The sequence below is a fragment of the Lithobates pipiens genome, unplaced genomic scaffold (assembly GCF_037356315.1).
Source record: "Lithobates pipiens isolate NorthernLeopardFrog02 unplaced genomic scaffold, aLitPip1_a1.2 Scaffold_23, whole genome shotgun sequence".
Classification (NCBI taxonomy): Eukaryota; Metazoa; Chordata; class Amphibia; order Anura; family Ranidae; genus Lithobates; species Lithobates pipiens.
In genome coordinates, this window is record NW_027507785.1 from 265,107,744 (window position 1) to 265,179,832 (window position 72,089).

Consider the following 72,089-nt stretch of genomic DNA (forward strand, 5'->3'; position numbering starts at 1 on the left):
CCGAAAGCTGAAAATTGGTCTGGGCAGGAAGGGTGTTTAAGTGCCCAGTAAGCAAGTGGTTAATATAAAATATTGGTGAATAAATGAAAATCATGTGTTCAACAAAAGGACAGTCCCAGTATTCCTCTTCAAGAACTGGTTATCCGAATACCATGTGCACAAATCCACATCCGTGATTGGAAAACTTACACCAGTTCTTGAGATACCACCACCTTCTAAAATGAACACTCACCAGAAACAAAATAAAAAGACGCCTTTGGTTTATTCCTGGGTTAACCACTCTACTCACATAAATAAATCTGAAGATTTGCAAACGGTATGACAGTAAACACTCCATGCATCTCCACATTGGTTGATCTCAGGATCTCATAGAAAGCAATGTGGAGATGTATGGAGCGATTACTGGCATGGAAATTTTTAAGTACTGAAGTTTGACACCATTCCACGAATGTGCGCAATTTTAAAGTGTGACATGTTAGGTATCTATTTACTCGGCGTAACATCATCTTTCACATTATACAAATAAATTTGGCTCTATAGTGTTTTGGTTTTTAATTAATGAATGTGTTTTTTTTTTTTTTCAAAAAAATCCTGTTTGAAAAATTTCTGAGCAAATACCATGTAACATATAAAATTGCAATAACCGCCATTTTATTCCCTAGGGTCTCTGCTAAAATATATATATAATGTTTGTGGGTTCTAAGAATTTTTCTAGCAAAAAAATTATGATTTTTACATGTAGGAGAAGAATTGGCCCGGTATGGCAATCCAGCACTCAGCGACGTTGGTGTTGCCCTGCTCCTCCCACACGTTACATAACCGCCCTTGTGACTTCCTCAGGATCCTTCCATTCAGTCAAGGATACAGCTCAATATCATTCTTGATTTATTGTGTTATTTTTTTTTCATCATCCTCCAGCCACGCATTTCTTGTTCTGTTTTTGGCTTATAGTTTATTATAATAATAAAGCTTTCTATAGGCACAAAGAATATCTCCTAAGTGTGCCCTGTTTAGGAGATATTCACTACTTCTGCAGCCGATGACATCACATGTGCATGCGCACTGCGCTCTGAAAGAAATGCATGACATCCCTTCAGAGCGCTGTGCAGTGGCTCCCATGCGCATTCAAGCGACTGGAGCCCACAAACCTGGAAGGAAGGCTGGGTGAAGATGGAAGCCCTGTCAGCGGTGATGGTGCACCACTGGAGGCTTCTTTTTAAGGTAAGTCTCTCATAATGTGCTAGTAGGCACATTATATTTCCTTGCAGGGGGGAACACTTTTTTTTGGGAGGGGGTGGTAAATTTACTACCACTTTAAAGCGGAAGTCCACCCTAAAAAAAAAAAAAATACATAAACACGCTCCTTATAATACATTAAAAAACATTTGAAAAAAAAATGTTTTACTTACCAGAAAAGGCTGATGCTAAGCAGATCGTCCTAATCTGCCACTTCCTACTCTGCGGTTCTTGTCCTCCCTCATGTTGTCTCCTGGGAGATGGGGCATGATGTCTTCTGGGACATGTGTGTGTCCCAGTAGACAGGTGTCCATACACAAAATGCTGCACAACTCGCGCACGCGCAGTAGGAAACGGGCAGTGAAGCCGCAAGGCTCCACTGCCTGTTTCCCTTCGTTAAGATGGTGGCGACGGCACCCGATCCGGTGGACGGATCGGCCTCGGGGGGGTCGACATTGTGGGCTTGCTGGACAGGTACCGTAAGTGCCCTTTTTAAAAGTCAGCAGCTACAGTGTTTGTAGTTGCTGACTTTAAAAAAAAAACAAGAAAAAAAGGCAGGACCTCCCCTTTAATGACTCAGTGAAGTGAGCCTGCCTGCTCGCTTACACTGTACACATACCATGCATAGCAAAAATGACCCTCCCTGTCACATTCAGTGGGTAGTACCACCACAGAGCATGCCATGCAAACAATTAGGTCTGGACTGCAATGGCTCTGCAATTGTGTGCAGTGCCTGCAGGTGCATCATGATGGTGCAGAATTTACAGAGTTAAAGTGATACTAAAGTCTTGTGTTTTTTTTGCAAAGAGCAACCCTGATCCTCCTCTTCTTGGGTCCCTTGCCGGTGCTTCTGGCCTTTCCCTCCTGTTGAGTGCCCCCACAGAAAGCAGCTTGCTATGGTGGCACCCGAGCTGAGCAGCAACTCTGTTTGTCTATTCAGACACAGAGCCGTTTCCTTGCCCCACCCCCTCTCTCTCCTTATTGGCTCACTGACTTGACAGCAGCAGGAGCCAATGGCACCGCGCTGCTGTCCCAGTCAATGAGGAGGGAGAGTCCCGGACAGCTGTGTCTCTCGTGCAACATCGCTGGATCTATGGACCTCAGGTAAGTATAAGGGGGCTGCTGCACGCTAAATGTTTTTGAATGCATTAAGATTAAAAAAACCTTCTGCCTTTACAATCACTTTAAATGTATAACTAAAGGCAAAACGTTTTTCTTTTGTTTTGGATGGAGTGGAAAGGGATTAGAAGACTTGTCAGTTTTTATTGCTGTCCCCTCCCAACAACCATTAACTCCCCAGCAACATAAGACCCCCACCAGTAACAATTGACCCCCCACAGCAATAGATCCTACACATTGACATTAGACCCTCCAGCACACACCACCTCCCTTATATACATTAATACCCCTTGAACACCAGGGCGTTTTGCAGGCGCTATAGCGTTAGAAATAGCGCCTGCAATCTGCCCTAAAGAAGCTGCACCATTGTATGTAGTGTGAAAGCCCTGAGGGCTTTCACACTACAGCGGTGCGCTGGCAGGACGTCAGGGAAAAGTCCTGCCAGCAGCTTCTTTGGAGTGGTGAAGGAGCAGTGTGTTTACCGCTCCTCCACCGCTGCTCCCCATTGAAATCAATGGGGCAGCGCTGTCATACCGCCGGCAAAATGACGCTATTGCCGGTGGTTTTAATCCTTTCTCGGCCGCTAGCGGGGGGGTAAAAGCGCCCCGCTAGCGGCCGAAATGCACCGCAGATCCGGCGGTTAAACGCCACTAAAAATAGTGGCGTTTTACCGCCTACGCTATGGGCAGTGTGGTGTGAAAGGGGTCTCAGTGCTGGAGGTGCCAGAACTGCGTTCCCCCACGTTCCCGCTGAAAAGAAAACCCTGATTATGGGACAGGAAATGAAGGAAAATGTCTGCAATGGAACACAGATGGTGGAAAAAATAAAAAATAAACCCTCTCTTGGTCAATCCAATATGAAAAAAAATACATTGTGCTTGTAGTTCTACTTTAAAGGGGAGTTCCAGCATGGAGAAAAAAAATTAAAAAATTAACGTCAGCAGCTACAAATACTGTTTAGGAGATATTTTTTTACCTACAGGTAAGCCTTATTATAGGCTTACGTGTAGGTAAAAGTAAAAAAAAAAAAGACTATACAACCGCTTTAACCAAAAAGAAAAGGTTAATTAAAGCAGAGCTACAACCTAAAGTGAAACTTGCGCTCATCGGATTCCTCCCCCCATCCGGTGCCGCAATTGGCAGGGATCTGCATCCACTTCTGGGCATAGATAGCCACAGAATATCTGCAGATGCTCGCCCACCCCATTGTGTTCTGGGAAACACAGTTTCCAGAACACAACAGGGACCAATGAAGATGCGTAGTGCGACTCGCGCATGCGCAGTAGGGAACCCTGACTGAGGATGGTGGCAGGGGCAGCTGAGAGACGAGCGATTGCTCGTCACCTGCTGCCGACATTGTGGGCACCCTGGACAGGTAAGTGTCCATTTATTAAAAGTCAGCAGCTGCAGTATTTGTAGCTGCTGGCTTTTAATATTTTTTTAAGGAGGAGCTCCGCTTTAAATCTACAAGGGACTTTTTTTTTTTTTAACCACTACTATTCCTTTATATTGGCTTTTAAAATGTACAAATGGATAATTTGAAAGGTTTAACACTTTTTGAAAGATAAAAAGTGCATTTTATATACAACTATATAGATCAGAGCAAAATGAGAGACAAATGAGGTGGAATGAGGGACATTACTCCAAATCAGGGACAGTTGGGAGCTGTTTTTTGTACAGACAGGGAACCATGTCAGAAAGTCCCTTACATCCAACTTCCTCACGCCATACATTTATTAGTACTGAGCTAGGTCCCAAATGATCAATATATCAGCCCCGTCCTGTTTCCTTTGTGATTTTGAACGTGCATAACCTGTGGCGCCCTATACCAACATGGCGCTTACACATTCCTCGGAAGTTGAACAGCCGCTTCCGGTTCACACACCCCTATTCTGATTGGTCTTTGTAGCATCGCGTTATCTCTGCGCTCCCAGTGGTCTTTGCGTGTTAGAACGGCGTGGCCATTTTGTTCGTGGCCGTATTGTGATCGCAGGCGGCCGGTTCTGAAGTAGTCCGGTAAGTGCGGCGGGCTCGGTGTTAGCGGGATAATTTATGGCCTATTATACGAATGTATGGCGGGGGCAGACATGTTTGTTATAGAGATGGAAGTAGAGCATGTGCGGTGTGTGAGCCGCCATTGTTATGGTGGGAAGGCCCTTCGACTCTCCCACCATCTGTGGTAATAATGGGATGAGGATAATGGTGGTGAAGGCACCAAAGACCTCTGAGGGGAATGGAGGCCTCCACTGTCTGTCCTTTGTATACCTGACAATGGGTATACTTAGCAGTCCTCAGCACCCCCGTGCAGTGGGAAATGTGTGTGAAGTCACATAGTGTCGCACCACTGCACAGTTGCGATTAAGAAAAAAAGGTCAGGCCCCCTTTTTCCCCACAGGGACTGCAGACCATTCAAAGGAATAGGCCGCTGTGTGTAAATACAGCATGCAAGACCTGCACAGATGTGTCCTAACTGCAAAATCACAGCACTCCTGTGCGTCTGCCTTTTACCTGCAGGTCGAGGGATCGCGTGCGATTTACACACCTGTCCCGACCCGATACACTGTGAACCCCCGCCTAAGATCTGCTGGTTTTCCCCTTTCAGCAAGTACAGGACACATGTTGCTCTGGATAGAAATAGATTGATCCGTCCCTTTCCTGTAATATATGGTAGAAAAATGTCCCATCTCTGGGCTAAAAATGGGTGACAAATGAATAAAATACAATCGGGATACAGCTGTGCTAGGGTGGGGGGATCGGGGGAACCCCTGGATTCTGTGGGGGTGGTTTGAACTGTGCCCATATTGCACTTAAAAGTGGTAGCAAATTCATACCAAAAAGGGATACAGTTTGCGTCAATACTAAGTGAATGGGCACACATTGCATGCGATTTGAACACGAATGTAGTGTGGTTCCTGTTCAAATCACATGCAGTTTCCCCCTCCACTTTTGTGTGGATATAGAGAGATATTTATATATATATATATATATATATATATATATATATATATATATATATATATATATATATATATATATATATATATATAATTTTATAGTAGAGATGGGCCCAGGTATGTTCAGGATCCTAGTCCCAATCCACATGCCCGATCCCGCCAGGAAGCGGACACTGCACACCGCTAATAACTGCCAGTTAGGCATTTTCCGGTCCACGCATCGGCTCAGACCTGGAAATGTCTCTCTGCCTGTGATTAGCACTGTGTAGACATTTTTAGGTTGTCCCCAAAAAAATAAGAGGGGAAATCTTCCAATGGGGACACTAGTTCTGGTGACCTGGGGGTGGAGAGGCCCCAAAGAATTCCCCTAATTTGTTTGCCTATGGAACAGAAAGTGAAGGGAAATCCACTAGGACACGGGGGGGGGAATAAATAAAAATCCTGATGAGTTATAACCCCCCCCCCCCCCCCTTTGCTCTATCCAAAATGAGAGAAAAATATATGCATACATGTACTACCAGTCGGGAACCGGGAGGCCCAGCCCCCAATCACCTGAATGGTATACGTAGCCTTTGATTGGCTATCGTAATGATCAGTCACTGTCTAGCCTGCTCCAGTGTGTAGTTTCATACCACCCCCCCCCCTTTAATAGAGAAGGATACATTGTACATTTTTCTCCTTGCTAGAAGAGAGAAATGTAAACTAAGTAGCCTGTGCAAAAATAACGAAAAATGTTAGGTTGACGTTGGTGCAGGTGGTTCCTGCTGTGGGTTGGCACCTGTTCCCTCAACTACAACCACCTTCAGTAAAGACATTAATAGTCGTGTCATGTATTTCCCACTGTGGGGTAATGTGTAGGCATCTTGGGTACAAGTATCCCTTTAGGAGACCACTCTGGTAACTGCGCCTTAGAGTCTTGTGCTTCCATATTATACTGCAGATGCTTAGAATCACAAAGCGCCAACCATATTGTAGTAAAATGTGACAAAATTGTAAAATATTGCACTCGCATGCCTAGTACTAGCGGGCATATAATCATTAGATGGGTCACCACATCCACCTTTTGCCATTCAACTAGTAATATCACTTCAAACTCCACCCTAACGTGTTGCCCCGTCCATGAGTGCAATGTTTTACCATTATTTAAAGTGTGTTGCATTTCAACCCACTATGGTTGGCGCTTTGTGATTTTTGAATACCTGCAGTATAATACAGAAGGAACTCTGGTCCGCAGTAGCTGAGTAATCTCCTAAAGGGAAAGTCGTATCCGAGATGCCTACATATTACTCCACAGTAAGGATGAGCTCAGACGTGTTCGCATGCACCACGTGCAGAGCCCGCCAGGAAGTCGGCGCTGTGATTAGCGCAGCGCTGACTTCCCGGCGGGCTCTGCACGTGGAGCATGCAAACACGTCTGAGCTCATCCTTACTCCACAGTGGGAAATGCGTAACGTGGCAATTAATGATCTTTATTGGAGATGAGTCCATTTTTAAAGCACAAGGTGTGCTGTGCTTCACTGCTGCTCCAGTCCTTTTTGGTGCATGGGGACTTTTGATAGCAAAAGCATGAAAGAGGAATAGAAGACTACATCTAATTTGCAGGTTTATTACTATTACAATATTATTGTTGTGGCCATTTGAACACTTATATTGCACATGATCTTTTGTATCACATTGATCTTTGATATTTGGTTTTAATGTTTTGCTTTCCACAACCACTCGTAGGTTTTGACCTCATGATATATCTGTATTTCAGATCACAAGATAAAGCAGCCTCTGTTCCATCATGGCTGACATCAAGAATTTTCTGTATGCTTGGTGTGGGAAGAAGAAGCTATCTCCCAATTATGAAATCCGCGCCGCTGGCAACAAAAATCGTCCAAAGTTTGTGTGTGAGGTAATGTAAAGTAATGTAAAGTGAGTGCTTTATAAATATTGCTTGTATTAAATAAGTTCACCTTTTTGTGATTAAAAGTAAATGCACATATTTTTGCAGGTAAAAAAAAAAGTGCATTTATTTTGTCACTTAAGAGCCTGGAAAGCATTGCACCCATGGTCAGGGGTGCAGTGCAAGACTCCTGCAGAGAAGCCCTGCTACTTTCAGGTGTGTGTGTGTGTGTGTGTGTATATACTGGCTGTTTACAAGTTGCAGAGCTTGTGAAAGAACTATGATGCCACTCATTAGCGACCTCAGCCCATTCAGAGCTACAAACCACCAGCCATAATGGCTGACTGTACTTGTAGTTCCAGTCATTCACAGGAATGATGCAGTGGTGTTGGTGAAGCCCTGCATAGCCATGTTTTCAAATGGTGACAGTTGGTGCTGGGAGAGGGGGTGAGACTGCAGCTGCTGGAACATGTTGTGTGTTACACCCTAAATATGGATAATCCGTGTAATATGTTCCAAAACGTCTCCTTTAATTTACACATATCCCACACTTTCTTTTTTTTTTTTGTAACTTCCCTTAGATCAAATAGCTCTTATCAATACTATGTCATTGATATTGATTTAAAACAGTTGTGCAAAGTAAAGGAAAACAGTGTGTGTTCTTGCTGTACAGGTGAATTGGCTGCTGGCACTGCTGTTTTGCATATAATGGCTCATTCAAGCCTACGACCAGCCCTGGATGCTGCCTTTTCCAACCCAGAGGAACCCTTAAAGTGTTCTGGTCTCAGGGAACGCCTGCTAAAAATGACTAAATCCTTTGGCGTTATGGGCAGTGAGCAGAATACCCCTTACACTTGTCACTGGGAACAATTGCACCCTTACAGATGGCTAAAAAGATCAATGGTGTCAGTGGGAAACTTCTCTGAAAGGCAAAAATTTCTCAAGGAATCCCTAGCAGCCTCTGGAGGAACTCTGGTTGATAGAACCTGGTCTGGGGAAACCTAAACATGTTTAATCTTGATCAGTGCTGCCTCATCCGCACCCATCAGTGAAGGAGAAAAATTACCTGTTTTCAAAATTTTACAATGCATGTGCTACAGCACTGAGAACTGACATGGGCAGGAAGGGGGTGAAAGTGGTTGCCCCCCCCCCCCCCCAATTTGTATATACAAAGAACACATGGGTATTATCAAAGGAGCATCAAAAGGAAGACCATTTGCTAACAAAATAAAGAAAATAAAACAAACCGTACAAAGCACTTCAGACTCTTAAATATACATATATACACACACTAGTGTTCCAACACCTACATTATTTGTCTCAATTTTTCACCTGAATGCATTAAGGTGAAAAGCCTCCTGTGCTGTAGAATCCCCCAGCCCTCTTTATACTTACCCGATCACGATCTGATCCAGTGATGTGTGTGTGAGAACAGCACCTCTCCTGGATGTCTCCCTAGTCCCTGGGCAGATTTGCTTGCAATCATATTCACTGCTGTTCCGCTGCTCTGTCAATATACGAAGATGGGGTGGCTCAGGAATTAGCCCGCAAAGGTGCCTTCATGGAAAGCAGCTCTATGGGGGCACTTGCCAAGGAGGAGCCTGGAGCGCTGGCGGGGGGCCCCAGAAGAGAGTTGGGGCTGCTCTGTTCAAAAATATTGCACACAGCAGGTAAGTATAACACAATTGTTTTAATTAAGAAAAAAGGAAGGTTTTAAAGTTGCATTAAAATGCAATATCAACAGGTTATTTGGGAAATTCGGGAAGTGCTGGGTAATTAAAGTGTGATTGCATTATTTGGCTTTATGACAGCTGAAATAATTCTGCTACAGTGCCTTGTGAAAGTATTCGGCCCCCTTGAACTTTCAACCTTTTGCCACATTTCAGGCTTCAAACGTAAATTTTGTGAAGAATCACCAACAAGTGGGACACAATTGTGAAGTGGAACGAAATCTATTGGATTTTTAAAACTATTTTTAGCAAATAAAAAACTGAAAAGTGGTGCGTGCAAAATTATTCGGCCCCTTTACTTTCAGTGCAGCAAACTCACTCCAGAAGTTCAGCGAGGATCTCTGAATGATCCAATGTTGTCCTAAATGACTGATGGTGATAAATAGAATCCACCTGTGTGTAATCAAGTCTCTGTATAAATGCACCTGCTCTGTGATAGTCTCAGGGTTCTGTTGAAGGCGCAGAGAGCATCATGAAGACCAAGGAACACACCAGGCAGGTCCGTAATACTGTTGTGGAGAAGTTTAAAGCCAGATTTGGATACAAAAAGATTTCCCAAGCTTTAAACATCCCAAGGAGCACTGTGCAAGCGATCATTTTGAAATGGAAGGAGTATCAGACCACTGCAAATCTACCAAGACCTGGCCGTCCCTCTAAACTTTCAGCTCAGACAAGAAGACTGATCAGAGATGCAGCCAAGAGGCCCATGATCACTCTGGATGAACTGCAAAGAACAGCTGGGGTGGGAGAGTCTGTCCATAGGACAACAATCAGTCGTACACTGCACAAATCTGGCCTTTATGGAAGAGTGGCAAGAAGAAAGACATTTCTCAAAGATATCCATAAAAAGTCTCATCTAAAGTTTGCCACAAGCCACCTGGGAGACACACCAAACGTGAAAGAAGGTGCTCTGGTCAGATGAAACCAAAATCAAACTTTTTGCTCACAACGCATAACGATATGTTTGGCGTAAAAGCAACTCGGCTCATCACCCTCAACACACCATCCCCGCTGTCAAACATGGTGGTGGCAGCATCATGGTTTGGGCCTGCTTTTCTTCAGCAGGGATAGGGAAGATGGTTAAAATTGAGGGGAAGATGGATGCAGCCAAATACAGGACCATTCTGGATGAAAACCTGTTGGAGTCTGCAAAAGACCTGAAACTGGGACAGAGATTTATCTTCCAACAAGACAATGATCCCAAACATACAGCAAAATCTACAAAGGAATGGTTCACAAATAAACGTATCCAGATGTTAGAATGGCCAAGTCAAAGTCCAGACCTGAATCCAATCGAGAATCTGTGGAAAGAGCTGAAAACTGCTGTTCACAAACGCTCTCCATCCAACCTCACTGAGCTCGAGCTGTTTTGCAAGGAAGAATGGGCAAGAATTTCAGTCTCTCGATGTGTAAAACTGATAGAGACATACCCCAAGCGACTTGCAGCTGTAATCGCAGCAAAAGGTGGCTCTACAAAGTAATAACGCAAGGGGGCCGAATAATTTTGCACGCCCCACTTTTCATTTTTTTTATTAGTTAAAAAAGTTTCAAAAATCCAATAGATTTCGTTCCACTTCACAATTGTGTCCCACTTGTTGGTGATTCTTCACAAAAAATAAAAATTTTATATCTTTATGTTTGAAGCCTGAAATGTGGCAAAAGGTTGAAAAGTTCTAGGGGGCCGAATACTTGCAAGGCACTGTATATGAAGAGCTGGTTTGCCCAGGAAATGTGCACCTGTTTCCTCTTAGTGCTGAGTTCTGCTTCTGCCTACTTGGGTTTAGTTCCACTTTAAAACCTTGATTTAATGGTTTATCAAAACCCTCAGTCAAGGCATGCTGTGCACAACTGTCACAGTTGCTTGTGCTCTCCAACAAACTGTAAACTATCAAAAGGCTGATGTCATAACTGGTCACAGTACTGTGGCAGCCTCCTGGGCTGTAAAGGATGGGGTAGGGGTTGGATTTAGTTCAACTTAAACCACTTCGGCCCCAGCCCTGTGTTACTTTAACTGACAATTGCGCAGTCGTGCAACGTACCCAAACAAAATGTATGGGTTTTTTTTTGCCCACAAATAGAGCTTTCTTATGGTGGTATTTGATCACCCCTGTGTCCTCTTTTTTTATTTTTTATTTTTTTGCGCTATAAACAAAAATAAAGCGACATGTTTGAAGAAAACACAATATTTTGTCGTTTTTGCTATAATAAATATCCAATTTATAAAAACAAAAATGGTCCCTAGGTGTGGTCTAACTGTAGGAGGGATGGGACTGACTAGGGGAGGAGAGAGATCGGTGTTAATACTTGGTATGAATCTCGAGAGAGAATTTGTGTTTGCACACAGATCCCGGCACTCGCTCTCACGAGCGCCTGGCAGTCATTGCGTGCATCGGTTCCAGGGACATGCGGGCACATGCGAGCGTCAGCTGTGATGTCTAAAAGAAACTACGTCAATTGGCACATCCTTGCCAACCTGCGGCAGTATGGTTGGCGGCTGGTCGGCTTGCATTTAACGCTAAACAGGATTCTCATTTGGTTCAGTTAGCCAGCCTTGTATTTGCAAACACTCCTTCCATATTAAAATTTGTTGCATTAACAGAAGTTTTCTTTCCCATAGGTTCGTATAGAGGGCTTCAATTACATGGGAATGGGAAATTCTACAAACAAAAAAGATGCCCAGAGTAACGCAGCCCGTGACTTTGTGAACTACTTAGTGCGAATGGGAGAAATCCGAAGCGATGAAGTTCCATCATTGGGGGTTGGTAAACGCTAATATACTTGTGTAATCTCAGTTTTTTTCTGATGATAGAAGCATTACTTCTCACATCTGCTTTGGATGTGTTGCATTAGGATGGCTCTCTGTTCCCACCCTTACTCCTCTGTAACAGGTTGTTGTGTTCTGCCTTTTCCTCTGCTCACTATCTTTAAAATTTCAATTTGTTTTTCAAATGTGCTTTGTTGAATAGCTCTGGTTTAGCAGCCTTGGCTACTGTAATATAGATGAGCAGTGGATTTGTGAAATCCATCTGGTCTTGACCCAGCACTTCAGGAAGCATGCAGATGAATGTGCCATGAAAGATGTGTAGTAGTAACATTACAAGTCATTCTTTGAATGTGTTCATTGCAGGTTAGCCTGGAAGTTGCTACAGATGGATTTCAGCCTGTAAAATCAGAGGAAGCGGATGGCCCTATTGGAGGTCCACTACCACCTCACTTGCAACTAAAAAGTGAAACTGCCAGTAAGTCTTATTAGAGTGGAAACTGTAAAACTTTTTAATCTATTATGTTTTTTACATTTTTAGCAATGTTTACACATTTATAACTAGAGCTTCTATTACTTTTATACATCCTTCCTTCATTTTAAAAGCAAATGTTTAATCACGCAGTATTTTGGTAAGAGACATGAAAGTTAGCAGCTACTGCTGGACTTTCTATAACCGATATATGTAGCTGTATAAAATAAAGATGGGACTGGGGTGTGTTCTGATGCATACAGTTGTGTACATTTGGTTTAGAGTTGAACAGCAAGGTGCAGATTAATCTTTATGGCAGTGACACAAACTGTCAGAGTAGTACATTTTGTTTAAAGCTTTTAGTTCAGAACAGAGAATCTGTATACAGCTGGACAGGGGCAAGTTTTGTTGTAATAACTCCCCGAGCGTATGTGATTGAGAACCAGTTGTGCACATTAAAACTTATCGATGCATGGCTGCTTTGTGATCTGTTAATCAGTTGCCATCTGTGCACCGTAGCTTTAATGCTACACTGTGGGCTGGCTTTGCAGAATCATATAAACGTGGTTCTGCTTTCCCGAGTAGGGGGCATGCATGCTGGCCCAGCAGTGCTGTGATTCGTCACAGCACATGCCGATCACCTGGTTCCAGCCAATGATCGACTCTGTTCTTCCCAGAACACAGCTCTGAGTGTAAACAACGCAGAACTGTGGTCAGTGACGGGATCCCATTGTGGTGTGTGGGTTTTTATTCCCTGCTAATCGGGAAATAAAAACTAGATTACCAATAAAGGCAGCATACCTTAGGCACACATTTAACCCTTTACTTGCCCTGGATAACCTCCTTCCTGCCCAATTTCATTAGTGTGACAGTGCATGTTCGCACTGATCACTGTAATAATGTTACCGGTGATGTCAGGGGCAGTTGGTTCCCGTCAGTGTCAGATTGCCTGCCGTACTTTCGCAGTCCTGTTTGAAGTTGCTGATCACTGCCATTACTACTATAAAACAAATCAATTCCAGTATATATCGTTTGGTTTGTGTGTAAGTTATATCGCCTACAATCAATGCACACTTATTGAGAAATGTACTAAATAGATTAGAATTTTTTTTTTCTTGTGTTTTATAGCAGAAAGTAAGAAAAAAACAAAATCAATAATTTTTTGTTTTGTATAGTAAAAAACCCCAGAGGAGATTAAATGCCACCAAAAGAAGGTTCTGTTTGTGTGAGGAAAAAAAGGTGTGTGTGTGTGTGTGTGTGTGTGTGTGTGTGCGTGCGCGCAACAAAATGGGCCGGTCATGAATGGGGTAAAACCTTCCAGAGCTGAACAAAGCAGTGTCTGCAAGAATTGGGGATGTAATGTTAGTGGCATGGTGGTGGTAATGTTACACTAGTGGCTGGTTAGTATTTGCTTTGTGGTGAGGCACACTTCTTTCACAAGCAATAAATACCTTAAGGGTACTTTCACACTGTTTTTTTAGGCATTTTAGTGCTAAATATAGCGCCTGTAAAATGCCTCCCCAGCGTGAAAGCCCGAGGGCTTTCACACTGGGGCAGTGCACTTGCAGGACGTTAGGAAAAGTCCTGCTAACGGCATCTTTGGGGCAGTTCAGGAGCGCTGTATACAGCACTTCTAAACAGCCCCTGCTCTGAAATGAATGGGCAGCGCTTCTGAAGCATCTGAAAAGCACCGCAACATGGGCACTGTTAACCCAGATTCTTATTCTCGGGTCCCTCTTTGCCTCGTCTGGCCCCTCCCTCCTGTTGAGGGCACCCTAGCCACAGCTCCCTGTGTCCATTCAGACATGGAGCTGCGGCCCAGCCCTGCCCCCTTTCTATTCTCATTGGCTGTCTGACAGCAGTGGGAGCCAATGGCACAGCGCTACTGTCTCAGCCAATGAGGGGAGTCCCGGATGAACTCTAGAATGCATTAAGATAATAATCTTCTGACTTTACAAGCACTTTCACCCGTTCACAGTATTTGTCATTAGTACAGTGACAGTGCATACAAAAAAGTCACTTCCAATGCTAATAGGTCTTCCAAGGTGAGGATTAACAGATGGTGGTGTGAAAGGTATATATGGTATCCAGAACTAGGTGGATGCTGCCTTCCTCAGGTGTGGTAATCTGAAAGGAACTACAAGAAGTGACAGGTGTCAGATTTGTCCACCGCAATACCGCCGTCCTGCTCTGAGTCGCTTATCGCCGCCATTGCTAGGAAAAAAGAATAAAGAAATGTCCATTAGTTTGGTTTGCGGAAAAGTTATAGCATCTACAATTAATATACACTTATTGGCTTTTTGTTTTTAATCAAAACCTGTTAGTTTTATAGTGCAAAAAAAAACTGAGGTAATTAAATGCCTCAATAGGAAAGCTCTATTTGTGGGGGAGAAAAGAAGTGCATATTTGGGTACGTTGTCACTCAGCCGCGCAATTGTCATTTAAAGTAATCCAGTGCCTGATCATGTATAATGGTAAACCTTCCAGAGGTGAAGTAGTTAAAGATTGTATTAGCGCATATATTAGTTTGTGAGGTAACGTTGAGTTCTCTCACTAGGCTGTGTAAATTTTAATTTTTTTTCACTAAAAACAAACGTTATATCTCACACTAAATGTTCCTTTTTTTTTTTTTTTTTTTTTTTTTAAATAGATGCACCCTTTGCTTCAAGTACGCCGGGATATGGCCCTCTTACTGGTGGCGCAAGCTGGGAGCGTGGAGCCAATCTACAGGATTATTATTCCAAGAGAGATGAGCAGGAAGCTAAAGCAGTATGTTGTGTGAAAGGCACCATGGGAGAAATCCTATAGCAGAATATGGCTTGAGCATATGTATTGTAGGGTTAACTTAATGTCTGCCCAAAGTTATCACTTGTTGCATTAGTCTTCGTTGTTTGCACAGTTCTAAGTCTACCAGAACTGCCAAGTCAATCATTTTGAGTTTTTACAGCTCTGCAGAGGGCTCCCTATTTTAATAATTTTTAAATGGGCAGGTTAGAAAATGAATGTGTGTTGGCCATGTTTATAAAGACGACAAACTTGGTTGCATGTAAGGTATGGTCAATGAACTTTAGGACCCCTTTCACACTGAAGGGGTGTGTATTTTTTTTTTTTGTTTGTGCTTTAGTGCCTGAAAAATGCCTCCTATGCCACCCCAATGTTAAAACCGGAATGCTTTCACACTGGGGCGGTGCACTTGCAGGATAGGAAAAAAGTCCTGCAAGCAGCATCTTGTAGGAGCCATGTATACACCACTGGCGGGTGCTAAAAGCATCCAGCTAGCGTCAGAAAAATTACGGAGCTTTACTGCTAACTCGTAGCGACCCCAGTGTGAAAGGGGTATTATTCAACAGCCTATTTGGTTCATTTATATCTGGGTGATGTTATCAGGTATGTTTTGTAGCTTGGCTTTAAAACTACAGTGCATCTTTTTATACAGTATTGTTTTAATGGCTATTGTTGTCCCCATTGTGTTTAGACTCTGGAGTCTGAGGAAGTGGACTTGAATGCTGGTCTTCATGGTAACTGGACCCTTGAGAATGCTAAAGCACGTCTCAATCAGTTCTTTCAGAAAGAAAAGACACAAGCAGACTACAAGTACTCACAAGTGGGGCCTGACCACAACAGGTTTGTGTGTTTTGTTTTTTCTCTTCCCACCATGTTTCATATGATAAATCTGTAATGGTTAGCACAGTTTTCTTCATTACATTTTCAGACGCTTAAATAGGTCTGCCTTTTACTGCATCTGGTGAAATATACTAGTTCCCTTTCTTGTGCTCTTCACTACTGTGCAGCCCTACACAGTATCACACAGCCTTTGCAAGGAATATCTCCCTACTGGACCTATACTTTCCTATGAGTGAGCTTCTGTCTGCTGAATGGCCATAGGCCCACCATGAGTGTTGCTCACCCATATGAATAAATGTGGCAGTAGTATGCATGTGCAATAAGACATTTTTTCATTGCAAAGGCTGTGTAGGGCCAACAATGTTACCCATCATATCCTTTTGTGGTGTTTATGCCTTCAAGGCATAGGCCTCTGTCTAGCCATGTAACTTGTGAGCCACTATCCATACAGAGCACTCCAACTGAGTAGCGATAATAGTATTAACGCTATCTTCTCCTTAACCGGCTCTTAAAGCCGGGCCAACCCAGAGGAGTGCCTTCACTCAGGATCATAATTTGTTTATACAATTAAGTGGCGAATGCATACCTGTGCTCAACCATTATATTTTAGTAGTTCAGAGTTTAAAACTACAAAAAAAAACTACTGCTGGGATTTTGGCACTTTTTTTTTTTTTTTTTTTTTTTTTCCTTTTTTCACTTATGAGCTGATTTTTCTTATAGGAAGAGGATATTGCAACCCCCTCCCCCCTTAGTTGGTAAGAGTTGCCTTTTTAGGGACTTTGGGGAATTGTTAGATTCCATTGTTAATGCATCCCTTGGGTGTTTTTTTTTTTTTCCAATATGTTTAGACATCACACCCTGTGCCCTCACTGTATCTTCTGCCATGTTCATACCACAATATTGATGTCATGTCAGTTTTTTTTTTTTCTTTCCCCAACCAGAAAGCTGCATACAGTTTGCAGAATTATGTGCAGAAAAAATCTGCACTAAATACTAGTATTGTGGTGTGAACAGGACACCTAAAAGAACAATTTATTTTTATTTGTTTTGGCCTTGCAGCATGCATACAGAAAAACCTGCGTTTTTGCACATGGTGTGAACAAGGCCTTAAAGGATTTGTAAGCCCTCAAGGTTTTTCACCTAATGCATTAAGATGAAAAACCTTCTGCTCTGCAGATGCCCCCTTTTTCTTACCTGAACCGGTTGTTCCAGCAGCAGCTTCGGGTCCTCATTGGATAGATTGATAGCACCAGGAGCCATTGGCTCCCATTTCTGTCAATCAAATCCAGTAACGCCGGGCAGGAGTCCTGCTGTCTGTGTCAATGGACGCAGCAGCAAGACTCGGGGGCACCCATGCAGGCACACTCCCATGGAAAGCGTCTCTCAGTGAGGGCAACCGATGATGAAGAGGAGGCGGCAGGAGCGCTGCCGGGACACCCCAGAAAAGGAGGGTCGCTCTGCAAATCCTTGCACAGAGCAGTTAAGTATAACCAACAAAAAAAAACCTTTTCAATAACTTTATAGTGGAACTAAACCCACCAATTTAACGGTTTTCCCTTACTGTTTCATTCAAGGCATGCCTCTGGTTATAAGTGTCAGTTACTAGTGTGCTTATGTCGGCTTTCATCTGAACTGGCTATCAAATGGCTGGTGTGATATCTCAGATCAAATGTGCAGCACCATGGAAATTGCCGGTCAAACAGGCTAAGAAGTACCCCTGTTCATATTTTCTATCAGATTATCTTATGAATCTCCCAGCCAGATATCCTCAAAGGGCTTGCGTGTTTCTCAGCCTGCCGGCGTAACAGAGTATTACAGAGAGTATTTTACTTACTCCTAGTAAAACTCGTACAACACAATTTTGTGTGCAGTGATCTTATGAATGAATTTTAGGTTTATTTCCAAGACTTGATTTGTTTAAAATGACAACGCAATCATTTTAAGGAACCATTTTTTATAATCTTATGCAAATTTGTGCTGAAAAGCATGTACTAAATACATAATCCAAAACAAGGGTGACATCCGGAATCTGCTTCTTTTTTTTTTCCTTCAAACATGGGCTGACGCTTAGGCTGGACTAAGTAAATCCCATGTGAAATTAACGATTGCTGATTCCTGGTGTCACTCTCTTTAGGTGAACAAAAGGTCGGCTGAGAAACACACAGGCACCGCAGACCGCTAGGGAAAGACTTGCAGGTCAGTGCCACTTTTGCTTGGGTCATGTGCTTGTTCTGTGGAAAGCTAAGAAATTGTCACTAACATGGCATGTGAGTGGTTGAATGGTCTTAACGTGATTGTTAAATGCATTTTTAGCTATGTATTTTGTAGGGGTAAGTGATGGCTTTCTTTTTACCCCTTGGGGCCAGATGTATGCAAATATGTGGCCTCTCAGCGCCTGATCCTTGGTACCAAGGGGGGCGAATATTTGCGTGAATGGCTGTCCATACACCTGTGCCTGAGAGCATGCACTTTCCTGGCACAGTTACTGCTGTCTGACCGAAACATCCTGATCACTCTTTGCAATTGGCTGTCATGTGATCCAAAAACTCCCAATCACGGCACTGCCTCCCGGTGTCATAAACCTCTTAAAAGCCTGGGTGGCACTGAGATGTTAAAATGTAGTTGGCCAAACTACTCTCTTGTCCCTTTACCTTTTTGAGATTTCTTTGAAATTATTTGCTATGTTAATGTCTTTTACAATTGTTCAAACTTCCACATTTAATAAGGTAGAATGCACTGCTTTTGTGTATTGTTTGAAGTTTTAAACCACCCACTAGATATTAGAGACTCGGTTGCCTGACCATTCATTTAAATAAAAAAGCTGTATGTAAGATTTTATACACTTATTTTATGCATGTTTTTCATCTGTAAAAACCTCCCTTGTGTAGACATCCAAAAGCCCTAAAACTGCTGCTGGGTTCTGCCATCTTAGATGTGATGTCAGCAGACTTGGATGTCACTCAAGTGACTCGATAGTATTCAGTTTTGCTCCTTCCACTGGATGCTACATAAGTTTGGGGTAGGTGGGCAGGGCCAGCACAGACAAATAAATCTTCCAGAGTTTTTTTTATAAGGTTGAAGGAGGCTCTGGTAATGTTAAGGAATGGTCTTTCCTGGAATAATCAGATTTCCTAGAAAGTGGTTAAATTGTTTTTGGAAACCGAAAACACTTCAAGTAACGTTTAAAATACATGATTTTCTGTGTTAAGTTGGTAAGTCTCTTTAACCACTTGCCTAGCAGGCCAATTCTGCTATTTCTCTCCTACATGTAAAAATCTATTTATTTTTTACTAAAAAACCCACAGAGAACCCCCAAACATTACTTTTTTTTTTATTATTTTTAGAAGAGACCCTAGAGAATAAAATGGCAGTCGTTGCAACTTATCTCGCATGGTATTTGCGCAGAATTTTTTTTGAGTAAATAGATGCCTAACATGTCACCCTTGAAAATTGCACACGCTTGTGGAATGGTGCCAAACTTCGGTACTTAAAAATTCCCTTAGTCACTTGAAATATATATATATATATATATATATATATATATATATATATATATATATATATATATATATATATATATATATATATATATATATATATATATATAATTTTTTTTATTATTTATTTTTTTTAACTGGTTGCGTGTTTTGAGTTAGAGGAGGTCTAGGGCTAAAATGTATTGCTCGCTCTAACCTTTGCGGTGATACCTCATGCGATTTGAACACTGTTTACATATGTGGGCGCGACTTGCCTATGCTTTCGCTTCTGCATGTGAGCACACGGGACAGGGGCACTTCAATTTTTTTTTTTTTTATTATACTTTTTCTAGTTTGACTTTTTTTTAATCACTTTTATTCCTTTTATAAGGAATGTAAACATTACTTGTAATAGGAATTAAGACGCGTCCTCCTTTACAGTCTAACCACCTAGGCTGGAAAGTCAGAAATATAAGGGGGGAAAAAAAACCTCAGCTTTCCAGCCGAGGTGGCGCCATTTTTTCGAATGCAGAGGCTGAGCAGAATGTGATAACATTGTGCTCGCCCTCCGAACAATCAGACTCCGGGGACCATCTGGTCTGCCGGAAATCTCTGGTCAGCTTCGGATCCCTTCTGCGGTTCGCCAAAGGCAGCGGCGAGCCCGGAGAAGCAACGCCACCCCCTCTCGCCACCCATAAAAATAACCAAGCGGCTAAATAGCCGCTATGATCATTCTTATGGTGTAGGGCAGGGGTGTTCTAACTCTTTTCAAAGAGGGCCGGATTTGATGAAATGAACATGCGTGAGGGCCGACCATTTTGCTGACATTCTTTGAACCGTTAAAATTTCTGTCTAAGTGTGTTCTTCCGAGCACTAATACACTGCCCAACAAGAGTTCTCTTGCCTTTGTGCCTGTGTGTGGGGAAGAGATGAGCTTGGGCGTATTATTTGGATATACCATATTTACTGGCATATAAAACGCACCTTCACTTTAAGAGTTAAGTTTCAGGAAAAAAATAATTTTAAATAAAGAACTGTGAAGCGAAATAATGGTTAGTGCCCATCTGCAGACCCGCCATAGCCAGGAACGCCCTGACAAGCGCCAAAGGCGAATCTCCTATTTACACGGCGGCCTCTTTAATAGAAAGTCCCGCCTCCTTTGATGGACAGAACAGTTATCCAATGGCAGCGCTGGAGACGGGACTTCCTATTACAGAGGCCTCTCGTAAACAGGAAATTCTCCTGTGTGTGTACGGCGCTCGGTCCCGCCTCCTCCCTGTCCCTTCCAAGGCATATACAACATTTGTGGCCCTGGCACTGGGAGATCGTCGGGGGCCACAAAAGATATACATGTCCAAATAACCAGGCGGGCCGTGATTGGCCCGCGGGCCGGACTTTGGACATGCCTGGTGTAGGGAATCGCTGGCTAAAAAAGGAAGATATCTGAATGTCTGTAACTGCAGGCATCATTCAGATATCACCTCTAAAAGTTGGGGGGGCTGTTCTCTAGGATTTGACTATTTACTTCCCCACCACCACTTAGTGCAACTTATTAAGCTGAAGCACCTCCTGTGATTTGACTATTTAGTTGCATTCAAATATGCCATAGTTGTCTGCTGTCCTTGAATAATTAAGTAGTAAGGTGTGAAAATGGCCCCAAACTTTTATTACCTGTGATTTTGGTGGACATCTCTGATGTGTCTGTAAGGCACCCTTGCCCCAACCCCTCCATATTCAAAGCTACCATCAATCTGGAACAGTACACAATGATATTGCAGTTAAGTGTTGGTCTTTCACGGAGTACTTCTTTAAGGGAATGCTCACAATGTCTATTGTATGCAAAATTGTGAAATGTATCTGTCTTCACAGGAGCTTTCTAGCAGAAATGACCCTGTTTGTTAAACAGCTTGGACGAAGTAAGTGTTTTTTTTTTTGTTTTTTTTTTTCCCCCTCTTTTTCTTAAAACGCAAACATTTACTGTTTAAACTAAGAAATGCTTGAAGATTTAGCTCTCATATGAATCACTGAACTAATATTTAGTTGTATAATTGCTGTTTCTGAGAACTGCTTCACATCTGTGTCGTATGGAGTCAACCAACTTCTGTCACCTGTGAACAGGTATTCCAGCCCAGCATGATTGCACTACATTCCACAATTCCTCTGTATTTCTTGGTTTGTTAATTTTGTTGGTCTGGGATCAAGAGGCTATTCGCTTACTGGTGTTTTGGGGTCGCTTTCTTGCCTCTCTTTCAAGGACATCCCCTCTTGCTGCCCGTAAGAATGATCAAGCGGCGGAACAGCCGCTATAGTCATTCTTGTGGTGTAGGGAATCGCCGGCTGAAAAGCCGCTATCCATCTGAATGATGCCTGTAGCTGCATGCATCATACCCGCACAAAGTCAAGGATGTCATATGACGACTGGCGGGTGGGAAGTGGTTAAACAGCTGCGACTCTTTACAGAGATCAGCAATCTTTCATGCAGCTGCGAGAACGAGAGCCGCACCGCTCCTCCGTCATTTGACAGTGGGTGGGCGGCAAGCAGTTTAGAGCATTTGGGATCATTTCAGCTGAGTAGTCTAATGGTCTATGAACCTCCTTTTTATGTTTCCCCTCTCCAATCAACTTTTTAATCAAAGTACGCTGTTCTTCTGAACAATGTCTCGAACGTCCTATTTCTCTTAGATTTTCAGAGAAACGCACTATAACCCAGCATTTGCTGCTTTTGTCCCTTTAAATAAGGGCCACCTGTTTTATATTTTTTATTTTTTTCAGACTTTGACCTCACTAATTGAACTCCACACTATTGTTTTGAACACACTCCTTTCAATTACACAGAATCAGCAGCATGCATGTCATGACTGCCGGGTCTGTTGGTTTTCTATTTACTCTATTACACCTACTATTAAATTATTTGCCATGTAGAAATATAATTTATACCAAAACGGTGATCTCGTTAGTAATGGTGGACTGCTATTTTGAACACAACTGTACATGCATCAATACACTTTTTCTATATAGCCAACACCGTTGTTCGTAACGTAACCTCAATTTGCCATTTTATTACAGTTTTATTGTAGTTGTCTTGTCTTACAGGAATCACTGCCCGTGAACATGGTTCTAACAAGAAACTGGCAGCACAGTCCTGTGCCCTATCCATTGTTCGCCAGCTGTATCATTTAAATGTCATTGAAGCTTATTCTGGACAAACTAAGAAGAAGGAAGGAGAGTCTGTAAGTTTCCCTAATCAATACTTTTAAAAATTCTGTCATGCTTCCACATGACAGTAATCAAATTCATGTACATGTCAGAAATTGATGCATAATATTGTAGCATGGAGGCATGGTAGTGTAGTAGGTGGCAGGCAGCCTCAACCAAGTGACTCTTCCCTGGCCTCCTTTCACTTCAGGGCCAGGAGGTTTTTGTCCTTGTTTCTAATGACCTATTTCCTTAAATAGGAGCTCCACACAAAAGTAGAAGCTTGGCTTGTTTGTATGCTACCACCCCTCCCTCTCCCTCCTGCCACATTTGGCACTTTTTTGGGGGGAAGGGGGGAGCAGATACCAGTCAAAACCAGGTACACACTTCCCGGGTACAGATTGCGGCGATCTATGAAATTTACAGTGGAACCATTCGGAAAGTGCAGCGTGACTCGTGCAAGGCTTCACTTCCTTTTTCCCTTAGTAAGGACCCCGACGGCACCTGCACCCGAAGCCGATGAACTAATCGGCTAGGGGTGCCGACATATATGCAGTATATCTGGACAGGTATGTGTCCTTTTAATCAAAAGTCAGCAGCTACAGTATTTGTTATGAGGCGGGGCTTGGGTCCCTGGTTTTTAGGACGCTGGCCGCTGCCTGCATTAGGCCTCATGGACACTGGACATTATAAAAACTCCAGTAGCGGTAGATGTAGAAAGAGAGGTTTTTCAGTGTTTTTGCAATAATGTTTAGCGTTTTGGGTTTTTTTTCCTGCCAAAATGCTCCGCTGACAAAAAAAAATCTGATAACAGCCTGTGTGCATGAATACATAAGATAACCTGCTGGGGAGTTTACTAGCTGCAGAAAAAAATGCCTGAAGCCAAAAACAGCTCTAAAAATGTAAAATTTGCATGATCGTGGACAAGTTTTTCAGCGTTTAAGCTTTTATCTGTGAAAGTGCTTTTACAGCTGAAAAATTCCTCTTCAAGCACATTAGTTCCAGATTTGTCTTTCAGCCAAAAAACGCAGATAACAGCCTATGTGTGCATGGACACGTATTCTGCTGAGGAGTTTACTGGCAAAAAAAATGTCCATTATGGTAATCAAAGAGCGTTCCTGACATCTTCCCAGTGCACCTTTGCCCTATTCTGAGCACTGGCACCTAAAGTACACCAGTTCAGAGTTGGTCCTAATTATCACCAGTTTGCTTATCTGCAGTAAATTTTTTTTTGGGGGACCACCCACCCTCCTGTAGGAGGGTGGGTGGTCCCCCATGAGATCCATCCAATCACTATTCCACTAGCCCGAGGTGGTTACTCACAATGACAACAGAGACCGATCTCAGTGTAGTGCGTGTTTTTTTTTTTTTTTTTTTGCCCAATAATTGATGTGTTATCACTTGAGTTTACATTGGTGAGAAATGTGCTTGCATTTGTGTAGTTCTTTTTGTGCAACTATTCTCATAGCTGTTCACTTTTCTTTTGTGCAGGTTGAACCATATCCAGTAAACCTTTCTCCTGATGTTCAAAAGCAAATTCAAGCTGTTGTTCAGGAACTGAACATTGAATTACCATACCCAGTGAGTAGATAGGGTTTTTCTCTTGCATTGCCTTTCAAGATTGTAAAGTTGAGGCAAAGAGACAGCACATTATTACAGGCCCTCACACCATAAGCGACCACAAGCTTATAGCACAGGAGGAATAGGGTACAGACCTGGCCAACTGCAAGCAGTGCTGTTGGTGCGTATGCCATACTGACCTGGCAGCGTAGGGGTTAAAGGATAAGTTTTACTTTTAATAAATGCATATCTTTTTTGCAGGTAAAATGTGTAAAAACGTGGGTGCAATACAGGACTCCTGCAGACTGTCAGTGTAAGCGATCTGCTTGTACCCTGTACGAGCAGGCAGTTACACAATTATGGGAACCAACCATGAACTATCTAGAGCAGGGATCTCCAAACTACGACTCCAACTGTTGCAGGACTACACATCCATGAGGCATTGTGAAACTCTGACATTCACAGACATGACTAGGCATGATGGGAATTGTAGTTCCTGAACAACTGGAGGGCTATAGTTTGGAGACCCCTGATCTAGAGCGCTCAACAGCATCCTTGTAGTTCAATGAGGACTACAAGCTGTAAGCCACAATGGCTTAGCAGTAGTTGTAGTTTTCCTATTTCATGACTATGAATGCTGTGGTGGGCCAATGACATGGCGAGGTCCCATGCAGCCGGGGGGGGGGGGTTTAACTACTTGCAAACCAGCCGCCCTCATATGGCGGAATGTTGGCTCTCCTGGGCGAATTGCTATAGCTAAACGGCAGCCCTCCTAAATAGCTTCAGCGGGTGTGCATGCCCGATGCACACGATGTCACTGGAGCCGATGCGAGTGGCCGCGATGTCTGTGGGCCGCCCGCGATTGCTCCACGGGCAGCCAGAGCGGGGATCTGTCAATGTAAACAGACAGATTCTCTTTCTGTCTGAGTAGAGAGCTGCTATTCCTAGTGATTTGGGAGCAGCTGTCTTTCTCTCTGTCCAGGCAGTCCATCCCCCATACAGTTAAACACCTGCCTGGGAGCACACTTAACCCCTTGATCGCCCCCTAGTGTTAACGCCTCCCCTGCCAGTGACATTTTATACAGTAATTGGCCATTTTTGGCTCTGATGGCTGTGTCAAGTTCCGATCTGTCCACCGCAATGTCGCAGTCTCGCTGAATGCCGTCATTACTAGTAAAATAAAAATTCCATAAATATATATCCTCTATTTCCCCACTAACTTTTGTGCAAACCAATCAATATACACTTATTGCGATCATTATTTTATTTTTATTTTTTTTTCTTTCCTTTTTTGAAAATATGTGGAATACATTTTGGCCTAAACTAATGAAAAAATGTGTTTTTAAAAAAATAAAAATAAAATGGGATATGTATTATAGCAAAAAGTAAAAAATTATATATTTTTTTCAAAATTGTTCATTTTTTATTGCGCAGACTATAAAAAAGCAGAGATTATCAAATACCCCCAAAAGAAAGCTCTATTTGTGGGGAAAAATACATAAATTTTGTTTGCGTACAACGTCGCACAACTGTGCAATTGTCAAAGTGTCGGTGCCGTATCGCAAAAAATGGCCTGGTCATTAAGTGGGCAAATCCTTCCGTCCTTAAGTGGTTAGTTGTGATAGTTTGGGCGAAGATTCAGATTTCTTATCTTACCACTTCAGTTCCATATCTAGTATTTACCTGTTCATGTAAGTTTTATTATTTATTTTTTTTTTCTTGGTATTAATAGGGAAAATAAAATTTTCATCTTTTTGTAAGATTGCTTTATAACTGTTTTTTACCAAGCTCCCTTCTAAACTATGTTCATTCATAGCCTGAAGATCCTAGCCAGCCCGTGTCACTTAATCTGGGAAAGCTGGTGCATTTTGAGCCTTCTCAACGGAGTCTTGGTGGTGTGGTACCCTGGTCTCCTCCACAAGAGAACTGGAATCCCTGGACCAGCAGTAACATTGATGAGGGTCCTCTGGCTTTTGTGAGTATTGCTATTCTTTTGCGTTGAAATATTTAAGGTAATTGTATGGTCTTTGTTTTGTATTTTACAAATATTTGACTTTTCGCATTTGCAAGATTTAAACATGAATGTGTACCATTTTGTGCATTGACTGTTTAACTGCTTTTTATTTATATAGGCTACACAAGAGCAGATCAGCGCAGATTTGAAGAGTGAGCTTCTGTACCAGCTTGAGCAAGATAAAGACTTGCAGCAGGTGGGTCCTCAGACTTCCTTTCGAGTCCGTTTACTTTGTTTAGTCTAATTGTGTATTGAGCACTGTGGGTAAGGGGCTAGCTTTTATAGCATAATCAGCTGAGTGGGTTATGTTGCGAGTGTTCATTTTTTTTTTTTTTAGCTTGCATTTATATAATTTGGTAAACGTGACATGCCACATGGAAACTGTAAGCAGGTGTAACAGCTTGTGCTGGCCTCTAGTGTGGCACTAAACTGAAATGGATGGCATTGTAATCTTGTTTTGTCCTGCTCATCAGCCCCAAGTGTTGAACGTTCTGTGGCAGCTGCAAGCAAAAGTTTAGTTTGATACATCAACCACCTTCCTGATTTATCAAAGCTTTTTTACTTGATCACAGAACATAGTTTCCTAAAGAGAGAAGCATTCTATAAGGGGAATCTTTAAAGCAAGGTGTTATAATACAGTCTGCTTGGTCGATGGTGGCACTGGATCTAAAGGAACGTCATAGGTCTGATGTGGGGGCAGTGTAGGTTTAGTAATGTCAAAGCAGTTGGGCTACTTCCTTAATGGGGATTACTCGCTACCCATTGAGGGCCACTGGGTGAAAGAATTACATCATAGTGTGGGGGGCCGAGGTAGTACTATTAGCTAAAGGTGGCTTCCAAGCATGTATGTGTCTGTATAATTAATAGGTTAATGGCAAATTTAACTCAAACGCTGAAGAGAGGACAAGGAGAATATATGCACACTCAGATATTAGTTTATCAAAAACATAGATTCACCTTACAAATATAATAATTTGCCCTCCCCCTTTTATAAAGCAGGCAATTGTCTAAAAAGTCTCCTGGGAGACTAATCCTTTATACTATGGGGCATGTATCCAGAAGGGAATACATTAGCATGAATCCAGGGAATGGAGGCTTGAAATGCATAAGTGAATACCTAAACTGTACAAGACAAATTGACAGAAATATGGGGTAATCTGCACACCTGGGCAATTTTTTAGCATTTCTCCTTTTTTTGATGTTTAAAACTCGATAAATGCATGGATCCAGATAATATCCAATAGTAAGTCCCGGCGCACTTCCTCTTTTATTATGGCAAAAAATTTTTTTACTAGATGCATCGTGTGTTATCTTTGGGCCGTTTAACAGCAGGAATTGCACAGGAACGGGGCAGTGCTATCCTGTGATATTCATGTGTGATCCGGGTGCAGTGCTGTTTCAGCCCGTTCATTTAAATAGGCTGAAATTGCGTTGGATCGCACCAAAAGTAGTGCATGCACTACATTATAAAATGCACAGCAACCGGATCTCATGGTACTACTGTACCATGCGATTAGGCACAGACAAGTGCACTGCGTTTGGAAATGCAAGCAGATGCTTATCTGTCATGCAATATCATCAGGGAGGCATGTGATTGGCCCCAAATGTATTATGTAGCAGGATAACTATCCCAAACATACAGAAAGTGTCATTAAGAACTATCTTCAGTGTATAAAAAAACAAGGAGTCCTGGAAGTGATGGTTTGGGCCCCCACAGAGCCCTGATCTCAACAACATGGAGTCTGTCTGTCTGGGATTACATGAAGAGACCAAAAGATTTGAGGTGGCCTACATCCACAACACCTGTGGTTAGTTCTCCAAGGTGTATGGAACGACCTACCTGCTGAGTTCATTCAAAAACTATGCACAAGCAGTACCTAGAAGAATTGGTGGTTTAAAGCCAAAGGATAGTCGCACCAAATATTGATTTAGATTTTTCTTCTGTTCACTCCCACAGATTAAGCACATATTGCAATATTGCAAAGTGGTCAATACACATGGTGGGGTTCAATCCAACACATGCAGTCAAGATATGAATGTGAAAGCTTACAATATGTCTTGTCCTCCCATGTTATGAATGGGGGTCTGTCTGAATCTTCCCAATGAAGGGAGGAAGTGGAATCCTAATGATGTTCTGGTCACAACTTCACCTATCCATATGTCTATGTGGATAGAGTCCTGCCCCGGGAGGGGTGCTGCATTGACATGTTTAGTTCCAATCGGGAATTTCCTCGGGATGTAACAATGTGTTCCTGTCCTGGAGATTATAGAGCTTTTATTGTGCTTTGGGATTCTAGACGTTATACATGATCATGCGATTAAGTTTGCTTGATTCTTGTAACAAATAAAATGGTATGTTCTGTTCCTTTGTATTTTGCAGATGATTAGTGAGCGGGATTCTTTGCCTGTCAAGAAGTTTCAGAATGATATTATGGATGCAGTTCGCCATAACCCGGTGGTTATCATTCGAGGAGCTACTGGTTGTGGTAAAACCACCCAGGTGCCACAGTATATTCTGGATGAGTTTATCCTTAATGACCAAGCTGCCCAGTGCAATATTGTGGTGACTCAGGTAAAAATCATATCTATTCTAAACTTCACTGTGGAAAATGTAAAATATATATGAAGCGTAACTTTTTCTAGGGTTGCAAAGAATATGGAAGGGTTAGCACTTTCAGGTTTTTGTTGCCTTTGTCCCTTGGGGTGAGTCAACCTTCCGGTTACAGTGCTCTTGTATTCAGTGCAAAAAGTGATGGGAAATCCAACATTTTTAAATTGATCACCTGAACAACTGAGGGTTAATCTCTTAATTGCAAACCTGTTTTTGGGGACATCCCCTGTTTTAAGGGAGGTTTTCTCCTATTTTCTGATGTGCCTTTTGGGATAAGAAGGGAAATCTCCCAGACTGAACACAGCAAACACAAACCTGACCAGTTTCCTAACAATTCCCTTCTCTATTCAAAAGTAAAGAAACTGATTTGGCTTTACATACATTTTTTTTTTTTTTTTTTTTATCTTCTGATGTGATTTTTACACTTTCTTTTTTTCAGCCTCGTAGGATCAGTGCAGTGTCTGTGGCTGAGCGGGTTTCTTTTGAGAGGGGAGAAGAGGTTGGTAAAAGCTGTGGTTACAGTGTTCGATTTGAATCTGCGCTGCCTCGTCCCCATGCCAGTGTGATGTTCTGCACTGTGGGTGAGAATCTGTTTTAGCGATAATAAAAAGTGCCCATTTTTTTGATTGGGATAATTCTTTGGGGTTATCTGTGTGTAATTGTATATTTTTAATTTTTTTATAATTTATTTTTCTTGGCAGGTGTACTTCTGAGGAAACTGGAGTCTGGTCTTAGAGGCATTAGTCATGTCATTGTGGATGAAATCCATGAGCGGGATATTAATGTAAGTATGTCAGTCCAAAATGTTTCATTCTAGCACTCTATCAATGTATTGATAGAGTATCTATTTTTGAAGACTGGTGAACATCCTAAAACCAGCACTAAAATATACAAACAATACACTTAACTTGATATAAACAGTGTCTAAGTCCTGTTTTTTCTTTCATTTAGAAAATCTTCAGCTATATAAAAGAACACAGGACTTATATTGTGGTGATATAGGGGACATCCTCTTGGATTTGTATCAATATTTTATGGAACTTGATTATTGTAGGTCCCTTACTAAGACTATGTTTATTTCACGATAAGAGTGGTTTAAAGTTTGTATAGATTAGCGCTGGTTTTTGGATGTTTTGAGTTGAAACAACGGTTGTAGAGCTGACTACAGGTAAAGTGGGTTGTTTTTTGAAGATTGCCCTTATTCCATAAAATTATTATTTTTTTATCTTTTCAGACTGACTTTCTGCTTGTGGTACTCCGAGATGTTGTTCAAGCTTTTCCTGAGATCAGAGTAATCCTTATGTCCGCCACAATAGACACAACCATGTTTTGTGAATATTTCTTTAACTGTCCTGTAATTGAAGTGTATGGCAGAACTTTTCCTGTCCAAGGTATGTTTTTTTCAAAATGTTAAAAATAACTTGGAATTAAATGACTACATGATCATAATCTCCCTTAGTAAAGCCTGTTCAAAATATAGGAACATTCATGCTTAATGTATTGGCTATAAATATATTCTGACATTGTGTTTGTAAATATGTGATCATATATTTGACTGGGTGGTAACTTGGCAAAAGCCAAAGTGATCTAAGATGTTTTGTCTTGGTTTGTGATTAGCTGTAAAGGTGCATTAGCTAGCTATATGTATGTGTAGAGCCTTTGAAGAGATGCTGCTACCCAAGCAGGAGATACGCTATCAGACACCTAGGAGAAATGCCACTTTGCTACAATGTAAAGTAGTGTACTGCTTGTATAATGGTGTAAATTTGCTGTCCCCTCAAAATAACTCAACACACAGCCATTAATGTCTAAACCGCTGGCAACAAAAGCGAGTACACCTCAAAGTCAAAATGTCCAAATTGGGCCCAAAGTGTCAATATTTTGTGTGGCCACCATTATTTTCCAGCACTGCCTTTAACCACTTGCCGACCGCCGCACGACGATGTACGTCGACAGAATGGCACGGGCAGGCATATGGGCGTACCTGTACGTCCCTGCCTTCCCGTGGGTGGGGGGCCCAATCGGGCCCCCCCCCCCCCCCCCCGGTGCCTGCGGCGGTCGGTATTCGTTCGGGAGCGATCCGGGATGAGGGGGCGGCCATTCATTCATGGCCACCCCCTCACGATCGCTCCCGACGAATGGAAATCCTTCGTGACATCACTTCCTCTCCTGTAATGTAAACACAGGAGAGGAAGTGATGTAATCTCTCCTCCGTGTCGGTATTTTTTGTTCCGACACCGAGGAGAGAGGATCGGTGAGTTGCACCAACACGACACTTCACAGTAGAACATGCCAGGCACACTCACACCCCCCCCTTTACCCCCCAATTACCCCTGCCCCCCCCAGTCACAGTGACACCAATGCATTTTTATTTTATTTTTATTTTTTTTTTGCATTGGTGTCATTTGTGACTGTAATAACTGTTAGGGCAGTTAGGGTTAGCCCCCTTTAGTTCTAAGGTACCCCCCCCCCCAATAAAGGTTTAACCCCGTGATCACCCCCCGTCGCCAGTGTCACTAAGGCTGGGTTCACATTGCAGCGGTTTATGAGAACGGATGTGATTCGCACTGCAGTGCAAATCACATCCGATCTCTGCGATTCGAGTTCAGCCATTCGCCGCACCCGCCGCAAATTCGCACGGGACCCTTTTTTTGGTCCGCAGCAGAATCGGATCGCATGGGTGTTCACACCATGCGATCCGAGTTTGCAGATGCACTGCGATATGTGAACTGATCTGGGGGTGTCATTAACATTTCACTGACACTCCCAGCAGTTCGCATAGGGCAGTGTGAACTGCCGCCGGGAGGCATACGATGCGGGGAACCCGCCGCGGATTTGTGGCGTTCCCGCATCGCTCCAGTGTGAACCCAGCCTAATAAGCGATCGTTTTTCTGATCGCTGTATTAGTGTCACAGGTGACGCTAGTTAGGCGGGTAGGTATTTAGGTTTGCCGCAGCTTTTTATAGCGCCAGGGACCCCCATATACTACCGCATAAAGCCCCCTGATTGCCCCCTAGTTAACCCTTTCACCAGTGATCACCATATAACTGTTACAGGTGACACTGGTTGGTTAGTTATTTTTTTATAGTTTCAGGGCACCCGCCATTTATTACCTAGTCTCACTAGTGTACCCCTAAATTTAGGGGTGTCTACTTTCCAAAATGGGGTCATTTGGGGGGGGTTTGTGCCATCTTGGCATTTTATGGCCTTCAAAACTGTAACGCCCTTAGAAAGCCTGAAGGCGGTGCTTGGTTTTCGGGGCCCCGTACGCTGCTAGGCTCCCAAAAAGTCCCACATATGTGGTATCCCCGTACTCAGGAGAAGCAGCAGAATTTATTTTGGGGTGTCATTTCACATATGCCCATGGCATGCGTGAGCAATATATCATTTAGTGACAACTTTGTGAAAAAAAAAAAAAAAGTTTTGTAATTTTCCCGCAACTTGTGGCAAAATATAAAATATTCCATGGACTCAACATGCCTCTCAGCAAATAGCTTGGGGTGTCTTTCTAAAATGGGGTGATTTGTGGGGGTTTTGTGCCATCTTGGCATTTTATGGCCTTCAAAACTGTAATAGGTAGTGAGGAGTGAAGTCAAATATTTACGCCCTTAGAAAACCTGAAGGCGGTTCTTGGCTTTCGGGGCCCCGTACGCGGCTAGGCTCCCAAAAAATCCCACACATGTGGTATCCCCGTACTCAGGAGAAGCAGCAGAATTTATTTTGGGGTGTCATTTCACATATGCCCATGGCATGCGTGAGCAATATATAATTTAGTGACAACTTTGTGTAAAAAAAAAAAAATTTTTTTTTTGTCATTATTCAATCGCTTGAGGCAAAAAAATAAAATATTCAATGGGCTCAACATGCCACTTATCAATTTCCTTAGGGGGTCTACTTTCCAAAATGGGGTCATTTGGGGGGGGTTTTGTACTGCCCTGCCATTTTAGCACCTCAAGAAATGAGATAGGCAGTCGTAAACTAAAAGCTGCGTAAATTCCAGAAAACGTACCTTAGTTTGTAGATGTGACAACTTTTGCGCAAACCAATAAATATACAGTTATTGACTTTTTTTTTACCAAAGACATGTGGCTGAATACATTTTGGCCTAAATGTATGACTAAAATTAAGTTTATTGGATTTTTCAAAAATTAGAAAATATCATTTTTTTTTTTTCAAAATTTGCGGTCTTTTTACGTTTATATCGCAAAAAATAAAAATCGCAGAGTCAGTCAAATACCTTTTTAAAAGAAAGCTCTATTTGTGGGAAGAAAAGGACGCAAATTTCGTTTGGGTACAACATTGCATGACCGCGCAATTACCAGTTAAAGCAGCGCAGTGCCAAAGTGTAAAGACCTCTGGTCATTTACCAGCAAAATGGTCCGGTCTGAAAGTGGTTAAAGGGGTTGTGAAGGTAATTAGTAAAAATAAAAATGTTCTATTTGCATCCACTGTGTAGCTCGTTTTCCACAGAGTGGCCCCGAACCTGGTCTTCTGGGGTCCTTCGGCGGCTGTCTCGGCTCCTCCCCACAAGAACTAAGCACCTTCATGCAAGCTCTCTCGCATGGTGGTTAGTTCTTGCGGGCGCGCTCCCGTGATACAGCTGTTGGCTATAGCTGCTCACTGTCACTCAGCCCTGGCAGGCTGCGTCATTGGATGTGATTGACAGCAGTGCGAGCCAATGGCTGTGCTGCTTTTAATCCATCCACTCTAGCCAATCAACAGCCAGGCTGAGCGGCGAAGAGGAGATCGGGGCGAGCGCAGCAGGTGAACGGGCTCAGGTAAGTAAAATGGGGTGGGTGGGGGGGCACGGTATTGTTGGATGTGTTTTCACCTTAATGCATTAAGGTGAAAAAGAGTAAACCCTTTAACCCTCTTGGGCATGGAGTTCACCAGAGCTTCACGGAAGTCTTCTTCCACTGCTCCATGACAGACATCACGGAGCTGGTGGATGTTGGAGACCTTGCGCTCCTCCACCTTCCGTTCTGAAGATGCGCCATGGATGCTCATAAGGTTTTGGTCTGGAGACATGCTGGGCCAGTCAATCACCTTTTACCTTCAGCTTCTTTAGCAAGGCAGTGGAAGCGTTATGTTGGCATACTTCCCTGTGGCCCAGTCTCCGAAGGAAGGGGGGGATCATGCTCTGCTTCAGCATGTCACAGTGCATGTTGGCATTCATGGTTCCCTCAATGAACTGTAGCTCCCCAGTGCCGGCAGCACTCATGCAGCCCCAGACCATGACACTCCCACCACCATGCTTGACTGTAGGCAAGACGCACTTTTCTTTGTACTCCTCACATGGTTGCCGCCACAGATGCTTGACACCATCTGAACCAAATAAGTTTATCTTGATCTCATCAGACCACAGGACTTGGCTCCAGTAATCCCATGTCCTTAATCTGCTTGTCTTCAGCAAACTGCTGGCTTTTTTGTGCATCTTCTTTTAGAAGAAGCTTCCTTCTGAGACAACAGCCATGCAGACCAATTTGATGCATTGTGCAGCGTATGGTCTGAGTACTGACAGGCTAACCCCCTACCCCTTCAACCTCTTCAGCAATGCAGGCAGCACTCGTACGTCTATTTCCCAAAGACAACCTCTGGATATGATGCCAAGCATATGCTCTCAACATCTTTGTTCGACCATGGAGCTGAACCTTTCCTGTTAAACTGCTGCATGGTCTTGGCCACCATGCTGCAGCTCAGGTTCAGGGTCTTGGCAATCTTATAGACTAGGCCAGTGATGGTGAACATTGGCACCCCAGATGATTTGGAACTACATTTCCCATGATGCTCAACCACACCGTAGAGTGCATGAGAATCATGGGAAGTAGTTCCAAAGCATCTGGGGTGCCAAGGTTCGCCTGGCCTAGGTCATCTTTATGTAGAGCAGCATTTTTTTTTTTTTTTTTTTCAAATCCTCAGACTTCTTTGCCATGAAGTGTCGTGTTGAACTTCCAGTGACCAGTATGAGAGAGAGAGCAATGAACACACCTGCTCCCCATTCACATCTTGTAACATTAACGAGTCACATGACACCAGGGGAGGGAAAATGGTTGGTTAATTGTGCCCAATTTGGACATTTTCACTTGGGGGTGTACTCACTTTTGTTGCCAGCGGTTTAGACATTAATGGCTGTGTTATTTTGAGGGGACAGCAAATTTATACTGTCATACAAGCTGTACACTCACTACTTTACATTGTAGCAAAGTGTCGTTTCTTCAGTGTTGTCTCACAAAAAGATATAATAAAATATTCACAAAAATGTGAGGGGTGTTCTCACTTTTGTCAGATTGTGTGTGTGTGTTAAAATATTATATATATATATATATATATATATATATATATATATATATATATATATATATATATATATATATATATATATATATATATATATATATATACACCGCGGTCCATTTACTTGCCTTTTATCTGGCCCTTGAGGCATTATTCTTGCCACCAGCGATGGGGCACTATTCTTCCCCCTGACACCAACCATTTTCCCCCCTAATAACAAAGATGGGGCATTGTTTACTCCCACTAGGCACTGTCTGGCCCATTTTGAAGGACAGTAAATTGGCCCTTTGTTTAGAAAGCTTGAAGACCCCTGCTTTAGAACAGTGTGACTGTCAAAATGTCTGGCCTTTTACCATATCTAATTTGATGTCTTATTGACAGATTATTACCTGGAAGACTGTATTCAGATGACTCAGTTCATCCCGCCTCCAAGGGACAAGAAGAAGAAAGACAAAGATGAAGAAGGAGGGGAGGACGAAGAGGTAGGTGATCATAGTCAATGCACACACCCAAATGGTGTCCTGGCTTCACATTGTGCAAATATGCTGTGCATACACATTACACTTTACAATTTATTAAATTTTATATGCCCCCTGATGTCATGCAGACTTCTTGGCTTCAAGAATTCTGAACTCTGACCAAGAACAAGTGGGTGTATGTACAGTATACAGTAGATCTGCAGGCTTGTCCCAGGGACTCAAAATATTGAATCCAGAGGGCTATCAGCAAAGAAAATGTTAAACCATAAAGCTATATAATGTACCTGCTCTATGAACCATATAGTGACCCCAGCAGCTGCTTTATTGTGCTGCCCTTAGTCCAAAAGACACACAAATTTAGAAATCGGTGCTGCATCCAAAAAATGGTCAAGTGCTGATATAAAACATGACCTGCCTCCTGTTATGTTATGTGTAGTAAAATGAGAATTTTTTTTAAGTGGATGTAAACCATCCATGTACCAATTGAAGTGAACAGCCTAGATGATACAGAGATTAAGCAAATCTCCCTATATAAGTTTTACATGCATATCTGCTGTAGTCACATTTATATACTATTTAGAAAGTGCACATTCTGTTAGAATTTGTTAGAAAGGTCCTTATTCCCCTCCTAGGAGGAGATTATTGCGGGAGACTGAGAAAGCTGATTGGAGAAAAGGCACACCACCCCCTCCCCACACATGCAGTTTACTTGTGAATTGTTTAGCTGGCTGCTAATCTCTTAATACTATTAATAGCAATCTTCTTTTTAAATGTGAAAAAAAAAAAAATGTGCCAGAAGGCATCCTGTGTTTTATATCGGCACGTTCTCATTGTTTGGAAGCAGCGTTGCTTATTTCAAATTTTTAAGCCAATGGCATTATCATAAATTGAAGCCTCGTGCCTTGCTAATGACAGGATTACTTTACCAGTTTTAGATTTTCCTGGACTCTGGTGAGTTAAGGGTTCAAGTTCCCAAGTCTGCACACTACCATTTCAGTATCAAAGGTGGCTCCATCCACCTTTTTGGTCTTTTGTTTAAAAATGTATTACATAATGTAGACTCAAACCAGAGTGGGCTCACCCTTATGTGGACCAAAATTCTAGGTGATTAGGAATAGAGCCTGGGATGATGGCCGACTATCACACTCAGTGGCACCAGGAAGATTACTCTTTTGGAATCCACTCATTAAGGCGGAGTTCTGCTTTAAAAAAAAATAATAAAAAAAACAGCAGCTACAAATACTGCAGCTGCTGACTTTTCATAATCAGGCACTTGCCTGTCCCAGGGTCCAGCGATGTGGGGGGAAAAAATGACATGCCAAATCGGAAGTTCCGTTGTTGGGTGGGACATTTTGTTTTTCTTCTGGTGCATCTTTGTCAGAATTCTACCATTCTAAACATTGCTTGTATTTCTGCAGACAAATTGTAATCTCGTATGTGGTCCTGATTACGGCCCAGAGACCCGCCGTTCATTGGCACAGCTGAGTGAGAAGGAGACCCCCATTGAAATAATTGAAGCACTCCTAAAGTACATTGAAACTCTAAACGTACCTGGTGCTGTTCTGGTGTTTTTACCTGGCTGGAACCTGATTTACACAGTACAGAAGCATCTTGAGATGAACCCACATTTTGGTAATTTTTATTGTTTGAATTTAGTTTTTTTGCTTGAAATACATATGTTAACATTTTATCTTGCAGAGTTCTCTTGTCTACTTCACTTGTTTACAGCTGTTAAGCATTGTTGATACAAAGCACCTACCTAAAGTAAACATAAGTTTCACAACTTCCTCGACAGCCCTAGGCTGAGCATATCTGGGAAAGGTGGGCTGCTATTAGCTGGGGTGGGTTTGCCTGGTCAACTGTAATTGTCACTTGTCAGACAAGATTTGTATCAGATGGGTAAAGAGCATATAAATGCATACTGAGCAAGCCTGTTCGTGTGATTTGTGTAGAAGTTGGAGCTCATTAAACCACCCTATGCTGCCTAGAATTGTATTTTAACATGTATAAACCCTAAGTTCATTTTCAGTCATTTGCCAGTGTCTTACTGTAGATGTGGGGTATTTTGTGTGTTGGGGAGTGAGGAGATCTGTTGCAGTTTCCTGTCTAGAGGTATTGCCAGTAACAATCATTCTGATGCAGGCTGACCGTGCTGAGTCACTGCTTTGCAGTTGGATACAGCATTGTCAGCCTGCCTTGCAAGATCAGGCACCTGAGATACCTAATAAACCTGTTACTGGAAGGATCTCCAGGTAGGAAACGTTGCAAGGAAGTTGATTTAAACATTTAATGTAAATGAAACATGGGGCGTATCGGTCAATGCAGGTCTTTTGATTTGCATAATTTTTGTTAACTCTCCACGGAGCGAGTACAAAGAAGGGCAACAAAGCTAATAAAGGGTCTGGAGGATATTGGTTATGAGGAAAGGTTGCGAGCACTGAACTTATTCTCTCTGGAGAAGAGACGCTTGAGAGGGGATATGATTTCAATATTCAAATACCGTACTGGTGACCCCACAATAGGCGTAAGACTTTTTCGCAGAAGGGAGTTTAACAAGACTCGTGGCCACTTATTAAAATTAGAAGATAAGGGGCTTAACCTTAAACTACGGGGTGTGTTTTTTTTTTTTTTTAACTGTAAGAGCTGCAAGGATGTGGAATTCCCTTCCACAGGCGGTGGTCTCAGCGGGGGACATTGATAGTTTCAAGAAACTATTAGATAAGCACCTGAACTACTGCAACATACAGGGATATACAATGTAATCCTGACATATAATCGCATACATGGGTTGGATTTGTCTTTTTTTTTTTTTTTTTTTCCAACCTCACCAACTATGTAACTATGTTTAAAGCACTGAGCAGATTGTTTTTGTTCATCATACGCAAACTGTTAGGCATTCACACATATTAATGCAGGTCAATACGGAGATTCCATCATGCACTAGATGACTTATTCTTATCGTCTGACTTTTTTCAGCCAGTCACCGTTACCGGATTTTGCCACTGCATTCTCAAATTCCACGAGAAGAGCAGAGGAAAGTGTTTGATTCTGTTCCAGATGGAGTAGTCAAGGTAAAACTTCTGTGAAATCAGCGATTTGTGTTTTAAGCTGTTCATTGTTGTAGCTCTGATGTATCCCTTCCTGTCTTCAGGTCATTTTATCCACAAACATTGCTGAATCCAGTATTACTATCAACGATGTTGTTTACGTCATAGATTCCTGCAAGTAAGTTTATATTGATTTACTATAGACTCATTTTATCTAATTATAGTGATTAAGTTATTTTTTAAATAAAACAAGCTTCATAAAAAAAATCTATAAAAAAAAAAATCAATGGATTCCTCAGAATGCCATGCAGGGTGGTATCTGCCATTGCTGGTTGATTTTGCATGCCGGACTGTCCCATTATCAGGTGGTGATGCCATTATCTCCTCAGAATAGCTAATTACCAAAATAAAGCGAGACAGTAAAGGTGTCTCTCTACCCCTGACAGTTTAGTGTTGTTGTGTTTGGTTTATTTTTATTTTATTTTTTGAAGGCAGGTGTGCAGTTTGTATCAATATATCCTAAAATAAGTTAATGGTGCTACTGTCCCTTTTAAGGTGTCAGAAGCAAGACACCAGCAGTGTAAAGTGAACTTTACCATAAAACTAATCTTTCCACAGTCCAGCTAGGTAAGGTGCAAGTAGATACTAAAGTAATTGTATGTTAGATGCACATCATAACGTGGCTGTGTAATCTAATGTGCCAAAAGAATAAGTTGCATATCCATAAAATCCTGTGATACAAAGTGCTGAAGTGCATACAAGAAATCCCATGTGAACATGAATAAATTAAGAAAAACAAATTGTAAGTTCTTAAATGTGTACATTCCTATATTGACTTGTGGCCAGTGTTCATAACGGCAAACTGTGAACTGGTGCATCCACTAGGGCTCCCCTCTAGGTCTGCCCTCACAGGAGCTAGAAAGCATCAGGATAATAATGACCAGTCTTCTCTGTTTAGATGTCATTGTCTCCCCCTTCTCTCTTCCTACTCCTCTCTGCTGCAATGCTTAGATGGTCCTCTCAGGGCTCCAGTTTGATGGCTCTGATTTCATCCTATTTTTCACACTTTTCATAGTCCACACACATCTGACAGCTCCCGTGAGTCTGTGACCCCCCTGTCCCTGCGACAAACTTGACTCTTATCCAGGCCCCCCCTTGACTTGATGCATGCAATGAGTCACTCTGAATAGTGATGGTCTTCTGTTACAAGAAGCCAGCAGCCAGCTTCTGCTGGAGGAGAGGATTTAGCTTTTTCCAGCCTGTAGGGGGAGATGCAGTAGCCAGCCTTGGTGAGTGCCCACCTCGAGGGGGAGCACTAGTGAAGGCACCAGTTCACCGTTTGCTGTTATGAGCGCTGGCCACATGTCCACATAGGACTGTATACGTTTACGGACTTATGATTTGTATTTAAATACATTTATTCATGTTCAAATAGGATTTTAGCGCAATATCCACTTTCCTTTTAATTCATTTCTTATTCGCTCTATCCACAGATAGTAGGTTGAATGGAGGCCCTTGTTCCTTTTCCATAGCGCGGATCCATTTCTATAATGATGCCAGTATTGCATACACCATACAGTCTTTCTCTATAGCAAAAAGTAGGACGAGTTGTCACTCATTACATACAAAGAGTTGAAAATGGTCCACTACTATTTCAACTGCATATTGGTAGTGCATAATGCAGAGAGTTCAGTACTGGTTCTAATATAGATCTGTGTCGCCATTGGATCCTATGAGCCCTGGTGTTGCTCTCAAAACACATTGGCTGTTCTTATGCTTGTTTACTGACAATATTATCTTGCACTCTTATCTGGTTTTGGTCTGGCAATCTTTTTCTGTGTTTTGAACAGTTAAAAACTGGCCTAGTTATCGGAGAAAATACTCAGATTTAAAGTGGAAGTAAACCTATTAAATGAACATTTTCAAAAAACCATTCCCGGCATGCCCGAAATGTAACTGTCACATTGGTTGTCCTCTCAACCAAACTGTTAAACCATCCAATGGCTGGTGTCATAACTCATCACATATGCAACAACATGGCAGTTGAAGATTAAACAGAGGTCAAGATGGCAGCTTCCTTGGCTGAAAACGATAGGAGGGTTTACTTCCACTTTAAGGCCGGGTTCACACTGCTGCGGGGGGAGATCCGGATGTGATTCGCACCGCACTGCAGTGCAAATCACATCCGATCTCCGTAGCGATGCGAGTTCAGCCATACAGATAGTATGGCTGAATTCGCAGCGCTCCCGCAGCAAACTCGCACGGGACCCTTTTTTTGGTCCGCAACAGAATCGGATCGCATGGGTGTTCACACCATGCGATCCGATTCCTGTGCGAGTCTGCAGATCGCACTGCGATATGCGGACGGATCTGGGGGTGTCATTAACATTTCATTGACACTCCCAGCCGTTCACATAGGGCAGTGTGAACTGCCAGCGGGAGTCATGCGATGCGGAAAAACGCTGCGGATTTGCGGCGTTCCCGCATCGCTGTGGTGTGAACCCAGCCTAATTGTCCAGCTTTCTGTTGCCAGTAGGTTCTTGGGGTGTGTGACCCTATTATATTGCTTTCTCGATTGCAGTGGACCTTTTATGCCAAAATCCTAAATTAAACCTTTTTTTTGGTTCTCTTTACAGACAAAAGGTAAAACTGTTCACATCTCACAACAATATGACAAATTATGCCACAGTCTGGGCCTCAAAGACCAATCTCGAGCAGCGAAAAGGAAGAGCGGGGCGTGTGCGACCTGGATTCTGCTTCCACTTGTGTAGCAGAGCACGCTTTGAACGGTGAGAAATTGGATTGTAATCTGTTTAGTCTCACATTAGTGATTGAAGTATATTCATGTTGTGTTTTATGGGACAATGGGAACAAACTTTACCCTTTTAAATACCTTTTTATTTTGTAGCTTGGAAACTCACCTTACACCAGAAATATTCCGTACACCTTTACATGAAGTTGCTCTGAGTATTAAACTTCTTCGTTTGGGCGGCATTGGACAGTTCTTGTCAAAGGCCATAGAGCCCCCTCCACTGGATGCTGTGATAGAAGCTGAGCACACACTGAGAGGTAAGTCATGTTGGGTGTCTTAGTTCAGGCCTTTGTGCGAACAGCTGAAAATTATTTGGTGATCGTCTTCAAATATGAAAGTTTTTAGACCGCCATTTAAACTTTAACATTCATTTTTTGTTTAGAGTTGGATGCATTAGACACGAATGATGAGCTGACTCCTCTGGGGAGAATTTTGGCTAAACTGCCTATTGAGCCCCGTCTTGGAAAGATGATGATAATGGGCTGTATCTTTTAGTAAGTACATCTGGTCCATTTATTTATTTTATACAGTATCCTCATCTATCTTATATTTCCTTATCTTTGTGATGGCCCTGCTTATTACAACTTATAATCTAATCGGGAGAAAAGAATAATTCAAAATGTATGTTCAGTCTTGCGATGTACTAGTCATATTCCAATTTAAAGCAGTATTAATCCCACAATGAAACATTTTTTTTTTTTATATTGCAGCTTACCATTTATTAGATGTGATGGCTGCATTCGTTTCGTTTTTTATTTTTTTTATTTTATTTTTTTTAGAATTTTCTTCTATTTTCATTTTGGTGATACAGCCAGTAAGTCTGTTTTCAACAGAACAAGCTCTTGCAGTTACAGGGATGAAACAGACATTTTAACACTGGCAGGGGTGTTTAAAATTATCAGCTTTTGTTTATGTAAAACATTTATTCCAAAAGGAAAAACTGTTGGCGTAACGTATTATAAAGTGTTAGCTGGAGTTTGGCTTAAATTTGTTACTGTAAATCTGCTAGTACTTCTAACACTCCCCTCCCCCAAAACTGACAATACTGCTGTCCAAATGTTTCCCCTGTTCTCATTCATCCAGAGCGGTGTGTGACTGACCAGATTACCAGTGGGAAACGGAAGGAAATGAGCCTAAATAAAAACAAAAAAAAACGGTCACTCTAAACTTCTAATGACTGGTAGATGGCACTATATTGCGGTTTTGGGTTTAGTACCACTTTAACGTCTCGGTAGATTTTAATCGATCTGCAGTGAAGCTGATAATGTCTGAGAAGACAGATTGCTTTTATTTTTTTTTATACTAGTCATGTTGGCAATTGGTGACTTATGGCAGGACTGATTTTGCAGCGCACAATCTGACACTTTCAACACCTTGTGGGAGCCAGTGAAACGAATACAGCGATCAGTGCTAAAAACATGCACTGTTGCTGTACTAATGGCATGGGCTGGGAAGGGATTAAACATCTAGGGCGATCCAAGGGTTAACTGTTCCTAACCAGTGTTTTTGTGTTTACTATATGGGTGCTTTTACTAAGGGATGTGCTGGATTTTATTCTCTGCTTTGCAGGGGACAAAATCCAGCACATCCCTGCTGACAGGCCAGTGCTGTGCCTTGTTTACATACACAAAGCTTGGCTTTCTTCTCGCTGATCAGCGGTTCCCGGGGACATCCATTGCCTGGCCCTTGCTGGTCAGCTTGTGTATATGTGTGTGTGTGTGTGTGTGTGTATATATATATATATATATATATATATATATATATATGTGTATGTATGTATGTATGTATATGTGTGTGTGTGTGTGTGTATATATATATATATATATATATATATATATATATATATATATATATATATATATATATATATATATATATATTATATACACACTCACATATTATATATATTATTATAGAGATAGATGATATAGTGTGTAATATATGTATGTCTGTGCAGCTGGCCCACACTGTCACAGTATATATGGATATAGACTGTTGTAAACTCTTTGATGCCCCCTCATTCATGTCACCACTCTCTAGCAAAAACTAGATGGCAGCTGTCAAACTGTTTTTTTTTTGTTTTGTTTTTTGGAGTTGCGTTTTCCATGATGCTCTGTTACACTGCAGAGTGCATGAGTATCATGGGTAATGTAGTTCCAAAACATCTGGGGTGCCAAGGTTTGTCCTTGCTGGCCTAGGCTAATGACCAAACAGGAAGTGGACTGTATAAGTTTTTACTGGCAGAAAAAGTTTTGCTATCCAAAGTTAAAATAAAGGCAGAAGATTTAATAGAAGGAAACTTGAAAAGATGACTGAAGTTATGCTTTAAAGTGCCTCTGTACTGGGTTATTTATTTTTATAGCTTAGAGTAGTGACCTGACTACTAAGACACCCTGACACTGGTGTAGTGCTGGGGAGCATCTGTTATTTTGTGGGTATATTGAAGTGCAGTGCCTAGGTCAGTAATGGCATTTTTTATTTTTATTTTTTGCAGTGTTGGTGATGCTGTGTGCACGATTTCGGCTGCCACTTGTTTTCCGGAACCATTCATCAGTGAAGGGAGGAGATTGGGATATGTGCACAGAAACTTTGCTGGCAACAGATTTTCCGATCATGTGGCACTGCTGTCAGTGTTTCAAGCTTGGGACGATGCACGGTAAGCTTAGTGTGCAAGAGACCAATGTGAAATTCATTAACTTTGCTTCTTTGTACTCAGCATGTTTTTTTTTTTTTAATGTAGAATGGGAGGAGAGGATGCTGAAATGAGATTCTGTGAGCATAAACGTCTAAATATGTCCACTCTGCGCATGACATGGGAAGCCAAGGTACAGCTGAAAGATATCTTGGTCAATGCTGGTTTCCCTGAAGGTGAGTTACCCTTATTAGCATATTCAACTTCCTGAATTGTCTTGTGTGTTGTTTTTTTTTTTTTTTCTAAAAAATTTTTTTCCCCCCTCAGACTGTTTAATGAATCAAGTCTTCAATAACACTGGCCCCGATAATAACCTAGATTTGGTGATTTCATTATTGGCTTTTGGGGTTTATCCCAACGTCTGCTACCACAAGGAGAAGCGAAAAATCCTTACCACAGAGGGCCGAAATGCACTTATCCACAAATCTTCTGTCAACTGCCCTTTCAGCAACCAAGAATCAAAGTATCCTTCTCCATTCTTCGTCTTCAGTGAAAAGGTAAGCTGCTTAGACTTTTTGCTGTTCTGCATCATGCAAAAAAGATTTGACAATATACCAATGTGTCCTAAAATGTCTCAAGGCAAGTTAAGGGAACATAGTTGATTTAAACACCACTGACACACTTGCCTGAGACTTCACTATTTCCATTTTAAGCGCTAAGTCTTTGTCTGAGCCTTGTATCCTGGAACTGCTGATTTGTTAGGTGAGCAGGCAGGTGACCTAGGTAGCGGTAGAGTCAGGAAATTGTGCTGCTGCTGTGTATGGTTATAGGTAGGTGTCCTTTTTAAAAACCCGTCTCCAGCCAAGATGTTTGTTTTGAATAAGGTGGGGAAGGTGGTAGAGCGATTTGCGCCAGAATGTAATTTTTCTGCTTATGACTATCTTAAATGGCCTTAGTAGACCAAAAGTAAGTCTTTTGATTATGAGCAGAAAAGTGGTTAGCACTTCTGCCTAGCAGCACTAGGTCGCTGGTTCGAATCCCAACCACTGCACTACCTGCCTGGAGTTTGCATGTCGTCCTTGTGCCTGTTTGAGTTTCCTCTGGGTTCTCTGGTTTTCTCACACTCCAAAGACACGCAGGAAGGTAAATTGGCCCTAGCATATGTATGAATGTGAGTTGGGGACGTTAGAATGTACAATATATATGTAAAGCACTGCGTACATTGACAGTGCTATACAAGTACCTATTTTAAATAGGTCTGCTTTAATTTTATTTGAGAAAAGGAATATTGTGCTTGACTGTTTCTTTCTCATAAGAACCGTTTTTGCATCACAGCATGTAGTTATTGTAGCTATTTATATAGTATTCAGGTCACAGTTCTTGCTCGGAAAGCACTGCTGAACTCAGGCTTGCTTTGGAGTACTGGGGAAAAAAGTTACACTATTGTCTTTTTGATTTTCTGTTCGGAGTAATTTTTTTTTTTTTTGCATGTGTGCATGCATTTTACTAGTTGTGTCTACTCTGCAGTAGTCTTGCTAGCTCTGAAACCCTTCTGGAAGCCACCAGAGGGCAGATGAGGCTGATATTTGAGGCCTGTTCACTCTCTGGTGCAGTCTCCATGTCCATGAAATGAACAAGACACATAAGGTCTACTACCTGGATTTGAACGTTCAAGATCAACCTTTCACAACTATGCTGAGCATGGGGAGAGATCTCCATGCCAGGGCAGCAGTGAAGTTAAACCGTTTTGGGAAAACGCTGCATGCCTAGATGCGCTCTTAACAGTTAAATCGTAATTAACATTTTTATAAGGGGAAAAAAAATTATAAACTTCCATAATCTGAGTATATAAACTGTGTAAATCTAGGGTGCTAACTTTCTTTTCTTTTCTTTTTTTCCAAGATTCGTACTCGTGCAATCTCTGCTAAGGGTATGACTCTGGTGAGCCCGTTACAGCTGTTACTATTTGGCTCCAAGAAAATTATGTCAGATGGAGAAATGATAATCCTTGATGACTGGTATGTGTATTGACGTGCACATTTTGTCAGTGTTTGTAAAGCTTGAAGAGGTGGTTCCAGGGTCTGATTTAGAACAGCTGTGCTTGGTTTTAAGTAATTTTCCCACATTTCACAAAGCAAAGTTGAAACCTTGCAACAACTGATATGGTCCCTATAAGATCCTTAATTTTTTGTCCTCTCTGGAATGCTGTAATGTGCTTGTTGTAAAGCCTGTGTGTGTTTTTTTTATTTTTTTTTTGTTTTTTACAGCTTCTATTGGAGTCACAGGAGAGCTAGTTTTATCTTTATTTTGTTCTGGATTACTGCATTTAAATACGCCAGCTATAATCTAATGTATTTAATGTTATCCCATTTGAGGGCACAAGCTCCTGAGCCTTCAAGCATAAAATGTACATTGCTTACCTGTATTTGGGGAATCGTGGTGCAGTGTACAGCCACCAATACAATTGAATAGCTGCTTGTTAACATTGATGGCTTATGTATTGGCGTTTACCCGCTCATGGCTTATTTTTCCCTACTGTCACTTTGTTTTTGAGGAAGTACGCACATGCGCAGTTAAACACTAATTCAAAAGCCTTCAGTATTTACAAACAGCCGCATACTTGTATTGGTGGCTGTATGCAGCACCACTTGCCAGACTTTTTATGCTTCAAGGTTTGGTGTGTAAATGTCTGCATACATGAGGCCTAAAGCATAGCAAATATGCAAGGTCTCGCTTTGTGTTTTGAAATATTTTTTTTGTCAATCTTGAAAGCATTTGAATTCCTTGTGATATATTTTTTCTTTAATTGTTATACCTTTTTTAAATTGCAGTTACAAATTTGCAAAAAATTCCTTTATTTCTTTTCTTTGTGCCAGTGTTCCGATCTGGCCCATTCTCTGAAAATGTTACAGTAGTTCTAAAATACTTGCTTTAGCTGCTGAAACTGCTCAGAGATCAGAGTGCAAGATTGACATCTTTGCTGATCTTCCCCTTCAACAGAGGAGATGGTCTAGTCACAATATAAATGTCTAGTCATTTGGTCTGAAGATCAGCCACCACTAGATCCAGAGCACTGCTTTCTGCAGCCTAGGTATAGATTTCGGGCTTTCTCTTACTTTTCTGACTTAAAAAGTGAGGGGAGTGGCAGATAGTCGTCTCGGCGATAAGTCCACTTTAAACTTTTTTTTTTTTTTTTTTTTGGTAAGCAAGTTTTCTAATACACACTGGTCAGCAGTTGGCTTCATAGGCACAAGTACACCATAGCAACATGGAGATATACTTGCTTTCTGCAACCTCATCAGAAAGCTCCTGCATGGCAGACTGAGACCTGCTCTGAAGTTTTGGCATTTGATGACCTAGTTTGGGCACGAAACTGCAATTTTCCAAATATTTATATTTGGGCATTGTCAACTATTTAATTGAATAAACATTCGTATTTCAAGAATGTAGAAGATGTCATTTTAAAGTTTGGCTGCTTTTTTTTTTTTTTTTTTTTTTCCCCCTAGGATTAAACTGTGTATGATACACGAGGATGCTGCTGGCATTGCTGCATTAAGATCTGCGATGGAAGCACTTGTTGTAGAAGTTACTAAAAATCCAGAGATATTAACACAGCTGGACCCAGTCAATGAGAGGATGCTCAACCTTATTCGTATGATATCCAGGCCATCTACAGCTGGAATCAATCTGTCTATGGGAAGTTCTAGGTAAGCAGATAATTTTGCAATTATGTATGCATCAGTAATTTTGTATACATAATGCAGAAACCTAAAATTCTGAATACTGATGGTGGTTCAATTTGTAATGTGCACTATACTTCATAATCTGTACAGAGGCACTTGTTCTGTGTAAATTGGTCCTTTGTGCGTTTCTTCTCCCCCCACCCCACGCACATGCACACACATCCACCCACACCTTTGGCTGCTCTCACATGGGGACGGATTTTACCACCTGTTGGTCTGTGTTTAAAGCGGAGGTCCACCCTAAAATGGACCTTCCGCTCATCGGAATCCCCCCCCCCCCCCCCCCTCCGGCGCCACAATTGGCACCTTTCGGGGGGAGAGGGGTGCAGTTACCTGGATAATCCAGGTAACTGCACCCACTTCCGGGATAGCTCTCTGCGGAAAGGGGCGTAGATTACACCCCTTTCCGCAAGTGCCCCGCTGCCTGCTGGGAAACACACAGATCCCAGAGGCAGCGGGGACCGTCCTTTTTGCGCAGCGCGACTCGCGCATGCGCAATAGGGAACCGGGAAATTAAGCCGAAAGGCTCCATTTCCTGATTCCCATACCCTAGATGGCAGCGGCAGCAGCACCCGAGTGACTATCTAGAGATCGGCTTCGAGTGCCGACATCGCGGGCGCGCTGGACAGGTAAGTGTCACTATTTTAAAAGTCAGCAGCTGCAGTATTTGTAGCTGCTGGCTTTAAAAAAAAAACACGGAGTCCCGGCGGACTCCCGCTTTAACTTATGCATGGCACATCAGCTCAGGCCTTTTACATGTACACATACAACTTTTGGTTTTTATCATCTTTAAAGCGGGAGTCTGCCTTTTTTTTTTTTTTTTTTTAAAGCCAGCAGCTACAAATACTGCAGCTGCTGACTTTTAAAATAATGACACTTACCCGCCCAGCGCGCCCGCGATGTCTGCACCCGTAGCCGATCTCTCGATCGTCTCTCGGGTGCTGCCGCCGCCATCTTGGGTATGGGAATCAGGAAGTGGAGCCTTTCGGCTTCATTTCCCGATTCCCTGCTGCGCATGCGCGAGTCGCGCCACGCAATAAGGATGATCCCCTCTGTCGCTGGGATCCGTGTGTTTCCCAGCCGGCAGCGGGGGACCTTCGGAAAGGGGCGTACCGTACAGGTACCTGCACCCCCCTCCCCCCTGAAAGGTGCCAATTGTGGCGCCGGAGGGGGGGGAAGGGTTCCAATGAGCGGAAGGTCCACTTTAGGGTGGACCTCCGCTTTAAAGCCTAATTTAGGATTTTACTTCGTTCATTTGGACCAGCTTGGTCCAAACAATTATCTCCTTCACTTAAACCTATGCCTGCTAGGACCCCCTGTATAAACTGTAGCATCGGCTGGCTACACAGTATACAGCAATGTTTTGGCAGTGAAATGGAGACCTGTCCTTTCCCGCAAAAGGAAAAGTCTGGCTGAGCACTTCTCAGCCATTCACAGGAAGCCTTGCATTCATTCTTAAAATACAAAGCTTCCTGTGAATGGCTGAGCAGCACTCCGCCCGACTTGATTTTGTTCTTTGCTGCTGCTGGAACACAGCACTGTATTTATATGTAGTTGATGCTAAATACAGTTTACACAACTGTCTCAGTGGGGAAGTGTGTTTAGTGAAGAAAATAGTTTAGTCCAAAAAGACTCATTTTAAATTAAACCTGGAGCTCAGCTTGCTCTGCAGTAATCTCAATTCATCCAGAATAAACAGTGTGCTGACCACCACAGATGGCCATCAAAATAAGATGTTTTGACATGACCATAGTTCTTTAAGCCCATGTAAGGGGTTCCATTAACTATGGACTTAGAGGTTGTAAACCTCCCGGTGTAAGTTGTACCTATAGGTAAGCCTAGAATAAGGCTTACCCATAGGTACTGTAAATATCTCCTAAATGTGTGTGGTTTAGGAGATATTTACTGTATACTGCGCCGATGACATGCACTCTGAATGGACGACCGCCTGTGTCATTTCTTCAGGACTGTGACAGCATGTGCGAGAGTGACATCACGTGGCTGTAGCTCCCGGAAGGAAGACGGGGGAGGATGAATGCAGCCAGTGGACAATGCAGGCTTCGTTTCCAGGTGTCCCATAATATGCTAGTATGCGATGCATACTAGCCTCACTCTTCACTGAGGGGACACACAGCTGTGGAGGTTGCCTGCTGTGTTCCATTACTCTTAAGCCTCATACACACGATAGGACTTTGTACAAACTTTCCCTTGGATTTTTGTACAAAGGGCGTCAGCCCTGAACTTGTATTGCATACACACAGCAGGACTTTTTCAGCCAACTTTCACCAAATTATGTGGTTTTTCTGCTCTTTACTGCCACCTTTGGTCAACTTCTGTATTGTTGTCTGATCTTTTGCATTGGCTCTGAGCATGCATGTTTGTACTTTGTAAAAAAAAGTCCTATGGTTTTCTGTACACACGATCAGACTTTGCTCCATTGGACTTTTGTTGCCAGAAAGTTTGTCTGTTCGCACAGCCAACAAAAGTCAGATGAAAACCAAAAATGTTTGTCAAAAAGTCTGATCGTGTGTGTATGGGCCTTTATACTTTAGAATGATATTCACCATATTCAGCCTATAATCTTTGTGGACTAACGAGGTCTCTAGGGATACATCACTACACCCATGCCATGCCTTCTCTCCGTTTTGCCCCTAGTGGGGTCCCATCTGACTCCATCCCCTCAGCTCCCTGGTGAGGCACATGCTGCCGCCGTCTTGGAGCCGCACACTTGCAGCCATGGTCAAGCTCAGTGGTACATTGTTGCACACAGCCACCTCTGAAGAGCGAGCTGGGTCTTGCAAAACTAGTCGGGTAGTATGATGCCCGTATACTATGACTACTGTTTTTTATTTATGTACCAATATCCTGGTTTGTCTTTTTTTTTTTTTTTTTTTTTAATTGGCAGCTGTTGGTAATATCTATGCTTGTAAACCATTTTACTTATATAAACCATATACTGTATTTACTACTGTTATGTTTTCTGGTGGAAACGGTAACCACTTCATTTAAAGTCCTGGGGCGAATCCTTCGTTTTACTGCATGCGAGGCATACTAGCACATTATGCTGTTACTTTGCAGGCAAGAAATTAAAAACCCACCAGGGCTTCCTCCTTTTTTAAAGGGGAGTAACGTAATTTCTGACCACTAGAGGGTGAGGTTAATCGAGTAAGCCGAGCACTTTAAAGCTGAATTGCAGGGATTCGGCTCTTTTGTAAGAAGTGAAGGCACACTGAGTAAAGTCTAAGGTGCTGTATGACACCCCCTGGGTTTATCTCTATCTACAGCTGACTGTTTTATCACAATCTCGGGAGATGACTACTGCTGCCTTTCCCTGTGTTTCTGGGAGCCTGATGCTTCAGGTCTAAGTATCTTTAACATTGGAGTCAGTGCAGATGCAATGCTGCCCCAGCCTCCCCCTCCTGCGTAATCCAGAAACCTTTGTATAATGTAAATTCCTGCACAAAATACAATACAAAGGCTTCTTAATGGGCAGCAGAGGGGAGGGGCAGGCATAGCTGCTAGGTGTGCCTCTCTCCTTTCAGCTGCAAGTGTCAGTGTGGACTCCGACAGACCCAAAAACCTGTTGGCTAGAAATTCAGGAGATGTCGTGCACCTCCTTGGACTTGACTCGGTGTGTCTGCACCTTTTAAAAAGTGACAATTTCCGGAATTCAGATTTTTTTCATTTGCCTTGAAAAATGAGACATATCCTAGGTACAGGAATAGATTTTTGGATCGTGAGGTGTATGCTTCAGGTGATTGAACACTGGCAAAAGCTTTGCTGGGAACACCGCCCAGTGTACCCATGTAACCCTGACTTCTCTGTAGGGGGCTAGTTTTTGTCATTGTCCTTAGGTGATAGACCCTCTTCGTGTGTGTCCACTCAAGGTCACTGGAACTCCTGAGCGCAACAATTTACTGCCGTTTTTTGCAGCTTCATGTGTTTGTTTAGCCATACGAAAGTACTAGGGGAGGATAGTGGAAAATAGGGGTAGACATGTTCACTTTGGATCTGTCAAAAAATGGTCGATTCAAATTGTGTGTGAAGAGTAGCTGGTTAAGCAGCAGGCTGGGAAGCCAGTCCCCGCATCCTTAACCGATGAGTGATCAGCTGTCAGTGGGCTTCCCTACTGACTGCTGAATGTGTAAAAAAAAATAAAAAAAAAAATAAAGATTTAAATAAAATAAAAATAGCCCAGCAATGGAAAAAAGTGTGGGGTCCCCCCAGCCCCCACCCCCCAAAATCCATACCAGCCCCTAATGCAGGCCAGATTTTTTTATTTTTTTGTGTGTGGTTATACTTTATGTGGAATTGAATTGATTTCTAATATAAATGAACTAGTAAAAAGTGTGGGCACTGTATGCTTGCAGTAACTTCATTACTCTTATTCGCTTTCGGAAAGCAAACTGGAGACCTTTTACAGTATAGCAAATTATGCCATTTGAAACTTTACAGAGTTCAATATTAAGTACTTATCGAATTTATTTTTCTTAGATTTGGCGATGGACCTCGTCCACCAAAAATGGCTCGCTTGGATGGCGGAGGTGGATATAGAGGAGGTGGAGGATTCAGAGGTGGCAATCAAAGAGGAGGTGGCTATGGAGGTGGCGGCTACAGAGGAGGCAACCGAGGAGGTGGTGGCTATGGTGGAGGTAACCGAGGAGGTGGCGGCTATGGTGGAGGCGGCTATGGTGGAGGCAACCGAGGAGGTGGCGGCGGCTATGGTGGAGGCAACCGAGGAGGTGGCGGCGGCTATGGTGGAGGCAACCGAGGAGGTGGCGGCTATGGCGGAGGCAACCGAGGTGGAGGCTATGGAGGAGGCAACCAGGGTGGCGGCAGTGGATTTGGTGGAGGATACCAGGGCCGAGGTGGTGGTTTTAGAGGAAGAGGTGGTTTCTGAGTCCAACAAAAATAAAAAGCTAAAGACTTTTTTGTTCCTCTTTTGCGCTTCTATCTCTGCGTGTTAGAGTCCGAGCATGTTGCTCCCCTGGAAGGCTGTAAACTTATTTTATGTATAAAAAGTGTAACATTTTTTTAACCTTTTTTTTTTTTTGTTTTTGTAATTCAGCCAATAAAAGTTAAAATAGAGGGTAGTCTGCATTGTTTGCTTTAATTTTCTTTAACAGTGAATTCAGTGTTTTTTTTTACTGAGAATATGCCTACCTGACGACCCTAGCAATAAAATTGCATTTGAAAGACCTCTGCGCAAATACCATGTCACATAAAATATTGCAACAACCACTATTTTATTCCCTAGGGTCCCTGCTAAAAAATATATTTATAATTTTTGGGGGTTCTAAGTGATTTTCTAGCAGAAAATACAGGATTTTTACTTGTAAGCAAAAAGTGTCAGAAAAGTCTTTAAATGGTTAAACTGAGAACTCCTACACAGGGAGTTCAGTCCATTGAAGAAGAAACATTGTATCTCTTTGATCTTTTCTTGGCAGACTGCCCAGAGAGGAGGAAAATCACTTCACTGATGACTTCAGGCAACTTACATTGACTTCTATTACAGAAGTCTTTTGCAAGTGGTGCTGATCATATAATTGGCCTTTTCATCAGCACAATCGGCATATGCCGATTAATTGAAAAATGCCAAATAAATATCGGCTGATATATCAGTCGACCTCTAATATAAATTGTGTAACACACCTCCACATATGCAGAAAACACTGCAAAATATATATTTTTTGCCCTAAATGGGTGTTTTTGGAAGAGCAGAATACACCCACAGTATGTACAGGGTGTATCTCACAGCAACATATGGTGCACTGAGCTTGCAGGTAAAAGTTATATTTTCTCTGGCACTGGGCTCATGGCAGTGTAAAAAGACTGTGCACTGCAACCCAACCAGGTAAATCTATGTAGATCGCTGAGTTATTAGAATAGATTTCTGAATCTGGACTCCTAAATAATTCTCTCTCCCTCAAAGCAGCAACAGGAACCTTGCCCTACACTGTCTATATTTTCTCTCGGTGCAGTGTAAAAAGCTTGTGCACTGCACGCACACAACTAAATCAATGTAGATCGCTGACTAATTGGAAGATTAAAGATTCAGGACTCCTATGTTATTCTCTCCCTCACAGCAGCAGCAGGGAACCTTTCCCTACACTGTTTAAAGCAGAGTGACGTGCTGTGCTGTGTGCCTCTAGCTTAAATAGAGGCTGGGTCACATGCTGCACTGGCCAATCACAGCCATGCCATTAGTAGGCATGGCTGTGATGGTTTCTAAGGGCACACCAGTTAAACAAATGTTGATTGGCTGCTGCAGGGATTTTTAAAATGTGCCATTACGTTGCCAAACACCGGACCCGAACCCAAACATAGTCAATTGTTTGGGTTTTGGACCCAAAAAGCCAAAAGTTTGGCACGAACCCGAACTTTACAGTTTGGGTTCGCTCAACCCTAAACAGGAGTACTTAGTCGTGCTGAAAAGTTTGCATACCCTAGCAGAAATTGTGAAATTTTAGCAATATTGAAAATATGACTGATCACACCAAAAAACTGTCTTTTATTCAAGTATAGCAATCATATGAAGCCATTTATTATCACATAGTTTTTTGGTTCCTTTTTAAATCATGATAACAGAAATCATCCAAATGGTCCTGATAAAAAAGTTTACACACCCTGGAATGTTTGGCCTTGGTACAGACACAAAAGGTGGCACACACAGGTTAAAATGGCAATTAGGTTAATTTCCCACATCTGTGGCTTTTTAAATCACAATTGGTGTCTGTGTATAGTCAATGAGTTTGTTAGCGCTCACATGGATGCACTAAGCAGGCTACACACAAGGAGGTAGAAAAGAACAGTAATAAAAGGTAATGAAACTTTACAAAGATGGAAAATGATATAAAAAGATATGCAAAGCCTTGAATATGCCAGTCAGTACTGTTTAATCACTTATTAAGAAGTGGAAAAGGAGGGGCTGTTTTGATACCAAGCCAAGGTCAGGTAGGCAAAGAAAGATTGCAGCCACAGCTGGTTGAAGAATTGCTCAGGATACAAAGAAAAACCCACAGGTAACCTCAGTGAATGACTGTCCTGACTGCAAGACCCCAGACCCTCTGTCTGGACAGTGCTTATTGGCCCTTTGCTGATCACATGCATCCTCCCAAGAAAAATAAAAATAAAAACTCCAACAATACACACTAAACTGAGCATGTGCAGCCTGACTCCATAGACTTTCCTAATCAGAAAGTTATTAGGAGTCAGTGGAAAGAGGGGAGAATCAGAGGACAGGATCAAACAGCCTTTTACGAAATGCAGATGATTAACTCCCTAGGTTCCATAGTGAGTATAACAAGCATGCTTTGCTGCATATACAGACTGATTTTACTGTTGTGGGTTTAGTAACCCTTTATTAAATACAATCCTTTTTCTCCTTTTCCTTTCCTATTCTCTCTTCCTCTTCTGGATTATTTTTTTTAGCAGGGAACAGATGTACAGTACTATAAGAGCCTTATCTCTTACAGGAGATGCATTGTGTGCCAGGTGACAGTTTCACTATAAACTGATGTAATCAGAAATCACATAACTTCCACATACTGAGTATTTTATCCGTAAGGACTGTGGAAAGAAGCTGTTTTGCAGCCTGGTAGTACAAGAGGAGATGCTCCTAAAATACCTGCCAGAGGACAACACTGTAAACAAGGCATTTGCAGGATGGGCGCTATCCTTCAGGATATTAATAACTCTGAAAGCACCTCCTCTCCCCCAGTTCTTCAATACCCAGTAAAAACACCCCCTTAATAATCTTCTGTGCTGTTTTTGTCATCACCCCCTGTGAGGTCCAGTTCAGATTAGAACACGCTTGGGGAAACCTGTGTTTAAAACGCACTCCATTTCTGATATGCAGCGGGTATCAATAAGTCAATGACACCCCAAATGCAGCGCATTTGCCCGCACTGGATTGCATGGTACAAAAGTATCATGCCATCCGGTTGCAGTGAGTTTTTAAAAGTAATGCATACACTGCATAGAATTGCATGTGAATTGCACAGCGGTCCTGTGCGATTCTCATGCAATTCCTAGTGTGAGCCGACCCTAAGGCATTTTTTGTCATGGACCTTGCTACAGAGAGATGTGATAAGTCAGCACAATCTCAATGGCAGCCTTATAGAAGCTGAGGAGAACACGCTCAGAAAAGCCTGTACCCCACAAAAGTACAAGTCAGTACAGACACATGCAAGTTGGACAATCCTAATGGCAGCAGCAGAAATTTCAGTTTAGGCCGGGTTTACGTTGGTGCGACAAATGCTCCGACATTGGGAGCTCATGTCGCATGACGTGGGAAAATCAATGTTTCCCTATGGGAGCCGTCTTAACTGGTCCAACACAAGTCGGTCTGACTTTGAAAATGCTCCCTGTACTACTTTGGTCCGACTTTGATCCTACATCAGCCCATTGAATATCATTGAAGTTGCATCAAAGTCGGATTGCTGTCTTGCCTGGCATGCGACTTGTGCTCTGATGATCTTGAGGCGGAATTCCACGCCAAATTTTAAATAAAAAACCGGCATGGGTTCCCCCTCCAAGAGCATACTAGGCCCTTCGGTCTGATATGGTTTTTAAGGGGAACCCCCCACGCCGTTTTTTGGTGTGGGGGGGTTCTCCTTAAAATCCATATCGGACCCTTATCCGAGCACGCAGCCCAGCCAGTCAGGAAAGGTGGTGGGGACAAGCGAGCGCCCCCCTCCCTCCTGAACTGTACCAGGCCGCATGCCCTCAACATGGGTTGTGGGTGCACTGTGGCCCCCCCACCCCAAAGCACCTTGTCCACATGTTGATGACAAGGGCCTCTTCCCGACAACCCTGGCCGTTGGTTGTCGGGGTCTGCGGGTGGGGGATCCAAGTCAGATGTCAAGTTGCAGGGCAAGTCGGATCCAAAGTAGGACGAGTGTTGTGTTGCACCAATGTATACCCAGCCCCAGGATCAAAGTTGGACCAAAGTAGTGCAGGGAGCATTTTCAAAGTTGGACTGACTTGTGTCAGACCAGTTAAGACGGCTCTCATAGGGAAACATTGATTTTCACACATCATGTGACATGAGCTCCCAATGTCGGAGTGTTTGTTGTACCAGTGTGAACCCGGGCTCAGACCTGATTCATACCATACATGCATAAAAATTGATGGAAAAAAACATGCAGATGTGACTTGCGTAGACTTGTTCACACCATGTGCAGAGTAATGTGTTTTTATTACATACATCACCGCAAGGACACAAAGAAAAATGTGTCCTGTTTACACCAGAACACTGGTATCACATGCAGATTTTTTTCTGTGCAGAGATACACTATATTACCAAAAGTATTGGGACACCTGCCTTTACACGCACATGAACTTTAATGGCATCCCAGTCTTAGTTCGTAGGGTTCAATATTGAGTTGGCCCACCCTTTGCAGCTATAACAGCTTCAACTCTTCTGGGAAGGCTGTCTACAAGGTTTAGGAGTGTGTCTATGGGAATGTTTGACCATTCTTCCAGAAGCACATTTGTGAGATCAGGCACTGATGTTGGAAGAGAAGACCTGGCTCATTGTCTCCTTTCTTATTCATTCCAAAGGTGTTCTATCGGGTTGAGGTCAGGAATCTGTGCAGGCCATTCAAGTTCCTCCACCCAAAACTCGCTGATCCATGTCTCTATGGACCTTGCTTTGTGCACTGGTGGGCAGTCATGTTGGAACAAGAAGGGGTCATCTCCAAACTGTTCCCACAATGTTAGGAGTATGAAATTGTCCAAAATGTCTTGGGATGCTGACGCCTTAAGAGTTCCCTTCACTGGAACTAAGGGGCCAAGTCCAACCTCTGAAAAACAACCCCACTCTATAACCCCACCTCCACCAAATGATTTGGACCAGTGCACAAAGCAAGCTCCATAAAGACATGGATGAGCACGTTTGGGGTGGAGGAACTTTACTAGCAGATTCTGCTGTTAGTGAAAACTTCTTGCCAGATTTCTGTGCAGAAAAAAAAATCTTCACATGATACTATTGTTGTGGTGTGAGCAGGGCACATAGAGAACAATTGTTTGCTTTGTGCCCTTGCAGAATGCATGCAGAAAAACTCACGTCTCTGCACAAGGTGTAAACGGGGCCTAAATCAGATAAATTCTAGGGACAGCAAAGCAAAACAGGCTTCATTCACAAAGCTTTAGAACATGGAAAAGGATCTTCATTTTGACCAGGTGACTGTAATTTTCAAATCCCGTTGAACTCTGCTAAAAATAGCTGCCAGTGACAGTTATATTTTAGCTGCTGAAGTCTGTTGACATTTGAAAATGAGTTACCTGGTTAAAATTAAGATCCTTCTTGTTTAAAAGCTTTATGAATGAGGCCTCGTGTTGATGGCCCTGGAATGTAAAAATAACTGGCACTGGCAGTTATTTTTAGCTGAGTTCAGTGAGACTTGATATTGAAGTCACATGACATGGGAAAAAAACTTCTTTAAATCCTTCTGTTGAAGCTTTGTGAATTGAGCCTTATATTGCATGCAATGTCTTTCAGTTCTAATTTTCTTTAGAAAGCAGCCACAGCCTAAGTAGAAAAGCCTGTCCCCTGCTAGACATAAAAAATACAAACTGTAGCACAAAGAGTGGACTGGTTTTTAACACCTTCCCGCCCAGCCTATAGCAGATTGATGGACTTTCGTCTTTCTGAGTGGATGTCCTATGACATCCTTTCAGATGCGGCTGCCGGTACAATGTGACCAATTATAGCAGATCACATGACAGTTGTAAACAATGGATGGCTACCTGTGTACAATTGTGTTGCCAGCTGTGATTGGTCACTGTGATCACATGGTACAGACAGGGCCAATCACAGTCCATCTGTACCATGTGAGTAGTTTTGGCTAATCACAACAAAACAATTTGAATTAATCCATTTCATTCATTAAATTTCTTGCTTTTAGCAATGAAATTCACTGCTAAAAGCAATCATAATGTGTAAAAAAAAAATATTAATCACTTCCACAGAATAGTACAATGTTACTTTGGTAACATTATATAGCTCTGGTCACAGTGTGAAAAAAATTGCAACAAAAAGAAAAAAATATGTAGTAAAAAAATTGAAAAACAAAATGTTTTGTACTGTCACCAGTCAGTGTCCCTGATCACCACCACACATCTGATGACAATGTACTGCTCTGGTGAGGTATGTAAAACAATATATATATATATATATATATATATATATTTAATTTGTTTTTTTTAATCCATTTTCCAAAAAATTACAACTTCAAAACACTCGCCATGCCTCTTACTAAATACTTTGGACTGTCTGCTTTCCAAAAAAGGGCCATTTGGGGGATATTTGTACTTTCCTGAAAATTTTTGGGCCTCAAGAAATTAGATGACTGGTTTTTATGCAGAAGTGAGCCTGATTTTGCACTCTCCAGCTTTAGTAAATAAGCCCCACTGTCACATAAAATACATTAAAGGGGTTGTAAAGGTATTTTTTTTTTTTTACATAACAAACATGTTATACTTACCTCCACTGTGCAGCTCATTTTGCACAGAGCGGCCCCGAACCTGCTCTTCTGGGGTCCCTTGGGGGCTGTCTCGGCTCCCCCTTGCAAGGACTTCTCATGTTCATGCCAGCTTTCTTGCATGGTGAAGAGTGCTTGCAGGCACGCTCCCATGATACAGCCGGCAGCCATAGCTGCTCATTGTATCACTCGGCCATGCCCCCCGTGCCGTGTCATTGGATGGGATTGACAACAAAGCGAGTCAATGGCTGCGCTGCTTTAAATCCATCCACTGTAACCAATCAACGGCCAGGCTGAGCAGCGAAGAGGATGCCGGGGACAAGCGTGGGACTATCGAGGGGTCAGGTGAGTAAAACGGGGGGGCTGGGGGGGGCAGCACTGTCGGATATTTTTTCACCTTAATGCATAGAATGCATTAAGGTGAACATTTTTTTACCTTTACAACCCCTTTAATGCATATTTATATATCTGTCATTTCCAAATATTTTTGCAGTCATATTTGTCACAATTGTTCATGAATTTCTAGGGCCCGTTTTACCATCTCAGTATCTTCAAAATGGTCCACAACCATATGATCGAAAAAGGATAAAATATGAATAAGCATCAAAATGTCTATCCATAAAAATACATAACTGGTAAAAATTCCATTGTTACCAAAGACTAGCTTAGATGGTTTCACACATTATGTTAAACAATGGCTTTACACATAAGAAATACCAAAAAATGCGTTGCATCATAAGTAATGCCAGTTTTGAATGCTTTCTAAACAGTCAAACAAGCACATACAGTACTTTCTCATTAGACTGCATCACATTCCTTAACACAGCCCACATAATCATTGAATGAAATGTGTTATAGAGATTTCTGTTACAGCAGAAGCAGCTCAACATATCAGCTGCTGCCATATGTTATTAACTGCATGCCAATTGTTTTTCAGCTATACCAGACACAGAAATTCTGTAAATTTCACTGTACTTGCCATTTATGCTACTACCAACATCATTCATTACTTTTTTGCCAATTGATACTAAGTTACATTGAACAACATCTTTAAGGCCTAATTGCTGCAACTGATTCTCGGGGCTTGTTCACACTTGACTAAATTTCTAATGCTCCTATAGCGTTTGCATGCCGTTAGTATGGGTGTCAGACAGGCGTCAATGAGCTTTAGTATGGGTATTAGACAGGCATTTTACAAGCATTAATGAGGAATGCTTCCCAAACGCCCTACGGCCAGTTTTGAAGCATTTGGCGAGCGTTAAAACTGCTTCACAAATGCCTGATCAATTACAGTAAATGAACTAATTTTAATGCCCCTCAACCACTCCACAACTGCCTGCCAGAGCATTTGCAGGGCATTACCAAAGACTTGAATGGGAGGCATTGAAAGGCTTCAAACGTCTCCTGACTCCACATTTGGCTTCAATTTTGAACTGACACAACGTTAACGCTTAGTGTGAACAGCACATTGTGCTGTCTATTGTATCTTGTGCAAAGGCGTTTGAGGGGCCTTTTTAACGCCTTTCAAACACCTTCTCTTAATGCCAGTGTGAACTCCTTAAAGCGGTAGTAAACTGCGTTAAAAAAAAAAAAAAAATCATGCCCCGGGTAGTTTAACCGCTTCAGCCCTGGAAGATTTTACGCCCTTTCTGACCAGAGCACTTTTTGCGAAATTCGGCACTGCATCAGGTTAACTGACAATTCCTCAGTTTAGGCCGATATGTATTTTTGTACACATTTTTGGTAAAAAAAAAAATCGCAATAAGCGTATATTGATTGGTTTGCATAAAAGTGATAGCGTCTACAAAACAGAGGATTTTTTTTTTGTTTTTTTTTTACTTTAACCACTTCAGTATCGGGCTATAGTCATATGACATCCGTAGATGGGATCTCCCATCCTGGGTGGGCATCATATGACATCCTCGGCTTCTCGCCGTTCCTGGGGGCCAACCAGTCACCAGCCCATCAGAGTACCCAAGTACCTATCTCTAGCCCATCAGAGTACCCAAATACCTGTTACCAGCCCATCAAAGTAACCGAGTATCTGTCACAGCCCATCTGAGTACCCGAGTACCTGTCACCAGGCCATCAGAGTACCCGAGTACCTGTCACCAGGCCATCAGAGTACCCGTGTACCTGTCACCAGGCCATCAGAGTACCTGTCACCAGGCCATCAGAGTACCCGTGTACCTGTCACCAGGCCATCAGAGTACCCGAGTACCTGTCACCAGCCCATCAGAGTAACTGAGTACATGTCTCCAGCCCAACAGAGCACCCGAGCACCTATCTGCAGCCCATGCCTGATAGAATATACGTTGGGGTGTTTGCTTTCCAAAATTGAGTCATTTTTTGGGTAATTCCACTGTCCTGTTGCTCAATGACCTTCAAAAGTGTGATAGGTAGGAATGAAATGAGATGTGTAATTAATGCTCCTAGCACGCCTGAAGGTACTACTTCAATGTTGGGCCTCTGTATGTGGACTGGCTGTGTAAAAGTCTCACACATGTCGTATCGGCATACTCAGGATGAGTAGCAGAATGTGTTTTGGGGTGTAATTTTTGCTATATACAGGCTACGTGTTAGAAATATTGTATAAATTGACAACTTTGTGTAAAAAATAAATAAATAAATAAAGATTTTAATTTTCTTTCCACATTTTGTGCAAAAAAAATAAACCGTTCAAAAGACTCATAATGCCTCATGGAATACAGTGGTGTGAAAAAGTGTTTGCCCCCTTCCTCATTTCCTGTTCCTTTGCATGTTTGTCACACTTAAGTGTTTCGGAACATCAAACCAATTTAAACAATAGTCAAGGACAACACAAGTAAACACAAAATGCAATTTGTAAATGAAGGTGTTTATTATTAAAGGTGAAAAAAAATCCAAACCATCATGGCCCTGTGTGAAAAAGTGATTGCCCCCTAAACCTAATAACTGGTTGGGCCACCCTTAGCAGCAACAACTGCAACCAAGCGTTTGCGATAACGTGCAATGAGGCTTTTACAGCGTCCTGGAGGAATTTTGGCCCACTCATCTTTGCAGAATTGTCCTAATTCAGTTACATTAGAGGGTTTTCGAGCATGAACGGCCTTTTTAAGGTCATACCACAACATCTCAATAGGATTCAGGTCAGGACTTTGGCTAGGCCACTCCAAAGTCTTCATTTTGTTTTTCTTCAGCCATTCGGTGGTGGACTTGCTGGTGTGTTTAGGATCATTGTCCTGCTGCAGAACCCAAGTTCGTTTCAGCTTGAGTACACGAACAGATGGTCGGACATTCTCCTTCAGGATCTCTTGGTAGACAGCAGAATTCATAGTTCCTTTTATCACGGCAAGTCTTCCAGGTCTTGAAGCAGCAAAACAGCCCCAGACCATCACACTACCACCACCATATTTTACTGTCGGTATAATGTTCTTTTTATGAAATACAGTGTTCCTTCTACGCCAGATATACTTGGACACACACCTTCCAAAGAGTTCCACTTTTGTCTCAACGGTCCACAGAATGTTGTCCCAAAAGTCTTGGGGATCATCAAGATGTGTTGTGGAGAAATTGAGACGAGCTTTGATGTTCTTTTTGCTCAGCAGTGGTTTTCTCCTTGGAACTCTGCCATGCAGGCCATTTTTGCCCAGTCTTTTCCTGATGGTGGAGGCATGAATGCTGACCTTAACTGAGGCAAGTGAGGCCTGCAGTTCCTTGGACGTTGTTGTGGGGTCTTTTGTGACCTCTTGGATGAGTCGTCGCTGCGCTCTTGGTGTAATTTTAGGTGGCCGGCCACTCCTGGGAAGGTTCACCACTGTTCCATGTCTTTGCCATTTGTGGATAATGGCTCTCACTGTGGTTCGCTGGATTCCCAAAGCTTTGGAAATGGCTTTATAACCCTTTCCAGACTGATAGATCTCAATTACTTTCTTTCTCAATTGTTCCTGAATTTCTTTGGGTCTCGGCATGATGTGTAGCTTTTAAGGATCTTCTGGTGGACCTTACTGTGTCAAGCAGCTCCTATTTAAGTGATGCCTTGATTGTGAACAGGTGTGGCAATAATCAGGCCTGGGTGTGGCTAGAGAAATTGAACTCAGGTGTGGACAACCACAGTTATAGTATGTTTTAACAAGGGGGGCAATCACTTTTTCACACAGGGCCATGATGGTTTGGATTTTTTTCACCTTTAATAATAAACACCTTCATTTACAAATTGCATTTTGTGTTTACTTGTGTTGTCCTTGACTATTGTTTAAATTGGTTTGATGTTCCGAAACACTTAAGTGTGACAAACATGCAAAGGAACAGGAAATGAGGAAGGGGGCAAACACTTTTTCACACCACTGTATACGTTGGGGTGTTTGTTTTCCAAAATGGGGTAATTTTGTGGGTAATTCCATTGTTCTGGTGCTCCAGGGCCTCCAAAAACGTAATAGGTCATTAGGAAATTAGAGGTGTAATTTATGCTCCAAGAACACCTGATGGTTCTCCCTGCATGTTGGGCCTCTGTATGTGGCCAGGCTGTGAAAAAAAATGTAACATATGTAGTATCGTCATACTCAGAAGGATTAACAGAATGTGTTTTGGGGTGTCATTTTTGCTATATACATGCTTTGAGTTAGAAACATCTTATAAACTGACCACTTTGTGTAAAAAAAATAAAAAATACGTTTTAATTTTTTTCCACATTTTCTGAAGACTTGTGGAATAAAATTAACCGTTCAAAAGACTCATTATGCCTCATAGAATAGACATTGGAGTGTTTGCTTTCCAAAATGGGTCCTTTTGTGGGTAATTCCACTGTACTGGTACTCCAGGGCCTTCACAAATGTAAATGGTCTTTTGGAAATTAGAGGTATAATTTATGCTCCTAGAACCCCTGATGGTGCTCCCTGCATGATGGACCTCTCTGTGTGGCCAGGCTGTGTAAAAGTCTCACACATGTGGTATCGTCATACTCAGGAGGAGTAGCAGAATGTATTTTGGGGTGTATTTGGAAGTATGCATATGCTGTGTGTGAGAAATAACTTGTTATTATGACAATTTTGTGGGGAAAAAAAATCTTAATTTTCCAGAGAATTGTGAAAACAACTTAAAAAAACTCACCATGTCTCTTACTAAATACCTTTGACTGCCTACTTTTCAAAATGGTGTCATTTGGGGGGTATTTGTACTTTTCTGACATTTCAGGGTCTCAAGAAATGAGTCAGAAATGTCAGTGTATCAGGTGTGATCAGATGTGATCAATTTGCAATGATTTGCACCATAGCTTGTAGACTCTAAAACTTTCACAGAGACTAAATAATATCCACTAATTTGGGTTATGTTTTACCAAAGAGATGTAGCAGTAAATATTTTGGCCCAAATTCATAAACACAAATGACTTATTTGCAAATTTTTATCATAGAAACTAAAAAAAATGTGTTTTTTTTTTCAAAATTTTCACTTTTTTCACTTATGTCGCAAAAAATAAAAAACCCAGTGGTGATTAAATACCACCAAAAGAAAGCGCTATTTGTATGAAAAAAAAAATGATACAAATTTTGTTTGGGTACAGTGTTGCATGAGTAATTGGCATTCAAAGTGTGAGAGCGCTGAAAGCTAAAATTTGGTCTGGGCAGGAAGGGGGTATAAATGTCCTGTATTGAAGTGGTTAAAAACTGTAGCAGCCAGTATAGCTAGGGCAAAAGTCAGTGTTTTCCAAACGCAAAAAATATGGCATTTGTCTGAAGAATAGTACAAAATCTACTCTCTTCTAGGGAGCCGTCAAATGAGTTACTGTCCCTAGTCTTGCCTGACAATCGCTGAAATGTTTTCCTATTGGTACATTACACAAAGATTCCTTTCTTGTGGTCGAAAGCCATGTTTCCACATGCCCAAAATGAAAACATGCAGCTGTTTAAGATTAACTATTTTAGACTTAGTTGTGTTGGGAAGTAAATATCTTCTATGTTGTGTCTACAAATTCAAATGCCACAATTTTTTTTCGAATGCAGTTTATGTTTGCAGTGGCAAGCTTTGAGTAATTTGGTTGAACAAGCCATTACCTGAATTTTCTTCAATCCAGCATCTTGTTTGCTTTATTGCTTTATTGTCACTGTGATGGTATTACTACATTTTTAGGAAAAAACATAACATGCCCTGAAGTCTAAACTTCATTGTGTTTTTTTCAAATAAACTACTAGCAACATTAGAAAGTCATTATAAATAAACTATCGGCTTCAAAGGGAGCTAAGCAATCAGATCACGCAGTAAATAATTCTCTCGGCTCAGGTTTCCTTTAAAAAATCATGGACTTGGAATATTTACCTCAAATAGAATTCCAACATACAGTAAAGAACTTTGTTCATATTTATGAAACAATAACTCTGGTTGGTCTTCCAAACTCACATTCACTTGTTATTCACCTTCATATCTCTGAAAATCATTGCCTCATCAAAATTTCTTTGTTGTTTTTATTTGCATATAAAGACATACAAAGGTACACAAAACATGCTTAACCACTTTCAGACCGGACCATTTTGCTGGCTTAAGACCAGACCACTTTTTGCAATTCGGCACTGCATCACTTTAACTGACAATTGCGCGGTCGTGCGACATGGCTCCCAAACTAAATTGACATCCTTTTTTTTCCACAAATAGAGCTTTCTTTTGGTGGTATTTGATCACCTCTGTGGGTTTTATTTCTTGCGCTATAAACAAAAATAGCGACAATTTTGAAAAAAACTCATTATTTTTTACTTTTTGTTATAATAAATATCCCCCAAAATATATAAAAAAAAAAAAAAATTTCCCTCAGTTTAGGCCTATACATAATCATCTACATATTTTTGGTAAAAAAAAATTGCAATAAGCGATTATTGATTGGTTTGTTAAAAGTTATAGCGTTTACAATATAGGGGATTGTTTTATGGCATTTTTATTAATAATTTTATTTTTACTAGTAATGGCGGCGATCAGGGATTTTTATTGTGACTGCAATATTATGGCGGACCCAACGGACATTTTTGACACATTTTTGAGACTATTGTCATTTATACAGCAATCAGTGCTATACAAATGCAGTGATTCCTGTGTAAAGGACACTGGCAGTGAAGGGGTTAACCAGGGGGTAGTAGTGTAGGGGTTAAGTATTCCTAGGGGTTGCTAACTGTGGGGGGCTGGGCTTTGTGTTTGTGAACACTGATCAGCGTCACTTGTTGCTAGGCAGAACGAGGAGATGCTGTTTACAATGGCATCTCCCCGTTCAGCCGCCCCGTGAGACGATCGCGGGTATCCCCGCATCCTTCGAGTCCGCGGGACCCGCAACCAGACTCACGGGGTCCCGACCAGTGTGCACGCGATGGCAGGGCGGCATATAAAAATGGACGTACCTGTACGCTAATATGCCTGCCTGTGCCATTCTGCCGACGTACATCGGCGTGCCCTGGTCGGGAACTGGTTAAAGTGATTGTAAAGTGTGTTTTTTTTTTTTTTTTTTTTTCTATAAAAATAACATATTATACACACCTGCTCTGTTGCAGTGGATTTGCACAGACCAGCCCGGATCCTCCTCATCTCAGTTCCCGCTTCGGTGCTTCTGGCCCCTCCCTTCTGTTGAGTGCCCCCTAGCAAGAAGCTTCCCGACTGCCTCACACAGATATACTGCGGCAGAAGGGCACGTACAGGCAGATTAATGTACCTGTACGTTGCTCATTAAGAGGCGGCTTGCGGGCGCGCATGCCCACCAGGAGCTTTGTGTCCGTGATCGCGAGTCCCGTGGACTCAATGTCTGCAGGGATAACCGCAATCGTCTCACGGTGAGGAAGAACTGCCTAATGACACTGATCACAGCCCCCTGTAATCGGGAGAGGTGATCGGTGTAGTGTCACACACAGCCACTCCCCTCCACAGTTAGAATCACTCCCTGGGACACACTTAACCCCTACAGTGCCACCTAGCGGTTAACCCCTTTATTGCCAGTCACATTTACACAGTAATCAATGCATTTTTAATCGCACTGATCGCTGTATAAATGTGAATGGTCCCAAAATCGCGCCAAAAGTGTCTGATGTGTCCACCATAATGTTGCAATTATGATAATTAAAAAAAAAAAATTACGCTATTACTAGTAAAAAAATAAATTATTAATAAAAATGCCATAAAACTATCCCCTATTTTGTAGAGGCTATAACTTTTGCACAAACCAATCAAGAAAGGCTTATTGCCATTTTTTTTTTACCACAAATATGTAGAAGAATATGTATCAGCCTAAACTGAGGGAAAAAATGTTTTTATATATTTTTTGCGGATATTTAGTATAGCAAAAAGTAAAAAATAATGCGTTTTTTTCACAATTGTCGCATTTTTTTGTTTATAGCACAAAAAATAAAAACCGCAGAGGTGATCAAATACCACCAAAAGAAAGTTCTATTTGTGGGGAAAAAAAGGACATCAATTTTGTTTGGGAGCCAAGTCGCACGACCGCGCAATTGTCAGTTAAAGCAATGCAGTGCCGGATCGCAAAAAGTCCTCTGGTCAGGAAGGGGGTACATTTTTCCGGGGCTTAAGTGGTTAACATAAAACAACTTGATACAGCTCCAACCAGTAAGCCCACACAGGGACTCCGTTAAAGCATTACTGTATAATAAAACAAGGATATCTCCAGTGTGTAGCAGAATGAAACCAATTACCTGATGTGGCTTGTACTCAAGGTACACATAACGGTGCATCAGCCCTCAAATAAGATATGAATCCAATATGGCCCCAATGATGCCCTAGAAAGGGCTGAAGTGGAATACGATAAACATCCTAGCTGGCTGTTGTGGTGGATGGCTCTGCCAGCCATTTAGCCCACAATCTGTCGTATTTTTTTGGACAGCCTCTCTACGCATGTTTATAGAGAGGCAGAACAGTATCAACATGCTGTTTCCAAAGGGAAAGGGGAGGTGCAACCTGCTTCTTCCAACATAAGGTAATAGTTTTCCTTGCGTAAAATAAAAGGAGACCAATCAGGGTCCTGTCTGCCACCCTAAGTACCTGATTCTCCACCAAACCTACCAGACATACTTGGAGATGGAAAAATGGGAACTCCTACTATCTCACGCACCATGGACAGTACTTGCGTCCAGTAAACGCTGATTACTGAGCAGGACCAACAAATATGAATAAAATGCCCCTGGGTATGATCAGATTTAATGGAATATAACTTGCAACATTATGTGAGACATGTACCCCTATATATGTACCCGTAATAAAAATTTTAAAGGGTGCCTTGAGAATGTCCATAATTTTAAAGGGTGAAGACTGAAAAAAGATTGAGAAACACTGATCTAGAACACTACATAATTTGTTTGCACTACATAATTGCGGGAAACACATTTTCCTAGCTTTATCATTAAAATAATTTAAGTATTTGCTATCTTGTTACCAGTTTAACTCTGTGACACATTGCTGGAGAATCATTGCCTTAGGCAGGCCAAAGTGTGAAACAAATGAGTCATGTTGGAAATCTTTTGAGAAGCAGACAGCAAATGAAAAAAGCCTTGCATAATAGGTTATTTTTGGTTGTTTTCATTACACATATGTCCTGTCTCACCATAATGTGCCATGTAGAAGTTACAATCTGATAACAAAAAACAGTTGCCTGTGCCCTTTCACAATTATAGGATGAAGAACTTGGGAGGGTCTTGTGTAAAACACTGTCTTCTCTAATTTCTATATTGCTAGAATAATTCTAAAATTAATAAATACATTCTTAAATTTAGGCAGTTGCTTTACTTTTGTGGTCAGATTTTGTGTAGACCATTTTTTGCTTTATCCGCAATCACTGTCTTCTAAACTTGAGTTTTTCCTGGTTTATTTCATATTCTCAGAAGAAAGGTAAGGGAATATTCTATACACTTTTTGCTTCTTCCAATTTTTACTAAGCTAAACAGCATCGTTATGGAAATTCAGCTTTTTTTAACTGTGTTGGTCAGATTCTAAGGGTTTTTTAATGCTTTAATGAAAAGAATTACATTTTATTATGTATACATTCTCCTAACTAATGGACTGTTTTTAATACTGTTTTTGACCCTTAGGAGCTGTGAAACCCCATGTGTTGTCACCCCAAGGTCTGACAGTTGGCAAACAGCAACTGTCAGACCAGTTCTGACTTAAAAAGTACTCTACAAAGTACTCTAATGCCCCGTACACACAATCGGACTATCTGGCGGACTTGGTCCGGTGGACCAGAGTCCGTCAGACAATCCGCCCATGTGTGGGCTCCGGCTGACTTTTTTTCCCCAAAAGTCCGGTGGACGTAGAAAGAAGTTAGTCCGCCGGACTATTGAAATGAAAGGACTTGCACACACACGGAGAAAAGTCCGTTCATTTTGAACACGGCTCCAGGTAGACGGGACTAGCGAAGGACGTCAATGTCGCCGCCTCCATCGGCAAGATTGACACCTCGCTGGCCCTGTCACCTGGTATGGACTTAAAGGGGAAGCCCTACGCCCAAAAAACAGCGTAGGGGTCCCCTCCCCCAAGGTCCATATCAGACCCTTATCCGAGCACGCAGCCCGGCCGGTCAGGAAAGGGGGTGGGGAAGAGCGAGCGACAACCCCCCTCCTGAGCCATGCCCTCAACATGGGGGGTGCTTTGGGGAAGGGGGGGTATGTCCCCATGTTGATGAGGTTGTCGGGGTCTGCGGGCAGGGGGCTTATCGGAATCCGGGGAGTCCTCTCATAAACACATATACTGTAAATCTCAACACATCATTCAAAATATAACGCTTACATATGTGTAGCACTACCCTCGAAGGATCTGCTAATGAATGTTTGATTCTGCACCCTGCCTTTCAACCCCTCTGGCACACCTACTTGGTAATATTAATGTGGGACCCAGCAATAGAGAGAAACACAATAATGATAAACCATCCCATCACTTCACCAGCTGTAGTAGTAAATAGAGACTCACACAGAATAGCAATTAACCACTCAGAAAGTTTACTAAAGTAGATATTAAACACAATGAACGATGTGACAAATCAGAAACAATAAATTGCAGTAGATAACAGTTAGTCTATATGTGAAATGGTGGCGTCAATAATCACAGTAGGGGGTATATGCAGACGTGTGTAATGGGACAGGCGTTCAATATGCTCAAAATCCTGTCATAATATAATGTTACTTACATTCAACAGTACAATGCAATATTTAACCTGCACTCAAGGGCTCTCCTTAGGTGGTAATTCAATGTTAACACTATAAAGTAGAGCCATGATGCTTTGCAAAAGATGATAAAAGTTTATTTTCTCCAAGTATCTTCAGCTAGCCTGTATTTTAAACTGCAGTATTTCTAATCCAATAGGGAAACAAAGAGAAAGCAAACTATAGAATAAATGATGTGTTGATAACTGTTTGACTGAAGAAATAGGGCACTTGCAACACTTCCTACTTATCTGTGAATGTAATACAGTACTGACTTTATAGCACAAGTAATGACAGAGTTCAGCTGTATGCAGCCCGTGGGGAAGTGGAATCACTTCTGTGGGACTACAAGTCTCACCAGCAGTCTGCACATAACTCAGCAACTAGTGTACTTTATTGAAATGGGAAGGTGCCCTCTCACCACAATAGACCCAGAGGCTGTGAGGCTCCGTCCAGACTCCCCTCCTGATGTCTCAGTCTGATGAAAGATGGTGCCGCCATGCTGTACCGCTCCTCTGGATAGCTGAAATGCAGGAGGAGACCTGCAGGAAACTGCAGTATTTCTAATCCAATAGGGAAACAAAGAGAAAGCAAACTATAGAATAAATGATGTGTTGATAACTGTTTGACTGAAGAAATAGGGCACTTGCAACACTTCCTACTTATCTGTGAATGTAATACAGTACTGACTTTATAGCACAAGTAATGACAGAGTTCAGCTGTATGCAGCCCGTGGGGAAGTGGAATCACTTCTGTGGGACTACAAGTCTCACCAGCAGTCTGCACATAACTCAGCAACTAGTGTACTTTATTGAAATGGGAAGGTGCCCTCTCACCACAATAGACCCAGAGGCTGTGAGGCTCCGTCCAGACTCCCCTCCTGATGTCTCAGTCTGATGAAAGATGGTGCCGCCATGCTGTACCGCTCCTCTGGATAGCTGAAATGCAGGAGGAGACCTCCAGATGTCCTGGCACTGCACACCAATTCACTTGCTGTGCCGACGGGGCTGTACTCTGAAGTCCCTCAGAGGCTGGCGATCCGCGAAGTGTAGGCTGCAGCCTTTTTGATCACACACACACAGACCTCCCTGCAGGTTGTTGAATGGCGTCCGGAGAGGCCGAAAGATGGCCGAGCTGTCCCTTTTATCTCTTTACCCAGTAGGCTGTTCTGTGACTTGGCATTTTGGGTCTAGTAGTTCCCAGACTGATTTGACAACATGAGACACTTCATCAAACCACATATCCCACAATGCATAACTGTTTGCACTCTTAATTAAAGAAAAGGTCCTGACAAAGTTTTAGCGGTCACTAGAGGGAGCCAAACCCTTGCTTAAGAAACAATACATTACTTAGCATGATGACTTTGGTAGCAAACCCATGCGCTACATATGCTTTTGTGCACACTGAAAATAAACAGGGGGCTAAAACTTTGTCTGAGCCTACCTTAAAGAAGCACTTTGTTAAAATAGTCAAGGACTGCTTAGCAACCAGCAGAAGTATGTGATGTCCAATATCCTGTATAGTGCAGGAGTCCAAAAGGCAGGGGTCAGGAGTATGTAGTGCAACAAGTGCTACAGTCAGTGTTGGATTTGGAGATACTTAACACAGTGTGCAGGAGTCACAACCTGCCCGTCTCAGGCTTGGAGATTTCTTCCCGCTGTAACATGGGGGACCAGTAACTCTCGTAGTAGATGCCTTTTCAGTGATCCAAGCGAGTCAGGAATTATATTTTAGGGCATGGTAGCCCATTTTTTATTTAAACAGGAAAAATACAATTCTGTAACAGGTTTCCCACACTGGGGTT

General features: G+C 42.2%; 1 protein-coding gene across 3 annotated transcripts; it reads left to right on the plus strand.

Annotated features, from left to right (window-relative positions):
- Positions 1-4,235: 4,235 nt before the first annotated feature.
- Positions 4,236-52,734, plus strand: DHX9 (DExH-box helicase 9). 3 transcript variants are annotated; one of them, XM_077453127.1, is made up of 29 exons: positions 4,236-4,370; positions 7,065-7,205; positions 11,544-11,684; positions 12,054-12,165; positions 14,810-14,928; positions 15,635-15,783; positions 21,129-21,175; positions 22,353-22,489; positions 23,946-24,035; positions 25,831-25,989; positions 26,147-26,224; positions 28,409-28,600; positions 29,079-29,220; positions 29,341-29,423; positions 29,874-30,030; positions 35,315-35,415; positions 36,831-37,044; positions 38,389-38,483; positions 38,564-38,637; positions 41,096-41,248; positions 41,368-41,528; positions 41,654-41,765; positions 43,766-43,927; positions 44,012-44,139; positions 44,231-44,460; positions 45,806-45,921; positions 47,410-47,610; positions 52,141-52,409; positions 52,440-52,734. In XM_077453127.1, exons 2-29 carry the CDS (start codon positions 7,095-7,097, stop codon positions 52,544-52,546), a joined length of 3,840 nt encoding a protein of 1,279 aa, XP_077309253.1. In that variant the 5' UTR covers positions 4,236-4,370; positions 7,065-7,094; the 3' UTR covers positions 52,547-52,734. The 3 variants fall into 3 exon arrangements, with proteins under 3 accessions (XP_077309253.1, XP_077309252.1, XP_077309254.1); XM_077453126.1 differs by having other exon boundaries at positions 52,141-52,734; XM_077453128.1 differs by lacking the exons at positions 4,236-4,370; positions 7,065-7,205; positions 11,544-11,684; positions 12,054-12,165; positions 14,810-14,928 and adding an exon at positions 17,918-17,979 and having other exon boundaries at positions 15,747-15,783; positions 52,141-52,734.
- The last annotated feature ends 19,355 nt before the right edge of the window (positions 52,735-72,089 follow it).

What these genes read in the sequence shown, in the direction of transcription:
- DHX9 (XM_077453126.1), top strand. Translation starts at nt 7,095, where the DNA reads ATGGCTGACATCAAGAATTTTCTGTATGCTTGGTGTGGGAAGAAGAAG. An exon ending in AGAAGAAGGAAGGAGAGTCT is followed by an intron (nt 22,490 to 23,945) that starts GTAAGTTTCCCT and finishes TCTTTTGTGCAG; the next exon opens with GTTGAACCATATCCAGTAAA. An exon ending in CAATGCTGGTTTCCCTGAAG is followed by an intron (nt 44,140 to 44,230) that starts GTGAGTTACCCT and finishes TTCCCCCCTCAG; the next exon opens with ACTGTTTAATGAATCAAGTC.